Genomic DNA, 51,398 nt, shown 5'->3' on the forward strand with positions numbered 1-51,398 from the left:
CACAGCCCTGGCGGCCAAGTTCAACGTTTCTTTTAGCTGCTTGTACAAACTCGTTAAAATGTACAAACTCGTTGAAAATAAGAGACTTGGGTGTCTTAAAATTTAAATGATGAATACATCGGGTTGTTGTTGAACACGCTGCGTGTGGTGTTTTTTTGGGGGGGTTTTGTTCTTGTTTTTATTAGATTTTTTTGTAACGTGCAGTTCGTGAACCTACCCCCAGCCTGCTCCTTGCACAGCGGTTGATTTGATTGGACGAGCTGTCCAAAACGTAATCGGGCAAAATGGGGGACGACTTGGGTGACGAGTGGTGGCAGCATGACTCTAAATCAGGTGAAATATGACTTTTTTTTTTATAATTTCATGTAATGTCTTATTTGGCGAAAACATCGGCAATATGTTTTCTGTGCCATCACGAATGGACGTCTCGTGTGGAGTTGTCGCGAGGCATGTTGGTTCTCACTGTAAGCTAGCTTTAGCCATTCAACACTCGCGGGTAGTTAAAAGTAAACGTAGTTTTTATTTACATGTTAATAATAGCACACAATTACAGCGTAGCCATTACAGATATGAAGACGAAGTCACATTTGATTGCGAAGCTTCCCTGTGCTTGAGGGACGTAAAAATATGCTTGAGACGTAGTAAACACACGTGCGCATTCCCGTGTAAATAGTACACGCCTTTAAAAAGTCTGAAAATCTCCGAAAAACAGATTGTAACTTACCTCCTATGTATTGCACATTTAGCTTCCATTCAAACAGTCCGTATCATTAGTTATTTATTTGTAATTGTTTGATGCAACGCGGAACCTTCCAGTGTCTGTTGCTTGCCAAGCGCAGTTCACCCTTCTGGTCGACAGAGGGCAGCCATGCACTCCGGTGGTTTTTAATCTTGGTTAGCGAGGTAGAACAAGCTAGGTATGGATGGATGGATGGATAATACACGCCACTTACATTTAAAAACTATAATTTAATTATTTTATTGAATATATAATAAAAAAAAATAGTTACATTCAATTTGTGTTTTTCAACAGTACACTTGTTCATTATGTTTTATAACATCTGAAAAGAAAATCTGAGCACAAATGTGTTGTTGTGCAAGCCAAAAGTTTGTTCGTTTGTTTGGTGGGGGTCACACAAAAGTTATAAGCACTATGTACTGTAATTAATAACTCATGCAAAATTGTATCTTTTAATTAAAAATTGACAAACAGAATGCCACATTTGTGTTTATCATAATTTAACCTCCAAGTACATGCAACAAATCAGGGATGGGTAAACTCGGTCCTCGAGGGCCGATGTCCTGCAGGTTTTGGATGTGTCCCTTCTCCAACACAGCTGATGTTTGATCAGCTCATCAGTAAACTCTGCATAAGACTGATAACGATCCTGTTAATTGGAATCAGCTTGTGTTGGAAGAGGGAAACCTCCAAAACCTGCAGGACTCCGGCCCTTGAGGACCGAGTTTGCCCACCCCTGCAACAAATAATAATGTAGTATATTTAATTTATTGCAGTAGTTCAATTTGAAAAGTAAAACTAAGATCCCATCCCCTACAATAATTAAACAGTAATTTTCCTCCTGAAAAAATATTTTCTTATCTAATTTCAATATTAAAAATAATTTTGATTGTTTCTTACGAGATTCATGAATTTGGGCTTTCCATTAACATTATACTATAATCATTAAAATTGTTTAGAAAAATAAATATTTAAAAAAACACACTTAAAATATGTGTGTAGTGAATTTAGTTTTTCTTTTTGACTACAACTACTGACTTGAAAAATATTATTTTTGGTAATTTTAACAATTAACAATCGGTATTGTGAACTTACAAATAAAATATATTTTTATATATTATTATAGTCAAAAAAGCTTTTCACCATCCAACTAATATTAAACTCCACATAAGCTCTGGGTCTCAAGCATATTTAATCCTACTTGTTTATGATTTTTCCCCAAAAATGTCACTCTTCCCTTTTTAGCCCTGTATTTACAGTCAAACCTGGCCAAACCTTTTTCTCAGCTCTTCGATTTTTATTATAAGCTACTGCCCAAAGACAGCACGCCCGCAACCCCCGTGAGGGTAAGCGGTCCCGATATTATATGGATGGCTCCACAAAATAAGTAACCCTTTATGTAACAGCACATGCTGACAATTTAGCCAGATTAGGAAGTGAAAGAAATATCCACATGTGCAGATAGGAGATTGTAATGCAGTTGTTTTATGTTGTTCTCATACAGACAATAAAAACAGTTGTACAAAGTATCATTTGAATAACAAATATTAGGTAAGTGTATTGCAGAAAACTATGGTGTGTTATTACAAAAACATGTATTGATTAAATTGTGCAGTCTCAGAAGTAGGTGGAATAATAGCGTATGTGGATTTGGTAAAAGACATTCACACATTTACATGGGGGAGTGCGAAGTGGGAGATGTGGCAGGAGATATGGTAATACTGCTGGTAATCTTGCCGACACCTTTGACATGGCAGCCATTTGCAAGTACTTGAGTCCTCTGCTCATGTCGAAGATAGTACGGCCCGACAGGCGGTGGCATCCCATGAGACGGGACATACGGATTCCCTAGGTGGATGTGGATCTTATTGTCCTCTGTGGTGATGATGCTGGGGCTGGAGTCGGCGCTGCTGGAGCACACGTGATGCCAGCTGTTCTGCCGCTCGGGAGTCTTGCAGAAGGCGCCCTGGCTCCCGATGTCGGTCGGCTCCGGTGAGCATGTCCTGACTGTCAAAATCTGGATTGGGAGTTCGGGAGTCGTCGAGCGGGACGAATTCGGACTCATCATTCGAGAGACGGGCGTCCCATTAAGCAGAGAGAGAGTGCGTTCGGGACTCGAGGGTGGCGTCTTATTCTGAATGATGGTGATTCTTTGGTTTGGCGTGCTTCCGCCGGACGGGATGAAGGCTGTGCTGGTGTAGGAGGCGGAGGCGTCCGCGGTGGGACTGCTGATCTCAAGGGTGGCCGTGTTGAGGATGTGGTGAGGCGTTACCTTGATTTGTAGTGGCTGCCCTGGCGTGTGCGTTAGCATCATCACGTCACCATTAGCCGCTTGGTGCACATTTACCCCATTGGCTGCGTGGCCTCTGTTTTGGCTCACAATGTTGTTGGCACTGTTCAAACTGTTAAGGTTGCTGATGAGAGTTGAGCCCCGGCTGTCTATGACTTCGACATTATGGTTTGGATCCTGCTCCTCGTGTTTCCCGCCAAATGTTGTGTTAATTATGGAGGGCAGTTGACAGTCAGAAGGCAAGTTGGGCGCTGGCTCTGTTTGAATCTCCTTGGTGGGGCGATAATGCTCTTCATTCCCACCTGGCGCAACATTCTTTAAGCGTCTGTATCTGTCGAGTTCGCCGCTCAAGTCCCTCATCTCTCGAGCTAGTTCCCGGTTCCTAGCTTCTTGTTGTGTCAACCTACCCTGCAGCGCAGTGTGATCTGTCTGGACCCGGCTGATGGACTCCTCTGTGCCCATCAGCTGCTGGAGTTGCTCTTTTAGGGCAATGACCTCTTTTCCAAGCAGCCTGGACTTGACTTGCTCCTTCTGAAGACGACAAAGGAGGACATGTTCCTGGTTGATGTCCTGCTTTTCCGCCTGCTTGTATCCGGAAAGCTCCTTTTTGGCCAACTCAAGTTCCTTGAGAAGAGACTTGGACTTTATCAGCTCCTCCTTGAATCTATTTCCCAGAGACTCATAGTCATCCTCTACTTTCATCAGTTCTTTCTCCATCATCTCCTTGTCCTGCAGTCTTTTTTGTAGCCTCTCCAGCTCCCATGTTAGTTGTTTGGCTTTGTTCTCTTCCGTTTGGCAGCGAGGACTGGTGTTGCTCGAGCCTTGCATGTACTTCTCTTCCTTTTCTCTCCTGTTCTCCAAAACCTGTAACCTCTTTCTCATAATGACCATTTTACTCTCGAGCTCCATGTTTCTCTGCTGCTCCACTGCGAGCCTGGCTTGTAGCTCATCCCTGTCCTTTGCCATGCCTGTTATTTTTTCTTCCACATCTGACTTCGAGCTCTGTGCCTTGTCTATAGAGCCCCCTGCAGAGTTTTTCCTCCCCCACCCGCCGAGTTTTTCTTCAGCTTCCTGCAGCCTCTCCGACATGCTCTTTCTGTCCTCTACCAAGGCGGCTGTCAGAGACCTGAGCGTGGCCAGGTCATGTCTGATTGCCGCCTCGCTCTTCTCCAGTTGGCCCTCACTTGCCTCCAGCTCTCTCAGTTTGACCTTCAGGGAGTCCACCTCACCTGAGAGCATCTTACCGACATTTCTCTCTTTTTCCAAACTTTCCCGCAGATTGCAGCATTCTTGTTTACTTTTGCCCAAAGTATCCTCTATGCGGTCTAATTCACTGATTCTCCCATTGAGCCTATTCACCTCAACCTTCAGGCTAAAGCAGTTTTTCGTCTCCCTCACCAGTCTGCAGTCCAGATCCCGGCACTGGTCCCTCATGCGGATAAGTTCCTCGTCCTTCCCTTCCATCTCCACCACCCTTCTCCTCAGTACTTCCACTTCTGACAGCGAGCTTGGCTGTCTAGCTTCTCGACCACTGGGCTCCTGCAGTTCTTTGTCCTTCTCCCTCGCAGAACTTTCTCGGTTCTCGTCTGACTGACGGCCAACACTTGAGTGCTGCTGTCTCATAAGTGGCTGATTTTGAGCTGCACCGTCGGCAAGTTGAGCTGTCATAGCGTGACGGGAGCGGTGGACGTTGGTGTGTGAATTGTGTCGCTCCACCTCAGGATGCATCAAATTTGGCAGCTGCTTCTCTTTAGCCGTACTAGCCTCCTGGTCAATACCTTTAGCGATGGCGCTCAGTTCTTTGACATGACACCTGTGCTCGTCCAACAGCTTCTCCAAACTTTGATGCTCCTTCACTAGTAGCAGCGCAAAAGCCTTAAGCTGGTTCAGCTCCTCTTTAAGAAGCAATATGTCTTTTTCTCTGATAGTCTTCTTTAACTCCTGGTATTGTCGCTCCTTCACATTCAGGAGCTGTAGTCTGTGGAGAATGTGGGGGGGGGGGGGGATAGCGTTAGTTACGTCCAACCCATGCCTTGAATGGGTTTACAGGGTAACTGTATTTCATTCACCAAGGAGATGAGGTAATGTTTAAACTTCCTCAATTTTTGGCCATGGCTGATAAACACAAATGATTTCCTTTGTGGTTTGTTTCCAACATAAACATTTATTCAAATCCTAAGGAGGACTGAATCACTTTCCTCTCCTTACTTGAGAACATTGAACATTTTGTTCTCTCCTCTGTATCGACGTTTAAACCCTAACACATGTCAGTCACTGTGTCATGCGTGTAAGTATTGTCATCCATGCGCTCTCTTAGACACTATGATTTAGGATGTTTTCACAAGCGCGGCAGATGGTCCTTTGGCGTGTAGCGTTTGTTAATTAAGCATTTTCTTTACCCTCCAGTACCCTTAACACCGCATCCCATAGTTTGCCCGTCTGTGCTGTGCAAATACATTGCGAATAGACGCGCGACTCCGAAAGGCATGCATTCCTGTTGAGTCACAGACGATTACGGATCCACTACGACTTTTAACGAGCCTGATCCATGCAATATCCATTGTTCTGCCTCTACGGAAGTGATATTATTCTTATATTTATTGGCAGTGTGTGTCCAGGTAGGAATTGTCTCACTTGAATTTTGTACTGTAGTAATTTATTTATGGGTCTCCTTATCCAAAACCCAGTTGTATTTTAAAACATTCCCGCTGCGTCTAATATTTTCTGGCTGTTATGCATTTATTAACACGGTAGCAAGAAGCCAATTCACACATCTTTTCCATCAGCTACAGCTCCTCTCGTTGTGACAATCTAACTTTTAAAGCACAAGCAGAAATTCCTCAAGTCGCGGCTTTCAAATAGTCCTACCTGCAGTCCTGTGTCCCTTTCCTTACAAATCCTCAGGGATTAGTTGGCGTCAACTCTTTCACTTCTCCCTTCCCGGAGATCCCAGTGATGTGGACATTCCATGCGGAAAACCAAACATTATGAGAAATGCTCTGCGCATGGACTCTTTCTCGCAGCCAGTGGCACCCATTACATCATGGGCCAATCCTTATATGGTTATAGCCAAGACTGCTGTGTGAGTGTGTGTGTGTATGTGTGTGTGTCAGGTATTCCTCATCCTGTGGGACCATAAATCTGTTAACACACTGCACAGGCCATCATTTTGGCGACAAAGAGTCTTGGCAACGTGAATTGTACGGTTGAGATTTGTTGCTATGGCATGTGGTGGTTATCGTTAGAGTTAAGTCTCCAAGAAAGTTTGTAATGTCGTCTGAAGTGATGGAAATATGACCGTGTGTGTTTATATGTGTTTTTGTGTGTGTTAGTGCTAGTGTGTTTGTGCTGGAGTTGAGCCCATTCCAGATGAGCTCATTGTGTAGTCATGCCAAAGAGGCTAATGGGAAGGACAGAATGTGTTGGCATGTCCAAAGAGCTGTAGTTCATCTAATTGTGTGCATGTGCATTTGTGTGTGTATGTGTTTCTCACATATGTTTTAAGAAGTGGTGGGGGGTTTTTTTTGGTCTGAGTCCTAGCCATTTTTGCTTGGGGCCTGATAACTGACTGTGAGATGACATCATCACTTCGTTGGTTCACAATTACATCCACATGTTTTTCTCTCTTTCTCTCTTCCTTCCCCAAACCTCTTAATACATTTCTCTTTCATCCAGGTGCAGCTTTTTATTGGATGAAATTATAAAATGTTTAACCGCAGTTTTGCTTGGCGGCGTCATCAGCGTGCTGTTGTTCGTCGAGCGTTCGGCGCATCTTTCTGTTCAGGCTCAGGGGGGATTGACTATAAACAGTAATGCTTTCATCATTTCCTGCAAAAGTCACATCGGAAGACAACCAGAAATGGAAAATTTTGTTTTGCTAAATCACAGCACACTACCAATAGTAATAGATAAACAAGCCATGAAACAAATTCCTTTTACAGACTATGAGGCATGTATGCCACGTCATAAAACGTATTAACGCGCTGAAGGTGTGAGAAATAATGCAAGAAAGCCAATGTTTCACCTGTGAATGCTTGCTGTTAAATCCCTTTTCACCAGCTACGAATAATAAAAATGTAGTTATATTGAATGTGCCCCATAGTTGACCTGGCTTTCTGGCAGGAGTAAAATCTAAAATACTATTGTTAAGATGTGTGCTTTTACAGAAATTCCAGCTGTTGTTAGAGTTGGGTAAGAATTCTGTTGTTTGTGTGTACCGGTAATTGATTGTTGGTTAATAGCGTTTTGAAGCCGTTGACGAAAAATGTGAGCGTGCCAGTTGGCTGCGCCTTGTAGCATTGCTCTTGTCTCACACTGGACTTGTTTTCTGTTTAAAAAAGGCAACATGATGTCAGCTTATGGAATGTTGTGCTACATTCACAAAGTAACGATGGTTAATTTTCCCCTTATTCAGTTAAGGAATGCTCATTTCCAGTATGTGCTGTTTAGTTTTTAACTCGCGCGATTTTTCCGCCTTTCCGCCAAAGGCTGAAGGTTAAACGTTGCTCATGTTGTGAAAGGTAAGCGACCTCCACATTCCGATCCACACGCCCACGACTTTTGCTGCTGAGTTCACAAAGTCCTCGTTCCCATCGCAGAGCTGACATCTGCAGCGTTTGTCCTCAATTACAAGCATGAGCCCATCCCGCAAAAACCTTTCCAAGAAAGTCTTCAAGCGTTGAATGATATGTAATACGGCCTCATGTACCAGGACGACCCAATGTCCTATTTTCATCCATGGGTGTAATTTCACCCAAAAATATATATATATATTTTTTAGCTTTTTAGCCTCTGACAAATGAGGCACAGCCAAACTTATGTGCTGTATATCTTCAAATTGTTGCCTCTGCTGTAGTGCTGGTGAATTTAGCAAAGCACAAAACAAGAACCACAAAACCCGTTAAATCCTTCCCAATCAAAACCCATAATTTTTTTCCTTCCTTTTTCTTTCTTTCTCTCTCTCTCTCTCTCTAACTATTAACATAGGCAGAGTTCAGTCCCTATCCTCTACAAACAAAAAACCGATAGCTTGTTTCCATCGTAACCTACGTCAGCCAATCAAATGACATCAGCATGCCTCGCATAAGCATTAGTACAATTAAAGGCCTCCTTCAAATAAATGCAGTGGTGCACTCTGCAGATGAGTTTAACAAAAAAAACACCCCTGACCACTTTTTGAGGAGGTTAGTAGATGCTTTTCGGCGATAAAAGTTTAGTTTAGTTTTTTTAAGGTGGTTTTCAAGGACGAAATGGTTAAATACAGTTTATAAACCGAAGCGGACAATCGAGTGTACAGTACGTAGGCCTATGTCTTTTGCGAGTCGTGCACACATGAGAGTGTTTAATGTTGAGGATGCCGTCGCCCAATGACAGACCATGACCATATGAAACGTGCGTAATTTGATGGCAAGAGGCCGGAACAACCGCATTGTTTCATTGCAACGTGCGCATGACATGTAATAGGGATCCGCGTAGTGTAAGAGATGATATGCAATGACTGGAATTCATTCACTGTATAGTTTGCTTCTAGCATGGGTCATCTGTTTTGCACATGGCTGCTTGTGGAACATCAAAATATTAAAAAAAAACTAAAGCTGTGATGATTGTCTCTTTGTTTAGAAGAAACTCTTTGAAAAGAAACAGCAGCCGATTGAAAGAGTTTTGAAGGGTTTGATGTGTGACATTTTGAAAATTTAGGCTTACAAGCTAGCACAGAAGAAGTTTTGAAAATCAATTTAAAATGGTCGGTTCACCTTACGATTTCAGTGCATTCTTTTTCCCAGCATTGTGCTCTAATTCAGATTTGCGCAACTTAATATCTGCTCGTTTCTAAGCATCTGGCGTTAACGGATTGCCCAATTTCCTTTTTGATTTAATCACTGACACTGGCAGCAGTGGTGCATATTTGGAAGAGACTTGTGCAATCAGTTAAAAAAAAAAAAAGCAACAAAGTAGACACAGACAGTCAAATTATATAACACTTCCATAAATTTTCTGTATATTTACTTTAGGCTATATGTTTTCTTTTCACTTGCAGTGTCAGATGGGAGTAAATAAAAATAAAAGTACAGTATTCATTAAAAAAAATTGGTCAATCAAGAAGTGTTACACAATTTGCGAGTGAAGATCATTCATCTAGGTTTCGGTCTCGAGGTGTCAAAATGAATCGATTAATCAACAACTATTTTAAAAATTTAGTAATCATTTAGAGCCATAAAATTGTCCAAATCCTCTGATTTCAGCCTCGTAATAGTATTTATTCTCTGATTTCTGTTCTTCTTCATGAAAGCTGACTGATGAGGTATTGTGTTTAATCAAAATAGGACATTTGCAACCATCTGCTTTTACTAATAATGACCGAACCCGCAACTGAATCAGTTTCATGAATGTTGGTAAGTACAGCAACAAACCTTCTCGTAGTGTATTGCGTAATTGTTTCAGTCCCTTAATTAATTATCCGAACTGCTGTTTTTTTTCTCTCCACTAAACAATGCCTAATAAACAACAATAATTGGTAAATAAACAACTAAAGAACTTAAACGGAAAAAAAGAACTGTTTCGTAATACCATTTATAGCAAAATCAAGTTTTTCCTGATTAATCAACGAAATAATCAATAGAATAACAGATTCTGAAATGATTTGATAGTGACAGCCCTAGCTAGGCCCTAGTGGCCAGCTCGGACGTCAAGCTATGTAAAAGTGTGGTTTCGTGTTTGATATTTTTGTTAGGTTATTGTTGCCATATTGTACCGAGTACATTGTACTGCTGTATGTTTCTTCAGAAAACATTAGAAATTCCAAATTGTAAAACCTCAAGGGCGTTAGGCTTCACTGTATTATGTATCATTAGGCCAATGTAAACTCACAGATTTGTGTTTATTTAGGGTGTCCAGACCGCTTTGTATTTGTACAGAGTTGCAGTAAACAAAGCGTTTTATGTGGCGTGATTATTTTTGGTCTTAAATTGCAATGTGCTCCTGTGGTGGATCACTTTAAGTGTTTGCTCTCTTTTCAACAAATGCAGGTTACTCTTCCAAAAAATTCTCCATAATTAGATTACAGAGTGGACTCTGGCGGTACTAGAAGCCAGCATTGGCCTCAAATAGCATAGCTGCACCAGACCTAGCCATTCCCGCCGGCTCAGCCCTACCAACAGACCTAGCCATACCCACAGGCCACATCTGAACGTAGACACTATTTGGAAAGGGAAACGTTTTAGCCACCATCAATTTTTCTCCCATTTGCTTCAGAAGAGCTACTAGCTAACCAAGGGGCAGGCAGGTGCCAAAAGTGCATGGTACGTGTAATTACATGTTTGTGTTTACAAGCGCAAGTAGAACTTGGACACACTGGGGGCCCAACCAAGTCCAAGCTGCACTGGGCTGTCTAAGTGGAGGAACTTTGAATGAGCATTACGGATGAACTTGGGCTAAAAGGACTCACATGTACGTCAGAAAGTCCAGATGTTTTTCTGCAGTGTGCTGAGACACTTAAATCACTGTACATCGTTCATACCAAGAGGGACAGGATGGATATTTACTCAAGTCGAGAATCCATGTATGTCGTGTTAGTTTGGGCTGCAGTCTGCAGTACAGTAATGTGTGAAAAAATCTTAATGCCACTTGGCTGTTATTTTTATTTTTTAACAATGCTGTCATCTGATCATCTGTAACTACAATGTGAGTCTATAGGTCCAACTGTTAACAAAACTAGAAACAAATATATATATATATTTTAATCTGTCCATGTTAGCCGTAAGACTACATTTCCTTTTGGGAAAAGTAAGTAATCTATTTATTGTTGTTTTATAATGATTACTTTTTTTTATGCGGTGGAAGGATCTCATTCTGAGTATATAGAAATCCTGTTCCATGCCAGTGTCGTGCGGAGGCCTGTGTTAATGTCGAAGTGAGACTAATAGTGCAGGTTGCAGTCACATAATAGTGCACTCCATTTTGCCTCAATTGCTGCGATGAATTTACAATCAATTCCACACCATGAAATTAAGGATAAATCAATTGATTATTATTTCCTGCCCGAATACAAACATGAAATGGATTCATTATCCTTAACAAAAGTTAATGAATTCTACCGTAATCCACAAAGGGTTTGAGGAATTTCAATTGTTTTGTGCAATCTTATACTGTATGTTTTGATATTAAAGATAAACCGATATGAATATTTCACGGCCGATACCGACACAGATTATTAGTGGTTAAGGAGACAGATAACCGATATGTGGAGCCCATATTTGTTTTCAGTCAAACGGAAAATATTCGCATCATTTTTTTTTCAAACTCCCAACTCTTTGTTGAAATGTCTTTAAGCTCATGTTAATTTATCAACTTTTCAAATGTATGTAGATTTTTTTTTATCTTAGAAAATAGACATATTTGTTTTAAAATGTATAATTAAATGAATAATTAGTGAGTAAATAGCTTCCTATAGTTTTGTAATAGTGAATACAATTTTCCAAAACTTCAAAATAACTTAAATGTTAAACTTTCACTTATTTCGTTTTTATTTCAAACAAAAACAAAAGACTCAGAGAGTTCCCAGGCCCAGCAGTATCTCTTATAAAGTTAACTGAAAAATGTAATAAATAATGCTTGCAGTTACAGTAACACAGTTTTAAATTGATCTCTCATCAGTAGTCAGGTTTGTTTGTTTGTTTCTTTTAAAAGGTCGATGCTGGTCAAAATGGTTGAATATTGAAAATACGTGATCTACTGACTAACCTCTCTCGGTCCTCCTCCAGTAGTGCTGTAATGCATTTATACTTTTGAAAGAAATCCCGGTGGCTTCTCTGCTGCTCCTCATTTCTGCTGAGAGCTTCGAGGTGAGCGTTTGATACCTCGAGAAGCTGCTCCTGCATCCTCTTGTATGACCTTTTCTGGGGCTGTATACATTTAATAAGATGCAGAAAGAAGCACAATATGGTTAACATGTCAAGCATGGGGATACAATTTGAGCAAGATTAGGGCTAGTTTGTGGTTAATTTTTTTATCCTCACTTAACAGCAGAAGATCATGATGGAAACAAAGTACTCTCAATCAAGTGAAACCAAAACAATCCAATGGGGGCGCAAAATCATTACAGTATAATTGTTTCACCAGCAGCACAGAATTACTCAACGTGCAGTGAAGCAGCAGTAATTAATCCGCTTTTGTCAGATGGCGCTGTGTTCACCTCATTAAATTTGATTACCGACTCCCTATGGTGTCGGGTTTCTTATTATTGGTACCTCAGCAGTAGCTGTTTTGCACGCATCCTCTAGGTGGTCCTGTTGTTGCCATCGCAGCCGGTCTCCATGCAGGGAGCGTAGCGCCCCATCCAGTCCAATAAAACCATAGTGGGTCTTCAGTAGAGCCGAGTCTGTCCTCTCTGTTTTCAGCACTGCAATGACTTCATCGCTCGCCTGGCATGACGAATAGCACAACAATGAATTCACACCATTTTTCTGAGTTCTTTATGGGGCCCAGGAGTCATGTTCTACATTTGACTGAGTTTATCCCACCTGAAGCTCTCCTTCCAGAACACTTAGCAGGAACAACATGTCATCGCGGGAAAGGTGTCCTCCCAAACGTCTTCTCGCGCACTTGCGTCTCTTGTCTTGCTTGTTATTCATCGAAACTGGAATTTGCCGTGTTTGGCGATGTTAGCGATTAGCTGAGTGTAAGCTGTGTTTCTTGGGATTTCCTTGATTCCAGTATGCAAGCAGACCACGTTCACAAGTGGAATGCAATTCTAGGAGGAACAGAAGAGTTGATATATGATTAAAATGGGAACGAGAACTCTACATTTAGCTTCTTTTTTTTTTATCGTTTGACGTAAGTCCAAGAACCTGATAAAACAGCATTAGCAGGCCTCTTGGCATAACACTGTTACAGACTGTGTAATTTATCAGTGTTGCAGATAATGCAATGAAAGATGGTCCCAGAGAAAACTTATATTTTCTGGCCATGACGTACTTCATGACATATAGTTCCAAGCTGATGACCTCTGGAATAAGACTAATTCCTTGAGGACAACTGTAACTTTGGTTAATATAGATATATCTAATGGTTTGAGTTCTCAAGTTATCAATCAGTATGTGTGTTCTCTACCTCCTCATAAGATGTCAATCAGGATGACTCTTGTCTCTTTTTCTCCTTTTTAATTGAATTGTAAAACCTGGTATTGCTTCTGTTTCTATTTCTGGTCAGTAATCAGACTCTGTTGTGGACCAAATGATTCAGTTCGTCCTGGATGGATTGGTTTGGTTTGGTTTGGTTTGGTTTAGTGCAAAACAGAATTAACTTTAGTCAATCGGATCCAACTTTCTTCCAAACTAACACTGGTTTGGTTATCTTGACTTCGGTCTGATCAATTAGCAAATGATTTAACCACGATTTTAGATTACTTATCTTATCTTTGCTGCAGGGAATTTAGTGCACTCAGTAGTCAACTTGTGACTGTTGTGATGGTATGGTTGTATGGTTTCTTCATAGTAATATGTCGAGCAAAAAAAGAGAGGGGTCGGATGAATGAGTGCAATATGAATTCACATGTATGGTGTTCCGCAGGGTTCAATTCTAGACCCCTGTTGTTTTCATTGTGTCTCCTGCCCCTGGATTCCATCTTAATAAAACAGCGGTGGTTGTTTTAAAATGGTCTATAAATATAGAATTGAGTAGAGTGATGGGAGTCAGCTGCCTAAGTATGGTTTGCAATGCCAAGTTAACAATTTCTAGTCCAGCACAACTACCGGTAGCTATCTAGCAAAACTAAAGGAACACTTCCTTCAGCTGCATAAGCCTGGTAATGATCCTGTTGATTGGAATCAGCTGCGTTGCAGCAGGGAAACCTCCTAAACCTGCAGGACTCTGGCCCTCGAGGACCGAGTTTGCCGACCACTGCATTAACGGGATAAGTGTCACATAACGAAAGCTTTTTTATTATTTACCAAACATGAGCAACGTGTCAAGATTTCCCCCAAATGACAATATGTCAAAATGCAATGGCCACTTCAACCTGAGTACAACGCACCAAGAATTTTGAAAATTGGACGATGGGTACCGGAGAAATTGGGTACTACTTTGCCCAAATCAATCATAAAAATAGTGTGGTGGGGGGGTATCATTAGTACATGAACCATACCTTCTTCTTCCTTTCGGCACCCTTTTGAGCAATAAGAAATGGGAGTGATCTCACTTTGGTTTGTTGTGACAGATCTTTTCTTTTCACTATATGACTAAATCTGAGTTTCTTGAAACATGTCAAGTTTATTTTTGCAAAACAAAATAAACCTAATTGTAATATTTCCTGTTTATTTTTTAATTTACTTTTTGCCTGTAGGTGGTCTATTCATTATTGTATTTGCCCAGGTCCATAAATCACATGGCAGGCATCAAGTTGGAAAGCCAAACAATGACTGCTTGCCGGTTCCATAATGTAATAAATATGCTCAACATTTTTGGGCTCTGATGTAAACTGTCCTCTGAGAAGTTTTTTCTTCTTCCTCTCTCCCCCCTAATAAGAGTTCTTTGACGGACGGTTGTGAAATTCTACTGTTTGCTATTTTCTCTCGTCTTTCTTTCTCTCCACACACACGCACACACCGTACTCACTCATAAGATGCTAGATTCCACAATTACTGCATCACTGTTGGAAGTGTGATTCATGATTGCTGTCACTTGAGGGTTTAACAATGTAACATGTGCAAATAAAGATGAGTACTGCAGAAGAAATCCCAAATATAGTTGCTAAACCAGTCAATTAAAAAAAACAAAAAAAACTACATCAAGTCTCGTCTCGACGAAGCAGTTCAGTTCACTACAATAAAATGTGATTTTAGGCATTCCTATTTTAACTGTCCCAAAATAGCCAAACTGTACCATTCAACTTTTTAGCACACTTTTAAAGAGATAGCAGCCGCAGTACATTTTACATTACCCCTGTTGCAAACAACTTGTGTTGAGTTTTCGCTGGAAACTCTTTATCACTGCATGTTTTACGCCAGGTTCCCTGAAGTGATGAGAGCCTCTAAAAAAGAACAAACTGCTCAATTTTATATCGACGATTCAGAGCATATGATGTCAAAAATCGTAACTAGTTTAGCTATACATTTCACAGTACCGATGAATTGTTCATTTAGCACTTCTCCCACACTTATTGATACAACTGTTAGATTAGGCCTCTTAATAATTAGATAGGTGACTTGAACTATCTATCTGCACTCTGCCGCACTTATCCAGTTGAAACCAGTTAAGACCATCAGGTCACACATTTTCATATGGGCAAGGCTGAGCCGCCCTCCGTGTGGGTGAGCGGCCAAGACAGTAGAGTAGAGACCATTTTGAATAGATGGGACCTTCTTCCGCATTCGGCAGAAAAAGCTCGACAGCTGTGTACTCAATCTTTCTGGCATTCAATAACTAGTTCAACTGAGAATATGCGGTCTCCTGGTTGTTATTATTAGTATAGCGTAGGGGTGTTAAAAAAAAAATCTTTGGCAATGACTATGACGAGTAGGCAGCATTAGAAGTCCAGGTTCTTAGATACGTCCGTGGGTTTAGACGGCTGGCAGTGTCAGTCTTACCTTATTGATGAAGTAGCCTAAATCTGACCGGATACAATCGCTTCATTGGCTGTTCATGCTAGCGCTGTCCGAGTATGTTGGTGATGTGATGTAGTTTAAAAAATGCTACTTTCAGAATGCTTACAACTTAATGGTTGTCGATCATTTTTTTCTTCATAGAATCCATGTATCACCCTACCTTTTTGTGAACGTATCACTTCATGAATCATCTGACTAGACAGTGCTCATAATGGATGGTGAACGATCCAAAGTATCTATTGAAACTGATACCCGACAGTCCTTCCTACGCCCTCCATATGTTCAACAACCATAGCAACAGAAGCAACATACCATTTTAAATCTGTCATTGTCTGTCATCAGGAGCCATCTGTATTTCTAGAATTCCCAGTGCTTTCTCTCACAATGCCCTGGAGGGATGATGTTGTGGTGGTCGCCATGACAGCTGGTATCTTTTAGCTGAGTCTTGGTGTAAACTAGTACGAATTTGGAATAAACAGTGCGAAGCCTACTATTTTCTATATGGATGATTATAGTAAATGTGTATTTTTTTTCCTCCGACAGCCTGGCAGCATAGTGCAACACACCCAATCACCACTAATTGTGCAGGTTCAATGACACCACTTTGAGCCTGAAAGCTAGACCCAACTAATTTCCCGGAAACAGTCATTGTATCCAATAGGCGCCATTGACTGCCCATTAAAACCAGTCTCCTCTATTGATGGAACGGTTAAAAATGACAAGGCAAGAGCCATTTTCCATCTTGTCGACTTCCTCCATTCCCATTGACTCCTATTGATTTCCTGTTATCTGATCCTCTGACTCAGAGGGTGAGGGGTTTCCTGGAGACTGAGTGTCTTGTAGTTCTTGTTTTTGCATTTTAGTTTTCTGCGCTAGTTTCATGTGTGTGTGACAGTTTGCTTTGCAGCTGATATCGTGATAGAACCTAACATAAAAGAACATAGTGACATCAGAGTGATCGCTGTCACAATGACCACTTTCAGTTATTCGTGATTTGTATATGTTTAAAGAAACTGATTGTTAATGACCATCATAGTTGGATAAGGAATTTTTGACATTTAAAAAAATATAAATAATCAATCAAGTGCATTTCTTCAAATTCCCGTCCCAAATTTTTTATTTATTTTTAATAATGGATAATAAATTATTTTCATAGTTAATTGAGGTACTAAGGTAGCGTAGGCAAATGCCCATTCATAGTAATTTATGTATTTATTTTTAATTAACCATTACATTTTGCCAATGTCCACAAAGGACGTTTTTCCAAATACCTTAATAAACATAAAACATTTATATTTTCACATAGTCGATCAAGGACATTTTGTCAAATTCTATAACTTCAAACTCCCATATTTGTTGATTCCGAAAATAATTTTAATTACTAAATTTTTAACATGAATGTGGTTTCATTTTGTTTTGTCCATTAATCAAACATTTGCCCCAGAAACACAAAATGTTGAACATATACTTTTGTTCTGACTATTAAATGTCAATGCACAACAAAGACAATAAAATAAATGCATACAACATGTCTCTAAAGGTAGCAATAATCACAGTTAAGGTGAGGGGGTGATCCTCAAACCAAAATAATAATACAGTAGTGTCCAAGGAAAGAGACTTACGTGCACGGCAGGTGTCCCATTTGTCGCCGATATACGGTATACTGTATAATTTTATTGGTGACCCTTCACGCTCTTCAGTGTGTAGCATCTGAGTGTCCTCACGTCAACCTCACTCTCGTCAGATAATTAGTGGAGGTGGAATGGGGGGGGGGGGGTTGAGCTGATGGAGTGCACTTCTGGACTAACGATGAGTCCGGCTGTGACGGAGTGGAAAAGGGGGGGTGGAGCTGCGTCTGTGCCAAAAGTCATAGTGAACTACCATCCTGCGCTCATCTTTTGTCATTTTCTTATGTGGGCCTCTAACAGTAATGAGCCCAGCCAAGGAAAAACACAAGGAGGCGGTGATGATGATGGATGAGATGGTACTAATCCATTAGGGGGATGGAGAAATAAGAGGACAAAGATGGGAGTCAGATGTGCGCTGATGGTTTATATTCAATCGTCCAGCCACAACATTAGGTACACCAACACAATCGAATGAAATCCAAAGCAAGAATTCTGCCAGAGGACAGTCATGCTAACTTTCGGTTGCTGCTGTCAGAGGAGTACTATAAATGTGTGTGCATTGCACAGCAAGGAGAAGCTGCGGGCACCGGTAAACTTTATAAATAAATTTGTGATATCAAATCTGTCACCTCTGTATCAATACGAGCAATGTAAAGAGGCCCACAACGATATATAATATTCCCATATAATTTTTTTTTTAGCACAACCATATTGTTACCTTTCTTACTGTGATTTATGTGTGTGTGTGCGTACAATGTTGGTGTGTCGCAATAAGTTGTGTTTCCTGTTGTGTTTGTCATCACACTTTCCCTGCAACCCTTCTGCGCTGATGTCACTAAAAAAAAGCCAAAGAAACAGTCAAACACACTTCACTGAACTGGAGCCTTATGAAAAAAAAAAAACATGTTCAAGTCCAAATCATATGTGTCGAGAGGCCTTTGAATTTGGAGGTTTGACTGTATTGTGTCATTTTAAAACTGTATCTCAAAATAAAAAAAGTTCAGTAGGCTACTTAATTTACTTTAGCGAATTAGCGTCGTTGCAAAATGCAACCAAGAGGAGAACGATAATTAAAATGACCATGTTGAGCTGTTTTTGTTGACATTGTGTCACACAATTTCCCGTTTCCTCTGTTTTCTAATTAGGAGACGTGAATGAGTTTTTTTTCTGCGTGGTTGTAATTATGGTCAGGATTGTGACAGGAATTCAACACGAGTCTCAACTTTTTTTTTCCCCCTCTCACACTGTTGTTTCATTTATGTCTTCCTCAATCTCTTCTGGCAATGTGATAAAAACCGACATTTACAAGACTAATAAGGCTTTGTTTTTAGTTGAGAGGGATTCGTTTAACAATATGTTTATTATTGTGGTTAGAGTGCTGCACTGTCTCATCCTGACCGATGTTTATAATACCCCCCCCCCCCCTTATGCAGCTTAACAATTTGAATTTCACCCATTAATGTCTTTTGTTTTTCTTTTGAATATTGTCTATACATAAAAGATGGTTCTGAGGTGGAGGAGGATGAGGCTGAAAAGAAGAAAAGCAAGAACAAACCAATAAAAGAAAAGCCAAACGCATCAAAGAAAGCAGAGAAGAGGAAGACATTAACGGGAAAAACTTTGACAGCAAAGAAGAAGAAGAAAAATGAAGAGGTATGACAGTGTAATATGTTTTAAACACTTGGAACAATTTACATTGATTTTGATTTTTTTTTATTGTTAGAAAGAGTTTGCATGTAAATATCTGTATAAAACAATCAAATGAAAAACAGGTAAGACCAGTCCAGTGGTCTTCTTGTACAGCGTGATGATGTATTATTTTCGCCGCTTGACAAAATGGTTTTTTAGGGCTTAACATGTACAGTAATCAATTTCGGATGGACGTTGCAGTGTAATACACTAAAACTGTAAGCAAAAAAAAATATGTATGTATATACCGTATATGTTTGTTCATTATTTCTATAGTGTCTAGATAAGTTCAGTGCTTAAAGTGCAAGTCAACACCAAAATGTTCTTGACAATAATATGTTCTATGCAGCCCCCCACTAGTCTAAACACAGTATTCTGATTAATATTGCGTTTGTGGAATATGAATTAAGCAGCAAAATCCGTCTCAGGGGGCGGCCATTTTGCCACTTGCTGTCGACTGAAAATGACATCACAGTTGCTGAGGCCTCAGTTAACGACCAATCACGGTTCAGTTTAGGAACGTGACATGACCAAACTCAGAAAACAGGTAAGGCGTGATTGGCCGTCATCTACCTGAGCCCTGAGCAACAGTGATGTAATTTTCCGTCAAGGGCAAAAGGGCCGTCCCTAAAATGGCTAAAAAAAACTGTTGGTTTTTGCTGCATAGTTCATATTCCACAAACTTTCATCAGAATGTCGTGTTTACGCAAGTGGGCGTGCATAGAACATTATTGCATAAACTTCCTCTTTAAGAAATGCAGTCCACATGGTTATGTATCATTGTTTCATGAAACGATAAATTACAGTGAGAAAGTGTCAAATTGCATTATTGTTGTAATCTGATTTATGTTTTACAGATTTATGGTAACACCATACTCATTTGGTAAAATTTTATGAGGATATCGTAATGAACACACAACAAAACTGCAAATCAAAGTGTTTAATAAGTTTACAACTGTAATTGAAGTAGATCAATAACCTGTCTTTCATATTAATTCATTTGATTTGATTTTAGCAAAAGCTTAACCTATAAAACCCAAACATTTATGTATAATAAATCTGATTGTGTTTATTATGGATTAATATATTGGTTGTTTGTTAAACAATATATGGGAAGTGGACATTGAAAAAAAATGCCTATTAAATTGCAATCTTGAGCAAAAATAAAAATTGCAATGAGATTATTTGACAAAATTATTAAGCCCTAACAAGAACCAATAATGGAAGGACACATCAGAATAAATTTCTAATGCAGAGGTCACCCTTTCTCAATCATTACAGCACTACAACTAAAAGCCTCCTATCACATAGATTCCTTATCCTGTCTGGAGTTGACTAATCTATTTAACTCTTTCACTCCCAGCCGTTTTCACTGAAGCAAACCCATTCGTTCCCGGCTGTTTTAATGGATTTTTAATGATTTTGCAAGGCCCACAGAATATTGTGTTCTATTGCTATAAAAACATGGAACCTAGCAAAAGAAAGATTAGAGTCTCTTCTCCTCCGTTTTGCAGCAATTAGCATGAGAATACAGATAAGTTTCATCATTAAGTTTTCATTTATTTATCTATTTATCTATTTAGAATTGTGAGTACATTTCAACATGGCCCTGGTTGATCTCTTTTGCTCTGCTGCCACCAGCTGGCTGTTTGTGTAATAGCCACCATTTCTTTAACCGTTCTTCGCAGTTGAGCGGCTGCATCAAATGCTCCAGCATAAACAAGAAATTATATTTTTATTTTATTTTTAAACTTATAAATACGTCCTTGGGACACTTGCAAACATTCAAAATAGAATGTATTTATATCTTTTGGGGAGCAAATGAGTTAAGGAAAATGGATGTGAAGTGCATCACACCTGCGTTGTCTCAGGCTTCAAACTTTCCCATGCAGGGGAGCGAGATGGAAAAATCAACCAAATCACCCAGAAAGCGAAAGGTAGGCCAAAGCAGTATGGTCAATGTCCACACTCAATCAGTGCTTACTTCATATTTCAAGTGTATTTCCAGAGGAAAAAGAAGACCATTACAGATGTGTTGGCCGCCTCTGACCCAAAACCAGGCTGTCCTGCAGACCTTCAGAACTCCCTGACAGTCTACTTCTCAGACAAGCGCTCCGTGATCGAGCAGGAGGAGCTCAAACTGCAAGGTGAGTCCTCACAAATCCGCATTTGCATGTCAGGCTCGCTGTCTGATATGCCTCGCGCATTTTTTTCCAGATTCTTGCTTCCTGACCTGCAATGACCTGACGCACAGCCTCTCGTCCTATCTGAAGCACAGTGAGTGTCGTTGCCGTGACGTTTTTCCACATCCTTTTGGTCGTAGTCATTTCCAAAAACGTTGTCCAAGTCCATTGCAGATGGTTGAGACATTTATTGCAGGGGAGGACTTTATTGGAAGGTTTTTTTGAAATGATACTAAATTTATTACAATTTATGTCAAGCGAAATTTGAGTTATGTTTTTAAATCCAACATACACACACACAACATAATGTAACATCTTTATTACATGCATATAAGACTTGACTTTTTAAAATTAATTTAAGGGAGTGTTTACATCCTTGCAGTTAAACGTTTGATGTCAATTTCCGAACATCATGTCAGTGAATTGAGATCATTACACTCAGCCGGTTGATTCTTGTTGGAGGAATTTATTTTTAAGGCTAATGTTGTAAAATGAGCTTGAAATGATGTTATGTTTTGGGATCATAACTTACGGTATCTGCAGTTCAATACAGCGTCAATTAGTCATGTGTTGTTGTTGTTTTTTTGCTATTTGCGACAGGGCTGGTGTCCATGAATGTCTTATCTTTGATTCTCTCTTTATCTCTCAGTTTGTCCCAAATGGGCCAAGATTCAGAAACAACACACAGAAAAACAATCGGCGGTGCTGCTCATCGTCTGCAGCTCTGCCCTCCGCGCCATCGAGCTCATAAAGTAAGATCTTTCATTTGTCCTGAATGAAAAAGTAGGATCAAGCAAATCACTGTTTGATTTGTTTTTCTTTCTTCGCCAGACAACTGACAACATTCAAGGGCGAAGCCAAGGCCGTAAAGCTGTTTGCAAAACACATAAAGGTTGTACAGACTGGCTATCATTTCAGCGCTAGTGAATGTTCTGGAACAGGGGTGCAGACCATTTTCGTACCCGCAGCCAGCGTTTATGCGTACGATTTCGTTGTGAGAAGTAGTAATAGTCGTGACTGTGTGTTTTTGTCATTGTGTGAAGATTGAGCAGCAGGTGAAGATGTTGCAGAAGGGCGTAATTCACATCGGGGTGGGTACACCTTGCAGGATCGGCGATCTTATTCACAGAGGTAACTAACTGCACACGTCTCAACTTAAGCCACGTGAAAAAAAAACAACAACAATAAAGTCATTTCTTTTCACTTAAGACGGATTGAGCTTGCAGGCGTTGCGCTATCTGGTTCTGGACTGGAACTGGAGAGACCAGAAGAGCAGGAGGATGATGGACATACCTGAGGTTGGCTACCGCCCCCTGTTGGCGCAAAATCACACTGCACTACTCTACATTCGATGAAAGTGCTCATGTTTTTATTCACTTGATTATTACTTTGGTTCTGTGTTATTATTTGTTATATTTATATGATGTCAGTTAAATGTATCCATCCACACGTTCATGGGAGTTTACAACGCAGCCTCGTAATAACCAGTGGTTTCTTTCTAATCATACTTTTCCATAGTTGTGTGTTATGTATTTCCAAGCGTTTCTGCTTTTCTTTCAGATCAAGCTGGATGTTTTCAAGCTGCTGGAGAGCTGCATCCTCGACAGATGCCGAGCAGCTAACGTCAAAATTGGACTGTTTTAACTCGACATTGTCAACTTGAATCGCTGCTCGTGATTTATACAACAAGCTCACGAGAGATCAAAGCTTCGTCCTGCTGCATCTTGCTGATTGTTTGCCCACGCTTTGCTTTTTACTATTGTGTAGAAATGTGCGACGTTGTTTGTTCAACACATTGTCTCGGTGAGATGTTTCCAATAAATTGAGTGTCAAATGAAAGTGCTGATGACATTGTTTCCCACGATTTTCGCTGAGATCCCCATGTCTAAAGATTTGTTCCAAATTAGGGGTGTTAGGCAATTAAACATTTTTATCGTAATTAATTGCATGACTTCAATAGTTTACTCGTGATTAATCGCAAATTTTAAATCTGTTCTAAATGTACAATAAATAGTTTTTCCCAAGTTTTCATATTCCTGATAACATAAAGGTGGGGATAAAATGTTAAACTAAAAGAAATATGGCTCCAGCTTATAGTCATTGACACAGTAATGTCATAATTCATAAAATTGAGTTAAAATTTAAAAAAGATGTACTGTACGGTTAAAAAAAAAAAACGAGTAAGATATTGATTTGTGTTGAGATCATTTGTCTGCCACTAGATGGCATAATTGCATTTGTAAGACAGCTCAGTGCATTGTTCTTCTCATATTAAAAGCTATCTAATCTTTAACATGAAGTCACTTGCGGAAATTCTGCACATTTTTAAAATTGTAAAATACAACTTGACCCCCCAGTCTCCACAAATATTATATATATTTAATTGTATTACATTTATTACTGCTAAATTTTGCCGTGTATGTGTCTGCTGCATTATGACTGGAATTCCCCCAGTACAGGCTTTCCAATTAAGTTTAAAAAAATAGTGGTGTTAAAGGAACTTCAAATGAACTCGAAATTAATGCACTAATTTTGACACCCCTATTCCAAATACAATAACCCTAACAGAAAAGATCTTCAACTTTCTGTGGAGTTTATAAACAGGCCCACAAAAACTGCATTAGAAATTACAGTAATTAAAAAAGTCCTGCATGTGTTGTCTAAAACAGAAACAAAAAGGCCAGAAACAGAAAAGAGGAAGAGGCGGTTGATTGTGGTTAATCAATAACAGAAGTCAAGCGTCTCTCCCCTCAGCGACAGGCCTGTCGTCAGACGTGTGCGCGTGTTTGTCTGCGTGCGTCTTTTGTGTGGTGATACCACAGGAATCGTAACAGGACGCGAAACCCTTTCACAAAAACCTCCAGCGGAGTTCCCCCGCGCCGTCGTCGCCGCCGCCATGGCCAAAGCCAAGAGCGGACCCCTGGCCCGGAGGCCCGACAACTCGGCCTTCAAGCAGCAGCGTCTGCCCGCCTGGTCGCCCATGTTGACGGCTAGCACCGTCCTGCCTTTCTTCTACTTCATGGCTGTCATATGCTTGCTGCTGGGAATTTGGCTTCTGCTTACCGTCCAGAGCGTACAGGAAATCCGGGTGAGTCTGCTTTTTTTTCCTGCGGAAGGCGGTAAGAAAAATGCTCTTCTGAGCATCGAGGAAGGAAGGAAGAGGTCAAAGTTTATGTTGTGAACAAGTGTGTTTTCAATTCATAAATCTTTGCTGTCATTTTAGGTGGACTACACAGACAATGGAGACTGCGCGCTTTGTCACGACGTGCGTAAGAATGCGAGCAACGCGGCATTGAGCTGCACTTGCAAACTGCACTTTCACGTGGACAGAGCTTTGAAGGTGAGGCGTATTCCAGCTCGCCTTCTTTATCTCATCTGTTGTACTTTGCCGATGTATTCACTTCTGTAAAACATTAACTAGAATGGCCACCAAGAGACAGATACGATCCCTTGCTAATTGTGTGTGAAAGGGACCAAACTCTTATCGGGAATAGCGAAATGAAAATGCCCCTCTGCCCGCAAATACAGCAAGTTATTTGCTGAAAATGTCAACTATTTGCTGTTTACTTTGGCGCCAACTGGTGGAATTTTGTTTTCATCCTCGTTGGAAATTGAATGCACTTTGTGTACCATCAAAGAGTGAACCTAAGCACATTTCTGCTTCTTTCCCGTATCTTCTAATAGCTCACGTTGTCTACATTGTTGATACAATTAGCCCTAACATGGCTTTATTATCTGTAAATACCCAAAGGTGAGTTGATTGACTAAACAGTGCGTGGTCCTGGGGCCGGGCGGCCTGTTAACTCATTCACTGCCAATGACGTCAAAAATTCAATATTAATACTATTTCTATTAGTTTCACATTGTTTCTACTTTTGTTAACAAGAGTATGAAAACCTAGAATTTTTTTTATTGTACATTTAGAACAGATATCAAATGTGCGATTAATCGTGAGTTAACTAGTGAAGTAATGCAATGAATTACAATTTTAAAAAAAAATCGTCTGACACCCCTAATTTTTCATAATCTTTTCTTTTTTTTAATTAGTGGCATCAGGCGTTTGAACATTTTAATTGTAATTAATCACAAATTTTATATCTGTTCTAAACGTACAATACATTTTTGCTAGGTTTTCATTCTCTTGTTAACAAAAGGGGAAAAAAATTTAAACAAATAGAATTTTTGACGTCTATAGCCGTCAATGGCAGTGAATGAGTTAATAGCAAATCTGTGTATAACTGATGCACATTATATATATTTTTTAAACCTAAAAGTTATTTAAAAAAAAATCTAAGATTGTTTTCCACAAAAAATAGGGTTGCGAAGAAATATTGGGAAAAATATCTGAATAGGTAAATCCGCAAGTGGTGCTAGGTTTATATATAAATAAATATAGATTTTCCACATGTGATGTCCATCCATCCATCCATTTTCTTAATCGCTTATTCCTCACAAGGGTCACGGGTTGCTGGAGCCTATCCCAGCTGGCTTCAGGCAGTAGGCGGGGCACACCCTGGACTGGTTTCCGGCCAATCCAGGACATGTGATGTCATACACATTTAAACTAGTATGCTAGCTAATACTATTGACGAGCCACATGCGAAAGTGGTTTGATGGTGTTTGATAATGTAACTACCGAATGCAGTCATGTAACTTAACTTACAACCCCGGGCTCCTCCTGGACATATCATGCCTTTCTGGCAGTTAAGGCGGTATCCTTCAATATGCTTCCGAGTTCCGATGTAGACAGACAAGGCTATGGCACCATCTTGTGGAATCTTAGAGCAATTTAGAAAGGACAAAAATCACGTATAGGTGAGTCAAATGATAGTGTAGATAATTGCACTGTGACTACGCAATACTCGATGGGGAAGAAGGAAGTGTCTATTTGAGGGAGGGAGGCATTGATGATGCACCGTTTATTAGAGGGGTGGCTGTTATTTAAGCTTATATGATCTTATGTAAGGTGATGTGATTCGTAACATTTTGTTCTGGGGGCGGGGAGGCGACACACTAAAAATTAATCTGAGATACTGTTTACATACCTCAGTAGGTACTTCAGTTTTGGTTAGCAAAATACTTCAAATAGACTCAGGAAGAGGAGATGAATTGCATGGGATTGAGCAGAGAAGCTTGCTGATTCCATTATGCCAATGTATTTATTTATTTGATTCCATTTTTTAAAACTTCAAAGTTGGGTCTTCTTCTGTCTCAGGGCAACGTCTTCTTCTACTACGGCCTCCAAAACTTCCACCAGAACCTGCGCAGATACATGGACTCCAGAGACGACGCGCAGATGGTCGGCAGGAAAACCAACTTAAAGGTGCTTTTCGCATGACGTTTGCTTTTTAAAATACAAGTCTACTGAATGTGAAGTGAATGAAGTTATCTTTATTGCACTGGCGCAGAAACCCAGTTCGTACTGCAAGCCATTCGCCACCAATGACAAAGGACTGCCTATCGCTCCCTGTGGCGCGGTGGCCAACAGCATCTTTAATGGTAAACACACACCATGTGGAATGACCAGTGTGCTTTGAGGAATTATTCACGGTTTGTTGGAACTCACTCGAATGTTCTGAACTCCAAATAGACTTGGGGGAGAGATGTGCCTGTGCGTGAATGTGGCTAGCTACGTCTTGCTGTTTTGCTTTTGAGAGCAAACTAGTTGAACAATAGTGAGAGGAAGCTTCTCAAGTCAATATTTTTTTTGTTGCAAAAATATGTTTTTAAATATTTTTATTTCAATATCATTATCCGGATGTACGGAAGAAAGAACTGGTTTCCTTTATTATACTGTAGTTGGTGACCTTACTGTCTTTCGTTACGCTCGGTGTAATTTAAAAAATAAAAAATAAAATAAAAGAAGGGAAAACTGCTACTAAACTGACAAACTGTTTTTATTTCAGTACAGTACTACTGTAGGGACGTACAGAAGAACAAAGTGGTGTGGGAATTGTTTACTTTATTACTCAATAGTTAGTAACTTTTTTATCTTTCATTATAATCCATGTTTAAAAATACAACTAAAACTAAAACTGTTTTTTATTTCTGAACTAAGAACGAAGTGGTCTGGGAATTGTAGTTTACTTTTACTTACTTTATTTCACAATCTTTAGTGACCTTTTTTTTTTCATCTTTCAATATACTCCATATTAGGAAGGGGCGAAAACTAAAACTAATACTAAATCAAATAAAAATGTACCTGGAAAAAAAAGTAATAGTAATATCTTGGTGAAGCAATATTTGACTCACTACCCCAATGTTGTTATTTTACTTCCTGTTTCAAGTATGCTACATGTTAAATAATGTTTGGTGAAGCAGCATGTGGCACATTGCCCAAAGGTTGATACTACGCCTTTTGTTTTGATCAGCTGACACCAATAATAATAATAATAATAATAATAGTAATAATAAAAAAATATACTACTACTAATAATAATAATAATTATATATGAATTTTAAAAAACAATAATTAAAAATTATTATTATTTATGATCATTATGTGGCTAATGTTTTGATTAGTGACATCCTTACTTCCTCACAGATACCTTCAAGTTCCAATATCTTGGTTCTGGTAGTTCTGATCACCCCGTGCCTCTATTACGCAGCGGCATCAGCTGGTACACGGACAAAAACATCAAGTACCGCAACCCTCAGTCCGGCAGCCTGAGCTTGGCTGAAGTCTTCCAAGGTATCTTCTCCTTTTTTTTCTTTCTTTTTTTTTCATTCATGTTGTGTAATTTCCCATGACGGCAGCTCCCACGTGTGTGAACCCGACAGGCACGGCGCCGCCTCCCTACTGGCACGATCCCGTGTATAACCTAGACACGCACGACCCCGTCAACAACGGCTTCATCAACGAGGCGCTCATCGTGTGGATGCGGGAGGCGGCCTTCCCTAACTTCAAGAAGCTCTACGGCGTTTTGCTGCGAACAGACAAACCTTTCCAAAGCGGCCTCCCGAAAGGGAACTACAGCGTGGAGATAACCTACAGTATCTTTCTTAAACAAGACGTATTAGCCATTTTTTTCCTTGCACTTTTATACAGTTTCCAGGTCTCCTGATAGCGTGTCCTGATCAGAGACAGGTGTTCAGAAATTAGCAAGACTATTTGTATAGCATCTTTCGTCCATATGAACCTTTGACCTTTCGGGTCTCAATCACTTGAATATTTTTTATTTTTATTTTTTTGCCTTGACTCTCAACCCTTCCCTCCAGACTACCCCGTGCAGTACTTCCGTGGCAGGAAGCAGGTGGTCCTGACCACGCTGAACTGGTTCGGCGGTCCCAACCAGTTCCTGCCTATCGCGTACTTAATCACCAGCAGTCTGATCCTGTTGGCGGCCGTCGGCCTCACCGTCGTCTGGTGGAAGTTTGGGAAGGACGGGAAGAACATGGACCAGTGAGGAATACGTAAGTAGCAGGGACAATGTAACAACAACAAAATATGATCCAAATATTGGTTGATACAAACCTAATGGTATGTTAACTTGAGTAATTTCATATCAAATTGTGTACATATTTATTACTCATCATTTTGTACTAATGTGTCAAATGTATTTTGAAATGCTGCAACGTAAAATGTGAATATGTTAGTTCCAGATTGTATGCAGCTTTAGATTATGATTGTAAATTTATAAAATACATTTTAAGTTGTCATTCAGGAAACGACCACATTTCAAAGCTGCCAATGGCAATTAAAAAAATAACATTGTTTTCTTTTCCTCTGTTTGATTTCAATTGGCCTTATTCGCTAATAAATTTGTGAACATTTTCTTAATCTGCACAAAAGTTAAGCGTACTTTAAATCACATTGAATTCAGGACTTTTTTTTATTTTGCCATACTAGAATACAGCGTAATTGCACATCCTTTACAGTAGATGGCCTTGGTACTGATTTATTTCAGGAAAATTAATACACTTCAATTTTTTTCTGTACAGTTATTTATTGTAATGTGAACTAATGTTACATGCGGTATATCTAGTCACGACACGCTTTTGTTGTTGTTCATATATATATATATATATATATATATATATATATATATAATTTTCTTGAAATCTACTTGGGTGGTGGCCAGTTTACTTGGGTGGCCCGCCCAAGTATTAACATGGTGTGGGAAACACTGTTTACAATGTTTTGCAGAGGTGAACTTACAACAATTTCATAGAAAAAAAATAACTATTTATTGTCGCGGCTTGAGAAGACGTGGAATATTTTCTTCTTCATAGGGATGGCATAACAGTGTGGTTAAGTGGTTGTGAATAAGTTTTAAGTTGCCAAAGATGCCACCAAAACTTTTATAAATTGATCTTTATCCTGTTTTCAAAAGGTTGGTATCATTACATTGTTCGCTTTGCACAGAAACTGACCTATAATTATTTTTTATTTTAAAAGGTGATTTTGCGATTTTCAAAAAAAATTAAATATTGTCTTAAATGTTAAAACTGTCTTGGGGAAAAATCATCTCATCTTGATCATCCCTATTTGTCCCCATTTTATGTCTCTAATTTGATTGTAATTTTTTTTTTTTTAAAGCTTGCTACACTGTGACAAGAACATCCTGCCAGATCTAGTTATGGTAACGGATGTGACCCGAGTATGTCTATCGTTCCTGTGCACGTGCACAAGTCTGCCGCACAGAGCACCCTTATGCTTGTCGTTTTCTTGGGTGGATTATTTAACTGGTCAGCAAAAAAAAAAAAATTTAAAGAGTGAAAAACAAGCTGTTAAATCAAGGGGAAACATGTAATGCAGGTGTCCAACATGAACAGTTGCACTTTATTATTTTGCAGTCACAAAAATATTCATATTTGCATAGGGATTTATGGTTGTTTTTGGTGGTCATGAATTCCCAGTTTCTACTACTACTATGACTACTTTTTAGCCACTGCATCTTGGGGAAATATTTGTTTTGTTGTAAAGCTGATCATTATTACTGCTTATGCATGGTCTGAGAAGATTCTTAGATTTGTTCAGACAGCTTGTCAGAAACAAGACATTGTGATAAATTGAAAGAAAAATAAAAGGTACCAGAAAATAAGGTTAGGCAAATAAAATAAACAAATTAAAATTGAAAATAAAAAATTAATAAGGACCATAGAAATATATTTTTATAAATAAAGGTAAAGAAGAGTTGGAAAAAATAAAATGAGGGACCGAGACTCCATTTAGAAAAAAAGGCACAAGGAAAAATTTCCTTAAACATAAAAATTAAAATTCAAAAATGAGGGGTCAGGAAAAAAATTAAAATCTAATTATAAATGTGAATAACATTTAAAGGGAGTATTAAGCGCTTAAAAAAATATATATTGGGAAAAAAATTATTAAAATATAAAAATATATAGGGTTGGCAAATTAATTTAAGAGACATTTAAAATGTGTTCTAAATTTCAGAGGGAACACGGAAAAAAATTGAACATGGTAAAACTCTTAATTCCCATGACCAGACATTAAACTGGTCTGCTGATAACCAATGCCCAAAACAGAGTAACATCATACCTCTCCTTAAAATTTTCTTTATTTCTCACATTAAGACTTTAAAATGTTCATTCTGCTGAGTTGCGACACACAAACACAAAAATAGGCAACATTTGGTCTGCGCAAGCAAATGTGGGTTGGGCAGCGAGTGGGCTTTCTCATCAGCAGGATTCAAAAATAAATATCAGTTAAAAAAAAAATCACTTGGGAATTCGAAGAGGTTTGCAACGACGGAATCACACGAGCAGTAACACAAGTTCAAGTCACGCTTCCAAAGACAACATGTACCGTGGACTACAACTAGGGAGGAATTCTTTGTTTTCCATCACCATCTTTGTAACAGAAAAAAAAAAAATCACAGTTTCACAAAAGCAAGAATCACAGATTTTGAAAAACAGTAGTCGGCGCGCTCGTCTCGTGAGCTCCGTGTGGCGCGCAAACAAAAACATTCATTTCTGCGCTTTCAGTGATCCGACTGGAATGGCGCCAACGCAAGCGGATCCAACCATGATACAGACATCTCCGGGCGAAAGATCAACCAATCACGCGCCCCCTTCAACTCTGTTGCCGCCACATTGGGGAACTTGGTAGGTCGAGTCGTGTCCCGTGGCGGTTTTAGGCGTGTCGTACGCCAACTGGCCGCCGTCTGTCCGTGTCGGCAGGAAAGTGGCGGGCGCCGCCCCCGACGGGTGGCAGCCCATGTCCACCACGATGGGCGTGGCGTATTCGGCTCCCGAGGCGGGCAGGGGCTCGGCGTACGCGTGGTAGACGTCGGGTGAGATGGGGGCGTCGTACAGGTCGGGGTCGCTGTAGCCCGGGTCGGGACCCTCGTCGGGTTTAAAGGTGGACCGGGCGCCCAATGTTGTCACGCCGCTCACCAGGGGCTGCGCGTATTCTGGACAGATGCAATTCAATGGAAATATGTTACAAAACAATTTACACAGAGATAGAAATGTGATAAATATTTGTTTTTTTTTTATTAAAATAAAATTTGAATATGCATGTTTTTATTGGACAACCATATTTAAAAGAGGTTGGGGAAGGGAGAAATCAACTTCTTTAGTTGCCCTGCACTTATCTGATAAAAATGTTGAATACTGCCACCTGCTGGTGTGTTTTACACACAACAACAGTTGAGCAGCCAGAACACCTCAAATGCTGTTCAGACTTGTCACAGTTTTAGCAAGAGCCTTTTAATGTTGAAATTATTTTTGTAAGCAAGTACATGTATCTTCACAAAAATACATTTTGGTTCAAGTTGAAGTCAACAATTACTTATGTAGACATTTATTATAAACTGAATTTTAGATGAGTATTGAAAGTAAACTTTTTTTTAAAGTGAGTAGTTTTTATTTGTTTTTGTTTAATTTGTGTATAATAGCTAATTGTGTACACTACAGTTTACGCGTCATGAGCAATTTCCAGTGATTTTATTTTGCAGTAATGAAAATGGTTGACGTAAATGTGTCAAAGTACATATTTATGTCAAAAAAATATCAAGCACACATACCTGTACATGAAAATTCTACACAAGTACAGCAACAAATAATTTGTACTCACTCACGCAAGACTGCTTTGAAGCCACAGAATGCAACAAAATGCAGCAGTTTGGCAGATATTCAACAACTTCAAAAAACAAACTTGGAACTAAACATAAAACCAAGAAAATTACACAATGTGCATTTCAAGCACATGTATTTAAAACACATCGCACAGCTTTAGCCTATGAATGTCCGCTAGCTTAATGCTAATACACAATGTCAGGCGGGCTAACGAATAGCCTCGATAGTGGCGGTGATCTAACTAGGGTCTGACTAATTATATACAGTAGTATATTATCTATTAATTGTCATATTTGGGTTTTTTTCCCCTTACACATTAGAACATAAGACAAAAATAGCATTCAAATACTTCGATTTTTCTTTTTAAATTGGCTGATTTTTGCCGATTTTGCTCTCTGTACTGTTCTGTTAAAGAAATATGACAAAACTATGTAAAACAATTACATTTTCTTTTATCATTATTGTTCTAAGGGTTGAGGGACCAAAATATAAGTTTTTTTTTTTTTTTTGAATCGGTCGATAAAATCCATATTGGTCAGGCCTTGTAATCTTTTAAGCAACAGATATTTATTTTATAACACTGAAGCAACACATGGACAACAATAACAATATTCTCATTCATATAGTCTTTATCTGAGTTAGTTGTGAAACTGTTCTTTTTATGTCTGTATTATACTGCACCCTGGTGGCCAAGGCACACACACCAGAAGGAGCGCAATGTAGGGCTGGAACAGATCAATTGCATTTCCATTCATTTCAATGGGGAAAGATGATTTGATATTTGGAGTTCATTCGTTTGTGACCTATTGTGATGCTTTCAATCTGATGGTCAGTACGGCAAACAGCAGCGCGACAATTGGTACCTGCGGGTTCGGCGTGCAGTCTCGTAACGGCGCCCCTCGCCGCGAGCCGGCCCACCTCGCTGCTGCTGTAGCGCACCGAGTCCTCCGCCTCCACCATTTTGGACGGCAGCAGCTGCTTCATACTCTTCCACCAGTCTGCAAGGACAACGCGGCTAATTCTAAATTGGGAAGTTGCCGGAAAAAAGGATAGACGGTAAAAAGAAGGATGATGACGCACCAGTGCGATTCCAGTGAGGAAGATCATACGTTCCTTCGGAGTTCTTCTTCCTATAAACGGAGATGCCGAGTCATAAAAACAAGGATTTTGGTGGGGGTCAAGTCATGATGAGCGGATACTGACCGACTCCTCCAGTGCCAAGCACAAACCACCAGTAAGATGAGTGCCGTTAACACCATGACCAAGACGGGCACCAGGACGGCAGCCAGCGCCACCTCTGAGTAATAAAAATAAAACAATTGACTTCAAATGAAGTGTTTTTAAAAATATATATATATATTTATTGTTATAAACGCACCTTTGCCAGTGAGAGGCGGCACGGTGGTGTTTCTGATGTCCGGAGGGGGCGTGGTCTTGCCGAACGTTCGCGGGCGTTTCGGTGGTGCCGGGCGAGGGGTGAAGCGGCCAGGCGGGAACATCCTCGGCTCCATACCCTTCCTCGCTGTGGAGAACAGCGCAGCTTAAGCTACTATTAGACATGGTGCTACGGATCCATTTTTTTAGGGAAAACCTGATCTAGCGGCAGAAGACATGACGTTTGAGAGACGGTTTTGTTTCCAGCGCCACCATTATACTACCCAGGGTTCCTTAAAACTAATTTAATGCCCATGTCATAGTGCATTTACATGTGCACAAATATAAGCATATGTGACCGGCGAAAGAGTCCTTGTGCCCCAAAAAAAAAAACTAAATAAAATCGAAATTGAGATATTCATAATTCCCTTTAAAATGATACGTAGATGTACCTATCTTTCAAATGTCCATAGCAACCAGTACCTTAGGAAAAATATATTTACCTGAAATTTTCAGGAACTGTTAAAATATCAGAGGAAAGTAAATTCCAATCGCAGGCAAGGCCGTCGTCCGAGATTTGAACCCTTTCAATGTTTTGGAAGTTTGACCTCTCAACAGATGAAATCAGCCTCAACTTTGAAGATCACGTTCATCGTACAATTCAGCTTCCGAGGCATCAGCCAAAGTTGAATTATTTCATTGCGCTGGCGCATGTGGTAACTTTTCATTCATTCGGCGTGACTGAAGCCTGTCAATGTGCTCACTGTGCTCCGCTGGGGGGCGTCGCGGCTGCTGACATGGTTTAGTGTGCGAATGTAGTCGTTTGAATTAAAAGTAGAAATCGATTCATTAGGAACAGAAATTGAAGATGATCTCTGTCTGTTTGGATTACAATTGGCTGGCATCCTGACTGACGACGACATACTTCTGCTCCGAGGTAGGATGACTGTTCTGTTCACTTTCGGAATGAATGTTGTATTTCAACTTTTTTTTGGTTGCTATGTCCACCCATTATCAGAACTGCTTTTCCTCACAACATTTATATAAACTATTTGTGAATGACGCTTGAGGCAAAGAAATGCGGGTTGTTTTTTTTATTAAACAAATGGCCAAGACACGACGCCCTAGCTAGCAGCTAGGCTAAAAACACTTCCCCTAGTCACGATGAATACTTGCATAGTGTTTAATAATTGCTTATTTTCATACACTTCTATGAAATTTTTTACCTTTGTGCTGCTGGGAAAAGAAAATAGAAACCTAAAGGAGGCTATTTTTGGATACATCTCAAAAATTGACATACTTGACCTCCTGCTCTATTTTCCTCAATTACACCACAAAAACGGGCCACATATACTGTATCATTAATCAGAAATGATTCACATTATGTCTGTTCCAAATGTATAATAAAATCTTCTTCATACTCTTGTTAATTAACGTAAAAATTGACTAATAGGAGTACTAAATACAAAAGTGGTTGTATTTAGTTCATTGATACAGTAATTTTATAGTAATTCATGAAGTTAGTTAAACATTGAGCCATAGGTTTGTGTTGAGGGCATTTTCTTCCTCTAGGTGGCATTAGTGTTTCATGTTGGATGTTGGTGATAGGAACAGTAAATTTTTCTTTTCAAATTCAGAGCAATTGGTATTTGCAAGATGAGCATTTTTTTGTTCATTGTAAATGACAACTTGTCACCAGTCCCCACAAATCCAGTATACCGTATACATTTGTATCTCATTTATTATTATGTTAAAGTGCTTATTTGCGGTGTAAAATAAAGCCTCTCAACATCATATTTAATGCTCCATGATTTCATTTAAGGCCTTAATTCTAGCAAATCCCATGACTTTTATTGCTTTTTAATGACCCGCAGAAACCCTGACACTGCAAAAAAAACTGATCTTGTGTCTGCCTGATACATTGTGAACAAAACCTGACACAGATGATAATTTGCAGATGTGTCAAACTGCCGCCAACTACTGCCGAGGAGGACTTAACGGTACACGATGTCAGATTTTTTTTTACCTTTAATATTGGTGGCTGGTAGCGGAAGCCTCCACGATTACCCGATGCCTAAAAATAAGGCTGTTACCAGTACTCGCCCATCCCTAATCATATCCCATATAATTCAAGGTAAACAGTGAATCTGCTTATTAGCCATTTGGCCTTCACAAATTCACCCATTTCTGGAGTCTATAGGCAATTACTAACCTTTTTGGGTGGGCATTCATGACTTCATTTTCGCCATTCGCGTCGGGACTTGGTCATGAGCACTAATCCAAACCGTACCAATTGGTGAAAACATACCAAACTCTATCGCAGCAACCAAAATGAACAGCTTCGTTCAGAGTCGTTTTGCGCACATGGGACACTAAGATGGCGTTAAAAACAAAACAAAAAACTGCCACCCGTTAAGCATTGCGCTCTCACCTGCCACTTGGCACCCGAGCAGCTCCACCTTGATAGCGATCCTCTGTTGCCACCAGGTTGGATTGATCCTCACGTAGCGCGCCTCGATGGGGGGGATGAAATTATTCCTCACCTCGTCCAGGTAGTTGATGTTGCTTTGGAAAATCTGAAATCGCAACAAAACAGCGACGTTCGCAAAACAGGCCACTTAGTCACTATCCATTTATTATTAAAGCCGCGCTCATCCCAGCACTCGACTCAAACCACTCATTTCCTGAGATAAACCCTGAATCAATACCCGTTGCTATGGCAACACAGTCAAGTGTGCGACCCCCCCCCCTCCCTCAGCCATCAGAGAGTCTTTTTTCTCTCTCTGCCAATTTGCCCGACATGGATGCCAGTGACGTTATTGATAAACTGATTAGCTGCTTGCGTTACCATGTCTTGTGTGGAGTTGGCCTCCTTGTAGCAGAGCCAGCGCTGGCCATCGTGACTGTAGAGGACGCGGTACGCCGCCACGTAGTACGGGTACTCCCTCAGCGTAGAGCCCGTGCTGGTGATGCCTTCATGGAACAAAATGAAACGTTTCACTAGAAGTAAAGAGAAGAAAGTGGCGCACCACCATCGCTTCCCTGCACGGTCACTCTCGGAGTGTACGCTATACTTGTCGTGTCGCTGGAACAATTTTATTGAGCAACTAAAGACGATAGCTAGCGTAACACCTCGGCGTTATTTCTGGTTCGTGAGCAGGAAAGCTGCGTCACTACAATGTGCATCTGTATAAAACTTGACAATGGAGTCGCTATAACACATTTTAGCAGTAATATAACAATGCATATCGTTGGCGTTGGGCTGAAACGTCATAATTTGGTCAATTCCATATTGTTTCAAAAATCGATGCTATTAGTCAGTCCACACACGTTGGCGTTGTTTTTACAAATTATTGACCAATCTGAAGGGTTGAAAATGGCTCACTTTGCTGATGGTTGAACTAAAATAATTAATGATATATTTGTGGGGCTGGGGGTCAAGTTGTAGTTTACAATTTTCAAAATGTCCACAAGTTACTTCATGTTCAAAACTAACAAACTTAACTCATTTGCTTCCAAAAACGTAAAAATATGTTCTATTTAAAATGTTTTAAGTGTCCCAAAGACATATTTATATATTTTTTATGGGGCATTTTATGCTAGAGCATACAGAAGGTTTTGATGCAGCCTCACAACTGCAGAGAACAGTTGAAGAAATGGTAGTTATTACAAAAACGGCCAGCAGGTGGCAGCAGAGCAAAAGGTCAGCCAGGGCCATGTTGAAAAAAAAGATCATTTACCTACAGTTCTAAACAGATTTGTAAATAATGATGAAACTTAGCTATATTCGAATGCTAATTGCTGCAAAACGGAAACAGATAGAAATATACTTTTTTCCCGATGAAAAAAAAGAGACTAATCTTTCTTCTGGTAGGTTCCATGTTTATAAAGCAATAAAACACAATATTCTGTGGGCCTTGCAAAATCAGTCAAAATCCAGTAAAACAGCTGGGAGCGAAGGGGTTTGCTTCAGTGAAAATGGCTGGGACTGAATGAGTTAATATAAAAATATATATATTTTGCTGTCACCAATGTCTAAAATTAAACGCTAATGACATCTAGTGGCAGAAATACAACCACAATACAAATGAGTGTCTCACACTCCTTTTTACAGTACATCTTTTTTTTTTACTTCAAATAACTTTATGAATCACCATGAAATTAATGTATCAATGAATTAAAAGATAACATTTTCCATTATTATGATTATTAACACGAGTATGAAAAACCTGGGGGAAAATTTTATTGCACTTTTACAACAGATATAGCATGCCATTAATCACGAGTTAATTATTTAAAGCTGACATAAATTACAATTAAAAATTTCAATCGACTGACATCCCCAGTTGAAAAAAAATTATGTGATGTTGCGCTGAAGTGAATCAATCAAATCCACGACAGGATTTATGATACAACAGCTAAGTGGTGTGCCTAATATTTTGGTTGCCTGGTCAGTACCTGTGATCCTCTTCTGTCGTTTCAGGTCCACCTGAAGCCATTGGTGTTGGTCACTCTGAGAGGGCGCCCAGGGCAGGCCCGCCTTTTTTAGCCGAGCCCCTGATGGTGCCCACACGCTGAGCTGGCCCGCCATGTCATTCCACTCCCACACGGACGAGGCGGAGATCTGAATATCCGCTACGCCGCCGGACTCTAACCCCAGCGTTCCATAGCAGCCTTAAAAAAAAAAGTAAAAAAAAAAAAAAAGGTCAACCAAATGCTTTTGGTGTTATCCTTTTTACACGGTAACCATGTGACATCTACCATTTGTCCTGAAGGTGAAAAGACTGTTTGACAGGGTTCCTCTGTGGGGCAATAAAAAGCCAATTAGGGCGGGGTGAGGCGGTGACAAAATAATGCATTAGTCAATGTGTGGTTCTTTCTTCCTTACCCAGTGGACGTGACGTTGTTAGCCAATGTGCCCTTGTAGTGCGGGATACCTTTACTGCTCACCACATGGATAATTCCCCCCACGGCGTTGGACACCACGCCAGCGTGGACGGCGGCCAAACACAGGGGAGACGACTAGACAGGTGGCAAAAATGAAAACATTTAAAAATCAATGAAGAATGTTGTCATTCACATTTCAGTGTTTCCCAAATAAAAAAAAATCAAGTATCAGTTGTAAAAACCTAAACTTTACTTCATTTGGGACTGGGAACTGTTTAAGGTGTTGCTGTTTTGGTTAGCAAAATAATTCAAATGGGGGTCAACATTTAACGCTAAAATGTCTGTGTGGACAATATCGCTGTAGCTGCACTTACTACCAATTTTTTCCAACTGGAAAAAAGTGAGGCATTTATTTTCCTTTAGTGGATGAAGTAACCAGCAAATAATTGGGGAATAAATAAATAAAAGTGACAAAATGATAACAAAATATATTTTGAATTGCATATAATACAGTATACAGGGATGTGATTTGACCAAAGTGAAATTATCTGAAAATTTAGCCGGGGGTCTGGGGGCCGCGGGCACTCAGCTAGGTCCAGAGCTCATGGGTTTTCCGTGTTTTTAAGTACTTTCAATACACTCAGATGACAAAGAAATAGACAAAACAACAGCATAAATTTTCAATGTATATTGAACTATCACATATAAAATTGCAGTTTTAGTCAACTCAAAATCAGTCACATTCAAAAACATTGGACTGCCTTTGCTTTTAAAAACTATCACTGAGAATATCATCATATATATTTACCATGCAATAAATCATTTAATCAATCATTCTTAATTTAATACATAATGCATAACAAAAACATAAAATACCTCATGCAGCAAGCTCTGGTAAAAACACAATCATGCATTCGTCGAATGCATGATTGACTAAGATCATCTCTGTAACTGCATACATCAAGACAGTCAACATATTGAAAGCTGAAAAGTGCAAACATGCAGCATTCATTTGAGTTTGTGTCAATGATTAACCATGTTAAATATTTATGGCCATTTTTATTACGTTATAATATTTTAGAAAATTTGATTTCGATTAATTTGAAACGTTTACCACCGACCTCAAAATTCACGACTGTCAGCAACTGGTACAGGTTCACGTCTCTCTATTACCGCTTCCGATTGTGATGTCAATAAGGGATGGAGGCCGTAAAGTTATGGAGTTTTCGTTTGGGCACCGAAACTTCCAGCGATGGAATAATTTGTCGTTCTTGACTGGAGTTCTTTCACGTGTTTTTTGCTCTTTGCGTGACTTTCAAGAGCTTTGAAACCTCTCCCACCATCGTCAACGGTATCACGGCACCAAATGCAAAGCGCTTTCCCGGCACGATCGATCTTCCGAATGAAGTCACTGAACAAATTCGTCACAGTCTTCTTTCCAACATTTGTCGATATATCCTTCTCTAACCAGTCCCATCGAAACTTGTTCTTTACGATCTTGTCAATTTCCTTAACTCGTGGAGCATCTTTGCGTTCGATCACGGACATCTTTCTTTAAACACCCGGCAAAAACGTCTGAGAAATGAACAATGGCATACTCCTATGCCTTTATAACAAGCGCGTTTATTGGTCAACAAACAATGGTATACGCCTATGCCTTTATAACAAGCGCGTTTATTGGTCAACACGGAGACTTCAGCCAATCGCAAGATCAGTTTCATTTCAGTTACGGAAACACTAAAATGGAACGCTGTCGAGAGACGAAATCGGATTTTTTACCACTTAAAAAATTGTAACATTTTATTTTTGGAGATAAAAAAAGCGGAATTCCGCGAATTAGCGGAAAAATCACATCCCTGAGTATGTCAAATAAACTAAAACTATACAAAATGGAAATAAAATACTCTTGACAGAAGGTAAAGCAATACCTCTGACAGTGGCAATAATAAAAACTGAACATTAGGTGTGACTTCACATTACATGTGTGCATGTTTTCAAGCGTGGGATACAGAGTGCACGCATATCGCTCACACGACAGCAAATGGGAAGCCCGTGAGTCGCTGCGATGTCACCTCTATTTGGCGAGAATGCCGGACTGGCTCAGGTAGTAGTGAATCACCCCGCCGGCTGCATTCCATTTTAAACGTGCTACCCTAAACTCAAAAGAGACTTCCCGGGAACAGCTGTGATTTCTTTTTTAGGGCCCACTAGAGGAATTTGGCACTAACGAGTCGTGGGGCGATCCTGCGGAGTGACGAGCGTGTTTGCAACATGTATTTATTCACGTGCGCGCCGCGGGCAATCAACACTTGCCCAATGACTGCTTCAAATTTCCCATAATACGCAAACACACACTCCACTTCCGAGCAAACCACTTGCGTTATGTTTCCGCCAAGCCCCGGCTGTTATATAAACAGTGTGACATCTTAGCAACACGACACGATCGCGTGGTACTGATTCATGTTATAATTCAAAGATTCCTTCCAATAATCAACTGTATCACACAATTCCTAAAAAAAAAAAAAAAATCGTGCATAAGCTTTAGCAACTATGGCAACTCATTAGCACGTTTTTGAATCTGTGTGTTTTTTTTAACTCATTCACTGCGATTGACGGTTATAGACGTCAAATATAAAATCTAGGTTTTCATACTCTTGTTAAGAAAAGTGGGAAAAATGTTAAACTAATAGAAATAGTTCAAATTAATTTTTGACGTCAATAGCCGTCAATGGCAGTGAATGAGTTAAAGAACAAACAAAAAAACGGCATCATCCTGAATTAATCTAACTGTATTGCTTGAAAGTGAACTGGAGAGCTGCGCCCTGCCGCCAACGCAGTGTCCATGTGTCAGGCCTCCAAAGTCATCATAATAACATGATGGGGTGCGCACGCATGCATACAACGCACACACATACTCTATATGACATGCAGACAAAGTGAGGTGTTGTCCAGCATGTCAGCCGCATTGAGTCACCCTCCGAGAACACGTTGCAGCTGCACTGGATTAGGAGCTCTTTTCTTCTGGGCCAAACTATTATCTCACCTCCGTTTCACCCCTGTGACCCGGGCCCTCCTCTGTTCCTGAGGGGCGCCCCACTCCCTCAAAAGCCCAGCCCACCACTACCACCACGTAGCCCAGCCCACCACTACCACCACGTAGCCCTCCCCTCCTTCGAATCATGCGGTGATGACATCATCGTGCCCCCGCAGAGTCAGATACCAAAAAGAAGAGAGCAAAAAACAACGAGGCTCAATGAAGGGCAAAACCTTGGATGGCAACGGATCCCTCGTACCTCAAGCCGTCACTGCCTGCACTAGCCCATATTTGTATTGTAGCTTAGTTTTGCTATGATATGCTCATTGTATTTCTCTAGTTGACATTTTTCAGCATTTAGATGCAATTGCAAAACTACGACAACTTTTAGTCAACTTTCTAGTCCTATGTTCATTTAATTCTATTTGGCATTTTGTCAAACTGACATTTCTCAGCATTCAACAATAGCTTAATAAAGTTATTTTGATATTATATAATTCATAACAGGTACATTTAACATTTGTGAGTCAATTTGCATTGGTAATTGTGACGGTTACCAGCCCAACCTGACAGAGACGACAAAAGCACCAATGTGTCCTGACCAGCCAGGTGTCAGGTGCCGTTTTAAAGCGCCGACTGAAACAAATCAAATCAGCCGCCGCTTATTTCGTTAGCGTTCCGTCTAACTAGATAGCGGGCCCAATTCAAATTGCTCAGTGCGATCTAAACAGACCGAAAGCTAATTAGCGTGGGAACGACAGCCGCTGAGGTGACACGACTGCAGTCACGTTTGAACACATTTGAACAAGTCTCCAAAATTAATTGAGAACACATTTTTACTACGCCCCCTCACGTGGGTCTTCTTTTAGCCCTGATTAACTCATTTGCACCCAAAAACGTATAAATATGTTCTATATTAAATGTTTTAAGTGTCCCAAAGATGTATTTATATGTTTTTTTTATGCTAGTGTACAGAAGGCTTTGATGCGGCCTCTGAGCTGCAGAGAACGTGTGAAGCAACGGTAGCGATTACAAAAAACGGCCAGCAGGTGGCAGCGAGTATAAGAGATCAACCAGGGCCATGTTGCAAACAAGCTCATTTACTCACAATTCTAAACCGATTCGTGAATAATGATAAAACTGAGCTATATTCTAATGCTAATTGCTACTAAATGGAAACAGATAGAAATATTATTTTTTTTCACGATGAAAGAAGAGACTTATATTTCTTTTGGTAGGTTCCATGTTTTTATAGCAATAGAACACAATATTCTGTGGGCCTCGCAAAATCAATCAAAATCCAGTAAAACAGCCGGGAGCGAAGGGGATTGCTTCCGTGAAAATGGCTGTGAGTTAATTTTCGCAAGACTAAATTTCAACAATAGTTCCAACAGTCCTAGGTCCTTGTGCAAATGTGCTCCATTGATGGCCACAGTGACACTATTGTAAGATTTCGATTTCCCAACTTTACTATAGAGAAAATGGTTTTGCTCACCTCTCTGTATCCATTCGGTATCGTTCCAGAAACCTCCTCGGTTGACGTCAAGCATCCCGCTGGACAGTATTTGCTTGGGAAGAGAGAGAATAACAATGAAAGTTGGACAAAAATCAACAAACAAATGTCTCCAGTATGCAAACATTGAGGATTTTACCTGAACTCCGCATCGGGGAAATCACTTCCTTTGTGCAAGCAGGTGATGATATCTAAAGTCAATAATGTCAGAACACGTTAATGTGAACAATTATATTGTCTAAGCAATTGGCAGCTTTAAGACACAGTTCAGTTCAGCTTCAGAAAACAGGTGAGCTGTGATTGGTCGTTGCCTGAACCCTGAGCAACTGTGATGTCATCTTCAGTCGACAGCAAGTGGCAAAATGGCCGCCCCCTGAGATGGATAAAAAACGCTGGATTGTGCTGCTTAACTCTAACGTTTAGACTAGTGAGGTCACATTTAACATATTACTGTCAAGAAATGTTTAAGTTAGTGTGTCTATATGGGCCCTGTGATTGCCTTGACCACAAATGTGTGAGACATTTATGATAAAAATCTAAACTTCCGAAGTTTCTATGAGGTTTTCTTCTCCATTCAAATTCTGTATTGCTTTTTTTTGGGAGGTTTTTCACACATTTGATTTCACAATCACAATGCAAATTCTTAATGATCAATATTTCATATTCACTCAATTCAATTTCATACAGGTAATTGCTATGCTCGCCACTAAATGTACTTTTAAGACTTATTACACCAGAGAATGCCACTTATGCAGACTTGAAAATGTCACAAATTTTAAATATGTTGCCGTTTTAACGGTAACCCGCTTTGCAATCCAAACTTTGACATTTCCACGAGTCAACGCGACCTTCCGAGAATTCACCAGAAATCTCGTGGCGTAAAAATGATCTGGCACACCAGCCGCTGAGTCAAAGTGACTAACACAACTCCCCCGCCACCGACCACAAATGGTTGCTATGGTGACCTATATTGTTTGACGGTCAGCAGCCACGTGGTTCCCCTTTTAAGTGAGACACATTTGCGGTGACATGCACAACAAAAATGCAAAACAAATTAAAAAAAATATTTGTAAAAGATAATCACCCTGACAAGACCTAATGGACGTCACCACTTCCTCTTCTTGTGGCGTGAAAAAGCAAAGTCACGACTACACCGGCTGAGAAGAAAATGAAACCTAAGGAAAACGTTTTGTACTGCTGGGAAATGAAAATAGAGACGTTAAGGGGGTTATTTTTGGAGAAATCTCAAAATTGCTATTTTTGTCCAAACTATGTATTTTTGCTATCTACGCAAAACTAATCTCCGCGACCTATGCCTGATTTTGTGAAAACACATCACATATAGCAAAAACAAAAGTGCTCAGAGCAGGTTACCCGTGTGGTCTGTGGTGGAATACGACAGGTAGAACCCACGTCCAGTGTGGTGGGTCCCGCTCATGAATTGAACGGTAACCTGGTTGCCGGTGGACTCTATTGGCTTGTTCACCTTCACGTCCAAACCGCAGTACTTCGCTGTGGCACAATAAAAGTAATGTTAGTTAGAAAAATATGTAAAAAAAAAAAAATTCTTAAACAAACTTTAAGACTCACACAGAACTGCATCCAATTATCTTCTCAGTCCTGTAGAGTTGATAGCTGAGAGGCTAATTTTGTTGCTAGCTAAACTGACTTGATTACGACTGGAACACACTGTATACTACACAATAGTGAGTAAATTGTTACGATTATATTGGAGTGAAATGTATTATATGATATTGTCTAATGATAAATATTGGCCGTCTTAATAAGCCAACTGCTTTCACATCTCACTCCTTGTTGACACAAGATAACATACGAAGCTAAGTCTTTTTTGGTGCTACTTTAAAACCTTTCTAGCTTAATGTTAGCACAGTAAAAGTAAATGTGTTTTGTATGTTTGGTTTACTAGGCAGTTATCTATTACTCTATTTATAAACAAACACAATAAGGTGATTTATTTAAGCTGTACCAGTAGCACAAATAGTTGTGTCAAATAATATTTAATTCAATGTAACTTGATAAGCTCTCTCAAACACAGTTCAGTGAACCTAAAAGCATTAATCTATCATTTTTAGCCATTTTGTGAAACTTGTTCCAAAAATAGGAATCATTATCACAGCAAGCAAACCTTGTGAGATTTCAGCATATGGCAAACGACCTCATCAAAGAATTGTTTTTATGGTTTTAGCTTTTGGGGTGTGTTTTCTTCATATTTTTGTGACACTCCAAAAGCCAGTCAATTCCATCGAAAGATTAACTCCATTTCAACTTTTTGCTTATCACATACGTCCGCGCCACCCGCATGCTTACCGATCTCGCTCCTGGCAGGTCCGATGCCGTTGTACAGGCGGAGGTAGTTGACCTGGCAGTCGCTGTCGTCGATGTCCAGCTCGGCGAAGCAGAAGTGGACCCTGTTGCCAGGGGGCACGCTGATCTCCCACTCACACACTGTGTTGTTGGGGTACGGCCCCGGGTAGCCCAGAGACGACAACGTCCCGCTACTGGGGCCCATCACTGTGGGGCCGCAGCCATCACCTGCACGGAAACGAGAACATAACCAACAGGTGGTCTTTTTCTATTGTTGGGGCCAAACCTCAATCTTGGCTTGTTTTGCTTTCTTTCTTTTTTTTTGGGGGGGGGGGGGGCTTTTCCCTACTACTCACAATAACACGACCTCATACATCACAAGAGATCAGTTCAGCGGGTATCAAAAGTATTAGCTCACATAGGTCAGCTCAGCAAGCAACAATATGATTTGACATGGTTTAAGCTTTTTCTTTGGCTTTTTTTTTGCCACACTTCTGCCATTGTAACTGGTGTCACGCGTGAAATATCATCAGACTTCAGTTCAGCAACTTGCTTGTTTCTGCGTCTTTGGCTATTTTGCAACACTTATTTCTACAAGTGAGGTTGTGCATAACCTCATACATTACTAGAGCTGTGTTCGGCAAGCACCAAAGGATTACACAGGCTTTTTGCAATGTTTTCCAAATGATGACCGTCGTCGTATAGGACAAGATTTCACCAAATCTTGTGAGTCTTCCAAAGCTCTGAGCACTGTTTTAACGATTTACGTTGGCAATTTTTTTTTTTACTTGACAATAACTCATTAACGCTACGCGTGTTTATGTTTTACTAACAGTGGTTAACTTACTTGTACACCGTTTTGAACGTTGCTTTGACCCAGGAACAGACTATATCTATCTACTTTATTTCCTATGGGAAATTTTGAGGTCAAAACCTCACAGGATCCACTGTAATCCCTTTTGCAGCTGCGCAACACGTGCTAATCGTAAGCAATACATCAAAAAGTGCAACTTAAGTCAACTTGTGACCTTAAAGATTTTTTTTAAAGGGAGAGCTGAAGTGTGTTTATCTGTTACGCAAGAGCTTCCCGGTGGACATTATCCAGCTGAACAGGACAAAAACAAAAGCCTCTTTCCCTGCTCTGACTCACCGCAATGTTCACCAGCAGCTCATGTTACCTTCCTAATAACTCACCACAACACATCACTTTTAAATCAACTGTCCCCTTGTGCCACCGCAGTCAGCGCAAGGCCATTATAAATCACATTTGATTGAGTTGCATGACGTTTGAGCTGTAATTAGAAATTATAACAAAATTGTCCACGTGTTTACAGTCGTGCCCCCCCATACTTTTACCCCAGCCCTAAACTTTACCCACCTGAGTTTACCCCGTTAAAACTGAACCCAATTCGCTCAAATGTGCCTGAGGTAGCTTCAAACATATTAAATGGAGGGTTCGTGGTTCAAACACACAATAAAAGCATGAGGAACTGGCATGATTGGAGCGAGGGGAAAGGCCACAACATGCCCGACATGTGCTGCTGTCTCGTATTGGCAAAAAAAAAAAAAAAAAAGCAGCCACGCTCCTTCAAAACATGTAGGATTTTAAAAGATCCTTCCTCCGTTTGATATTTTAATCCGAGATGGAAGTACGAATTTGCATCTTAAACTATTGCTTCAACGCTTTGTTTTAAATCGGCGTTTGTGTGAGCCCTCAAACGCTCCACGTGCCCCAAAAAAAAACCCCACATGAATAAAACCGGTTCTCCTGGTTTCAGCGCAACGAATACATGGCGGCGAGCGGCTGCAAACGGTCAAAAAGCAAACGGAATTCCGCGCACGAAAATGGCCATGTTAGGACACAACTCAACTTTTCATTGCATTAGTAATACACTACGTTAGTTTGTGTGTCCCCCCCCCCTTCTCACACCAGTGTTTACACCACTCATTGAGGGCTTTCCGCACCCACCTTTCTGCGCCCCGCAGCCTTCCGCGGTGAGGATGATGACGAGGATCGACAGGACGAGAACCCCGGCCCCTGTCGGCCCCCTGCCCACCATTACCGCTCCTTCCATAGTAGCAGCCTGCAGTCCAAATGCATACTGCTCGCTTCGGGAGCGCCGGCCGCACACCGCTCCGGTCGAAGTGCCCCACGCGAGCCGACGTTCAGGTCCACGCGAGCGGATCCGAGCGCGGCGTGTCCACCGCACCCCCGTGGATGTTATTCTGCCCCGATATGACGATCCAGTGAATCGCGACACTTACTATGGAGGTTAGTTAGTTAGCACACATACACACCGCAGCCAATCTAAAGGGGCTACTTCCTCCATTAAAGCTCCACCCCCTAGAACTCGCTCAACCACATTTGACACCCCCGCAAGTCCAAAGGGCAAATCCACCTTGGATTAATTTGGCTTTAGGGCAAATATTAGGCCTTTGCCTCTTCACTATCTAAAACAATTCACATGTGTTTTGATAGAATGTCTCACTTCTGTGGTCAAAACACAAAAAGGATCAAAAATATTATGGTGGATTTAATATCCACATGTGAAAATCTGGTTGTAGAGCGTTACCATGATGGCCAGAAGTGGAGTTTGGGTGTTGCTGATTGAGCTACTTAGCCAATTATGGGGGGATCATAATCACAATTATTTTCATTTAGATTGAAATTGCGATTAATAAAATGATCATTCGTTGATTTCAAAATTTAGGATTTATTCCACTACTAAAACTCAACTACTCAAAACTATCATGATAGCCTCATGTTCATTCATTGCTGCACGTTCGACACTTTATTCTTGAACTCTATCTAGTACAAAATGTTCATTATTCTTAAGCATAACATTACCTTTAGCTCTTTAACATATGTATTTGATCTTATATTGTTTTTTTTGTGCCATGTCATGTGGAAATGTGACCAAAAAAAGTCCTTAGATAGTTGTACCCTTGAATTTTGAGGAAAATTCCTTGAATCCTTGAAAAGTCAGCTTTAGATCTAATAAACTTAAAAGGGCAACAAGAAATGGAATTAGTAAGAAAGTAAAATAAGAATATGCTATAATAATAATAATAATACCAAATTAACTAATTCACTGCCATTGACGGCTATAAACGTCAAAAATTAATTTGTACTATTTCTATTAGTTTAACATTTTTTTCCACTTGTGTTAACAAGAGCATGACAACCTAGATGTTTTTATTGTACATTTAGAACAGATATAAAATTTGTGATTAGTTATAATTAAAAATTGTAATCGTCTGACGCTCCAAATTTTTAATAATCTTTTTTTTTTAATGAATTTATGGCAGTGAATGAGTTAAAACAAACAAATACCGGTACCAAATATTTTCTTTTGCCTAGGGGAAAATAACAGAAAATAATTAAGAAGCACTGCATTATACCAGAGGTCAAAATATGATGCCTGGGGACACCAGTATTTGTCAGGTGTGGGTGTGTGAAGCCCTTTGAAACCCTTTCAAGATTAAGGGCTACATGAACGTGACCAAGGAACCCCTAATGACTGCATGAATAGCCAGCAGATCCGTTCTAAAAATAGCTCATCATACAGCGGTATCTTTTATTTGTGATTCTTCTCTAAATCACACTTGCAGTAGTGTAATTTAAAAAAAAGTTTAAATGTAAATGTACAGTCATAATTTTAAGAAAAAGAGAAGCATTACAATCTTACAACATTAAAGACGGACGATTAAAAGAAAAAACGAGCTATATTTCAATACAATAGTCATTCACGCAACTCAGTGAACTGAAATGATACAACTTCGTTTGTGTCTTGCTGCAACCTGATGTCCACATTGAATGGATGATTTCTTTTCTCATGTAAAGCACTACAAAGTCAAGTAAAAGCGGTCACAGTCCAAACATTTGTTTTGGAAAGTCACTGGAGCGAGGAGGTCACATTTTCTGTCACTGTCGTGTAACGCTGGCGTTCCTAAGCATCGTGACTCATCGGGAGGATGGCTCTTTTATTATTTTTGTTTCTTTATTTGACAAGATGACATAATGACATGTTCCAGGCTGGATTCCATTTGTCTGCTGTCACAACAAAAGTCCATGTTAAATGTGTTTAAGGGTGACAACAAAGGCCCGGCACTGCCTAAATGAAGTCATCATAAGTCATTTAAAAAAACAAAAACATACACAAAATATAAAAAAAAAACCAATGAGCAATTTAGTTTTAAGTCAACCAAACATGTGTATAGTATTTTTGGAACGTGGGAAGATGCAATACCTGCATGGAGAAAAGTCATGCAATCATGGGGAGAACATGCAAAATTCTACTCAGATTAGAACCTCACAACCTCTGTGAGGCAGACATGCTAACCACAATAGTGCTTCAGTGGTGTCATTTTTATAATGAACTTCAAGTCACAAAAACATTTTATACCACGAAACATTACTTTAAAAAATAATTCGAATATAACTACATTATTAAATTGATTAGGTATTCCATCCATCCATTTTCTTAACCGCTTGTCCTCACAAGGGTCGCGGGGGTTGCTGGAGCCTATCCCAGATGGCTTCGGGCAGTAGGCGGGGTACACCCTGAACTGGTTGCCAGCCAATCGCAGTGATTAGGTATTATTTATTGTATTTCATAATAAAATTGAAAATACACTAACATTAAAAATCAAGTGTCAAATTGATTATGCAGTGTTTTTGTGTTTGTATAATTAAGCGGTTAATGGAAATATGCAGTATATATAATTTAAATAAACTAGAAATCAATTAAAGCATTTAATTAATGTTTTTTTTGTATTTTCATGATTAATTAAAAAAAATCTAAAATAATTATCTTGAAAACACAAAAATCTAAATACAATATTTGATGTATTTATGAACAAAGTATATTTTTTCCACTCTGATACTGTACATACTGAAACCTGGTTGTCTCACGTCATGTGAAGTGAATTCAGTTGGCGTCAATGAAAAACAATCCAGCCTCCATCCTCTTCTAGCATATCAAGATCTAAATTTTGACGTCACTGTGGTCTGTTTCTACGGCTACCAGCACAAACAAAAACATTTTTAAGCCCTTAGCCTGCACGCATATGTCTGATAGTTATTATTTTTATTACTCCATATCCATAAGTAAGCATCCAGGGAAATCCCGTTGTGTGGCATACAAAGTCACAAACAAGCAAAGTCCAAACGCTCTAAAAAAAAAAGAAATAGTAAAAAAAAAAAAACATGTGGGAGACAATACAAAAGTCTTAATATAAGGTGTTTTCCCCGCGCTCTCATTGGAAGAATAAGCAAATGGCGACATTTGGTGGTCACAATATAATACTACACATAATTGTTGAAACATAAACCTTATGATTTTAATTTAAACCCTCATCGTCCAAAATTGTAATATCAACAAACAATAAAAGCAGTAGTCATGGTCATATAAAAGGGATTTGTGGGTTTTGCATAATGGACAGTAACATTAAAATTTAAAGCAGCAGCAGATGGTCAAACGTACTTCATATTCCTAGTATGTCACCTAATGCAATTTTTTTAAATAAATAAGAATTCAATTGGTTGATCAGAGTGCGGCTTGTTGCGAAAATGGAACTTGATGAGAATGAGACATTTTGTTGCACATCACGTGACAGGTTCATGCCCCAACATGTTCATGCCCGGCTGCCATGACAACAGCCGTTAAAAAAAAAAAAATCGGTACATTCTGAACGCAACTGTTGAAAAAATACATATCTACCACGATGCCATCTGGTCCAGCTGTTTTACAATAGTCGTTTGAAATTTGTTATATCAGCTTATTTATTTATTTAGAAAATATCTCACAGTATTGTTAAACATTAGTCATGTATCCCAAAATAAAAATAAAAAAATAAAAATAACGCTTGTCTTGACATATGTTCAAATTTTATTAATTAATGTATGAGCGTGATTTGATGAGTTTATCAAATTAATAAAAAAAAAGATTATATGCATCCATGTGATATAATAGATTTAATGTAATCAAATAAGAGGTGTTTTTAGTGATGCAACGGTGCATGTCACAGTCACATGGCATCCGTGTTCAAGTGCATCTGTAATAACACACGTCTCCACTAGAGGGACTCAAAG

The 51,398-nt window shown here is 39.7% G+C and overlaps 4 protein-coding genes across 5 annotated transcripts; 2 read left to right on the forward strand and 2 right to left on the reverse strand.

Moving 5' to 3' along the window:
• The first annotated feature begins 259 nt into the window (after positions 1-259).
• cmss1 (cms1 ribosomal small subunit homolog) lies at positions 260-22,967 on the forward strand. The gene is made up of 10 exons (XM_086091472.1): positions 260-333; positions 18,758-18,909; positions 20,838-20,882; positions 20,954-21,092; positions 21,163-21,222; positions 21,778-21,880; positions 21,960-22,020; positions 22,172-22,259; positions 22,338-22,426; positions 22,689-22,967. Exons 1-10 carry the CDS (start codon positions 285-287, stop codon positions 22,770-22,772), a joined length of 870 nt encoding a protein of 289 aa, XP_085947598.1. The 5' UTR covers positions 260-284; the 3' UTR covers positions 22,773-22,967.
• Positions 1,500-6,287, reverse strand: LOC147164432 (uncharacterized). The gene is made up of 2 exons (XM_086090361.1): positions 5,898-6,287; positions 1,500-5,007 (listed from the first exon to the last, which is right to left on the reverse strand). Exon 2 carries the CDS (start codon positions 4,755-4,757, stop codon positions 2,412-2,414), a length of 2,346 nt encoding a protein of 781 aa, XP_085946487.1. The 5' UTR covers positions 4,758-5,007; positions 5,898-6,287; the 3' UTR covers positions 1,500-2,411.
• Positions 22,968-23,872: 905 nt separating the features above from the next.
• Positions 23,873-31,204, forward strand: cdc50c (Cdc50 family member C). 2 transcript variants are annotated; one of them, XM_086091095.1, is made up of 8 exons: positions 23,873-24,216; positions 24,352-24,468; positions 26,344-26,451; positions 26,537-26,627; positions 27,673-27,819; positions 27,909-28,121; positions 28,347-28,541; positions 31,077-31,204. In XM_086091095.1, exons 1-7 carry the CDS (start codon positions 24,025-24,027, stop codon positions 28,532-28,534), a joined length of 1,056 nt encoding a protein of 351 aa, XP_085947221.1. In that variant the 5' UTR covers positions 23,873-24,024; the 3' UTR covers positions 28,535-28,541; positions 31,077-31,204. The 2 variants fall into 2 exon arrangements, with proteins under 2 accessions (XP_085947221.1, XP_085947220.1); XM_086091094.1 differs by lacking the exon at positions 31,077-31,204 and having other exon boundaries at positions 28,347-28,842.
• On the reverse strand, positions 30,632-47,626 carry dcbld2 (discoidin, CUB and LCCL domain containing 2). The gene is made up of 15 exons (XM_086091093.1): positions 47,274-47,626; positions 45,308-45,532; positions 44,354-44,491; positions 43,119-43,170; positions 42,962-43,034; positions 38,434-38,567; positions 38,307-38,347; positions 38,004-38,219; positions 36,394-36,518; positions 35,977-36,121; positions 33,550-33,693; positions 33,375-33,468; positions 33,252-33,301; positions 33,035-33,169; positions 30,632-31,504 (listed from the first exon to the last, which is right to left on the reverse strand). Exons 1-15 carry the CDS (start codon positions 47,377-47,379, stop codon positions 31,152-31,154), a joined length of 2,031 nt encoding a protein of 676 aa, XP_085947219.1. The 5' UTR covers positions 47,380-47,626; the 3' UTR covers positions 30,632-31,151.
• Positions 47,627-51,398: the final 3,772 nt, after the last annotated feature.

This window comes from Leptonotus elevatus, chromosome 12 (assembly GCF_054856555.1).
Source record: "Leptonotus elevatus isolate MCC_2025b chromosome 12, RoL_Lele_1.0, whole genome shotgun sequence".
NCBI classification, from domain to species: domain Eukaryota; kingdom Metazoa; phylum Chordata; class Actinopteri; order Syngnathiformes; family Syngnathidae; genus Leptonotus; species Leptonotus elevatus.

Bases quoted from the DNA above. Each gene is read 5' to 3' on its own strand.
- cmss1 (XM_086091472.1), top strand. From the start codon at position 285: ATGGGGGACGACTTGGGTGACGAGTGGTGGCAGCATGACTCTAAATCA. The intron at 20,883-20,953 runs GTAGGCCAAAGC...GTGTATTTCCAG, and splicing joins AATCACCCAGAAAGCGAAAG to AGGAAAAAGAAGACCATTAC. The intron at 22,260-22,337 runs GTAACTAACTGC...TTTTCACTTAAG, and splicing joins CGGCGATCTTATTCACAGAG to ACGGATTGAGCTTGCAGGCG.
- dcbld2 (XM_086091093.1), bottom strand. From the start codon at position 47,379: ATGGAAGGAGCGGTAATGGTGGGCAGGGGGCCGACAGGGGCCGGGGTT. The intron at 33,694-35,976 runs GTGAGAGCGCAA...TGTTCTCCACAG, and splicing joins GCTCGGGTGCCAAGTGGCAG to CGAGGAAGGGTATGGAGCCG. The intron at 33,469-33,549 runs GTGCGTTTATAA...TTTATTACTCAG, and splicing joins GCCGCCTCTCACTGGCAAAG to AGGTGGCGCTGGCTGCCGTC.
- cdc50c (XM_086091095.1), top strand. From the start codon at position 24,025: ATGGCCAAAGCCAAGAGCGGACCCCTGGCCCGGAGGCCCGACAACTCG. The intron at 24,217-24,351 runs GTGAGTCTGCTT...CTGTCATTTTAG, and splicing joins AGAGCGTACAGGAAATCCGG to GTGGACTACACAGACAATGG. The intron at 28,122-28,346 runs GTATCTTTCTTA...CCTTCCCTCCAG, and splicing joins CAGCGTGGAGATAACCTACA to ACTACCCCGTGCAGTACTTC.
- LOC147164432 (XM_086090361.1), bottom strand. From the start codon at position 4,757: ATGCATCCTGAGGTGGAGCGACACAATTCACACACCAACGTCCACCGC.